Source organism: Peromyscus californicus, unplaced genomic scaffold (assembly GCF_007827085.1).
Source record: "Peromyscus californicus insignis strain IS unplaced genomic scaffold, ASM782708v3 Scaffold_19__1_contigs__length_69161282, whole genome shotgun sequence".
Lineage (NCBI taxonomy): Eukaryota > Metazoa > Chordata > Mammalia > Rodentia > Cricetidae > Peromyscus > Peromyscus californicus.
This window is the reverse complement of record NW_026294491.1, coordinates 45,759,843-45,831,931: the sequence shown is the minus strand read 5'-3', so window position 1 is coordinate 45,831,931 and position 72,089 is coordinate 45,759,843.

Here is a 72,089-nt window from a genome sequence, read left to right as displayed (position 1 = left end):
CTGAGTACAATGAAGTTAAAATTAATGTAGTATTTAGTGACTCATATTGAAAGGACAAGTATAAGCTCAGGACCCCCAAGAACATGTTCTTAGCACAAAGGAGATTTGTCCTAGGGGTATAGAGGGCAAGGAATAAGAGACAAAGACAGAAGATGGAGGACCAGGGAGAAGGGAAAGGGAACCTGGGAAAAAGGTCAGGGGTATCTGTCTATAGTGGCAAAGAACTGCCTCTAGAAAGAGGAGACAGACAGACCAGGCACATAGGAAAATGGAAGTTCATAAAGGTAAAAGGGAAAATCCCATTTTTAGGATGGGGTGTTTAATTTTACTTGGGCATGTTAACTAGGAGAGCCTAAGGGGACTTTTGATTGCTGGACCTTATATTTTGATAGCTGGATCTTGGTAATCATCCTCAGAATGAGGAAGTTGTTAAATCAGAGAATAGATCTCATTGGCTAGCTTTAAGAATATAATCTAATAGTTTTTAGCAAGACAGAGAGAATCCAGAGAAGGGCAAGGCCTGCCAGATCCATGCCTGCCACACTCAAGCTGGCCTTATTCCCTTTACACAGAAGGAATTAAGAAAATAAAAGATTAAAAAGAAATTTCATTTTGTGCATAGTTAACATTGTTGGAGCTCTGGAAAGTATCAAAAGGATGGGATTTAATATGAACAGTTAGAGAAACACAAGAGGTCATAGAAATGAATACAGATTTTGATGAACACTGAATAAGGCCTTAATGATTTGAGCATTTAAGTAAATGTGCTTCTGATTGCCACAGGTCTTTAGAAAAACAGTAGGAATGCTCTTGGCGTGAATGCTATTTGAATGTCACAGTGGTAATACCTGGTGTTTTGTAGGAGAATAAGATACATGAAGCTATGTGTTAGAAGATTTAGAAAATGTTGAACTATTGCCCAGCTTCTTAAACTGTGGGTCAGGATCTCATGAGGTATTATAGAAATGAAAATAGGTGTTATCAAATTTTGACAACATAAAAGGTTCTGAAGGCACAATGACAAAAAACAAGCAAATATCCATGGACAAACATTAGGAAGAGCTCTGGAAACCCTGCTGAAGAGGAGGAGGAAGGATTGTAGGAGCCAGAGGGGTCAAGGATACCAGGAGAGCAAGGCCCAAAGAATCAACTAAGCAGGGCTTAAAGAGGCTCACAAATACTGAAGTGGCAATCTCAGAGCCTGCATAGGTCTGTGCTAGATCCTCTGCATACATGCTATGGTAGTTTAGCTTGGAGTAAGAGTGTCTCTTCCTCTTTCGCCTGCTCTTGGGACCCTTTTCCTCCAACTGGCTTTCCATGCCCAGCGTTGATATGAGAATTTGTGTCTAGCTTTATTTCATCTTCTTATGCTGTGTTAGGTTAATATCCCTGGGGTGCCTGCTCTTTTCTGAGTGGAAATGGAGGGGTAGTGGATCTGGTGGAGAGTGGAGATGAAGGGGTGACACCGGGAGATGTCAGAGGAGCAGATATAAAGGGAGGGGAGGCTGCAGTCACAACTTACTGTGTGAGAGAAGAATAAAAACAAACAAACAGCTGGGCAGTGGTGGTGCACACCTTTAATCCCAGCACTCGGGAGGCAGAGCCAGGCGGATCTCTGTGAGTTCAAGGCCAGCCTGGGCTACAGAGTGAGTTCCAGGAAAGGCGCAAAGCTACACAGAGAAACCCTGTCTCGAAAAACCAAAAAAACAAACAAACAGATATCAAAACCTCATTATCACTACTACCACCTCCTTGGAGAGAAAACAACCTGCATAATGAACCTGAATGCATATTTACGGAACCCGAATGTATAATAAACATGAAGTGATCCTAGTAAGGTTTGCCAGTGTTGGGTTATGTGACTTCACTGCAGCCATGTGCAGTTTGCACCTGCATATGTTCACAGCCTGCAACCAATGAATGGTTTCAGAAGATCACAGCGCTTGTACTACATGTAGGATGCTCTGACAAAAACACAATGGTTTGAAAAAAAAAAAGAAGAAAGAAAGCAAAGACTTGAATATTTCCAGCCATCATACCTCTGTAGCATATAATTGTCAAATTTAGTGTAACTTAATTTTGATATGTGAGGATTTTGTTTGTTTTGTTTGTCTCTTTTTTACTTTACTGTTTGAATTGCTCTTTTGGATTTCATTAAAAAGTCAGTAAGTGGATTTTCCTTGTGATAAGGATAGAAAACTAAATTGACCATAAATATACTCTAGTATTCTTGTAGTATATATTTACACAAGACAGCATTCTCACCGAGATATATATATATATATACATATATATATATATACATATATATATATATATATATGTATATGTATTGAAGGTGCTCTGTGTATTTAGTGCCAAATATTTATCCATTTAAAAGTAAGCATCGACATTACCTCAATATGCAAATTTGTTACTGCCTTTGATGCTAATTTTAAAATGCATTTAGTTAGTATATGTGTGTGTGCCTGCATGTCTTTATATACATGTGTGTGCAGGTGTGCTTATAGTACATAGATGTCACCTACCCTGTAGCTGTAATTGCAGACAGTTGTAAGCCAACTGATATTGATTCTGCAAGAACAGTAGTACTCTAAAGTGTTAGGCCATCTTCTCAGGTCATTTTAAATTCTTTATTATGAGTAAATGTTTTATTTCTGTACTTATTTATATACTCTTATACCAGGGTTGTATAAATTTTTTTTGAAATAAAAAAAGGCTCGAGTGTAGCTAGAGTTTTCCTGCCTGGCCCACAGTCAGGACAAATCTCTCTCACCTGCCAGTCCTCGCAGCAGCTCAGACCCGACCAAGTAATCACAGAGACTTATATTGGTTACAAACTGTATGGCCGTGGCAGGCTTCTTGCTAACTGTTCTTACAGTTTAAATTAATCCATTTCTATTAATCTATACCTTGCCACATGACTCATGGCTTACCGGCACCTTCACATGCTGTTTCTCATCTTGGCAGCTGGCAGTGTCTCTCTGATTCAGCCTTCCACTTCCCAGCTTTATTCTCCTCCTTGTCCCGCCTATACTTCCTGCCTAGCCAATGACCAATCAGTGTTTTATTTATTGACCAATCAGCAACACATTTGCCATACAGATCATCCCACAGCACTCGAGAATGGATAAGGTTTCACAGACTTTATATTACAAGAATGCAGAATTATTGGCGGTGGTGGCACGCGCCTTTAATCTCAGCACTCGGGAGGCAGAGGCAGGCGGATCTCTGTGAGTTCGAGGCCAGCCTGGTCTACAGAGCGAGATCCAGGAAAGGCGCAAAGCTACACGGAGAAACCCTGTCTCGAAAAACCAAAAAAAAAAAAAAAAAAAAAGGAAACTATTGTGATCATTATTTAATTTAATTATGATTTATGAGATATACAAAGATTATTTTCAGTGATCTTCATAGAGATTTATATATTATATCTGGTTGTAAAATTTTTCTTAAAGAACAAATACAAGAGCAAATGCTTAAAAAAATAATTTCCTTTAATGTGGGGTAGTTTAAGATATTGTTAATATGGTCAAAGAGATGGCTAAACAGGAAATGGTGCTTGTTACACAAGCCAGGTGACCTGAGCCCATGTAAACATGGAAGGGAAGAATTGACTGATTCATATACATAACACACAAACACACACACACACACACACACACACACACACACACACACACATACACACACATGCACATGCACACGCACATGCACACACACACACTACTAAAAACAATAATATATATGATATTTATAGTCAATAATGCAAAGGTCATTTTAAATTCTTTATTATCAGTAAATGTTTTATTTCTGTACTTATTTATATACTCTTATACCAGTGTTATAAGAGTATACTTTTTACTTTTAAATGGATAAATAATGACCAAAATATAGTCAATATTAATTTAAGAAAACAAATGAGTAATTTGAATTTTATCATTGGTGTGAAGTGAGTCATAGTATTTTATTTAAAAAAAGCAGAGCTGGAGATAGGTTTAGTAGTATAGCACTTGCCTATCAAGCATATGGCCCTAGGTCAATCCGCAGTTTATCACAAAATAAATAAAAATATTTTAAGCAAAATAAATAAAGCAATGGAAACAGAATCTCACTGAAATTTTAATGTTATGTCTTCATGGAGCCAATCCAGACTATGCTAGCTATAGAAGTCATTAAGAGAAAGTACTGCTGGTTTATAAACAATGCTTTTTAAAATGCCTGCATAAACTTCACAGATAATTTGAGAATGTTTTACAACAGATTTTTTTCTCTGACAACCTTAATAGCAAGTGCATACAAATGGTTTCTTATAAAACAAAAACCATAAAGTGTATATACGACCTCCTGCGGCACAGACAAACTACGTCATGCGGTAAGCAGAGTAAGGCATTAGCACTTCCCGTAATGTACTATTGAAGGCTCTTTATATTTTGCATAATGACAGTGTTGACCATAAAGAGAGGTATATTCTTTTTACTATCATTTTATGTTCTAAGTAGTATGTTTTATTGGGCTCCTGGGTAGCAAATTAATTTGAAAAATTCTCTTAGAGTGTGTATGAGCTTTGAAATATTTGAGTGGTTTATTTTGCTCTCCTTAATGTTACCTATTTACATTTTTGCCATTTTGTGGAATTCAATTGCTTTTCAGTAATAAGGATACACGGCATTTTTTTTTTTTAATATAATGGAAATCCAAGTTAAAACTACAGGCAGTTCTGACTTAGAGCTGAGGAAGTTAGCAGCCCTCCTATTGAGATGACTATTAGAGTTAATTTTTGCATTTGAAGATGTAATCATGCAACCTACCCTAAATTCATTCTTCCTGAATAATGGAATAATAAAATGTTACTCTGGAGACTCATTAATAATTTACCTATTTATCTTTCTTTATCAAGGAGATATCGATTTTCAAAAGAATAAAAATACCCATTTTAAATTACAACTCTTAAATATTTTTTCTATCTTCACTCTGAATCCAAGCAGTAGAGTGTAACCAGACTAAGGGCAGTGAACAGAGCAGCCTGGAAACAGAAAATTGTTTACAAATTTCAGCAAGTGGAGCAATTTTGTTTGTTGGAGTGTTGGACTTCCTTGTGCCTCACTGCTTCACTGCTTTCATTTAACAAACATCCAGAGTAATTGTCATAAATAGAAATGAGAGAGAGAGAGAGAGAGAGAGAGAGAGAGAGAGAGAGAGAGAGAGAGAGAGATAAGAGATATGCAGTCTTTTTGAATAGTTCATCAAACTCTGATATTTGCTTTTATCTGGGACATAAGACTTCTGGTGGCCTATCTTTCTTCTTGCACAAAGTTCCATACCTTTCAAGATTATTCTCACATTAGTGGTATAGTTCTTATTTCTCTCTGAAAGACCTGTCTTGGTGCTATGGGAGGAGGTGGGATCTTTAAAACAGAGCCATTACTGAGATGTCCTATAGGATTGAGATGTACCCTTAAAGGGGACAAGTGGAATACAGCTTTTTGTATTTGGGGCATTAAAGTGAGATTTGATATACCACATTTCTTATCATGGCATGCTTCCCTGAAGCAAACTAAGAACTATGGACCAGCCAATCACGGAGTCAAACTTTCACAAACATAAACATAAAAAGAAAAGAAAAAAATAGCCATTTACTTTTCACTTATTTATTCCAGGTATTTGCTACAGTTATGTGAAGATGACTAATGCATACAGTTTTCGATTAGATTTTATAATAATAGTGTTTTGGAGATACTTACAAACAGAAAATCCAGACTTACTGCTGTTTCTAAAGACAAACAAAGCAACATTGAAGGAACATGATATATCCTGAAGCTACAGAGTTTGTTCTGTGTAAATACTCTTTCAATCACTCACACAGAGACAAAGACTTACAAAGTAATTGAAGCGGTACAAATGGAATAGTGAGATTTTCACTGCAGAAAAATAAATGGGTCTAATGTGCATCCCAACATCAACTATAGATCTTCCCAACATATTTGGCTTACAATAAAGTCTCTCTGAACCCAAGGAGGATATGGTGCCAGTGTGAGTTTTTCTTATTAATAACTTTCACTTTTGAAGTATGCAGTTGCAAAACTAGGAAGCATAAGCTTTCCTTTCCTTTCCTTTCCTCCTTACTTCATTAATTTTTTTTCTCTTTTTAATCTGTGTACATGATTTGTGTGTAGGTTTTAGGTTTGGTATATTTTATCTGGTTCTTTGAATGATTTCTGTGAATCACGACATTGGTTCTCACACTGGAACTGAAAGTACTTTAGACACCGAGCCATTATTCACCAATCAGGTACCTTTTTTAATTGGCTCGAGGAAGCCTGAATTCTTTCCTTTCCTGGATCGGTTAATTCTCTTCTTGCAAACTTAGCCATATGGAGACTTTTCAGGTAAATATGCAAAAATTAAAAAGAATTCAGTAAGTCTTTGTCTTTCTACATTCCTAAAAATTATACAACAATTATTTCCAACTGTGCACATACATTCATGGGAGTAATGAAAGGTATATTAGATTCCCAGGGCCTTATGAGAATGAACTGTGATTAAGAGCATGTATAGATCTTGTAGAGGACCTGGGTTTGGTTAACAACATCCACATTGGGTGACTTTCAACCATTTGCAACTCCAGTTCTAAGGTGTTTGAAACTCTCTTCTAGCCTTTGTTGCTATCTGCACTTATATACCATATACTCCATATACCTCATATACCACAGATAGATAGACAGGCAGAAACACACACATACACACACACACACACACACACACACAAACACACACACACACAAACACATAAACACATTGACACACAAATGTATTCATACACATAATTAAAACATTTTAATATATTTAGTAAGATTACTCACAATTCAAGTAATCCAAGAATACATGAAAGAAATCATCCACCATAATCAAGTAGACTGTAAACAGAGGCAAAACTTTCTGTCCTATAACACGATTATACCTAGCAGCCACTTCCCAAATTACCACATTGAGGCTTATATTAATTATAAATGCTCAGTCATTAGCTCAGGCTTATTATTGACTAGCTCTTACAACTTAACCCATTTCTATTAATCCATGCACTGCCCCAAGGCTCATAGCCTTTACCTCTGTCCCATTTTGTATGTCTGACTTATTCTCCGGTTGGCTCATGACTGTCTCAACTCCTCCCTTCTTCTCCCTTTATCTCGATTTGGCTTTCCTGCCCAGCCTTATTCTCTTTGGCTACTGGCCAGTCAGCATTTTATTAAACCAATTTGCGTGGCAAGTCTTTATAGTGTACAAGAGGCTTATTCCACAGCATTTCCCCTTTCTGTCTAATCAAAAAAGGAAGGTTTTAACTTTAATGTAGTAATATTACATACAACAAAACAATCATGAAGCAAGAATTATAGCTACAATATCTAGTCTCTTTGCATTTGACAAAATCAGAGAAAAGATTTAATTATCTATCATATCTTGATGAATCCAAAGTTTCATACCTAATTTACCTTTTATTATAACTTAGGAAAACTGTAACTATCTAGTCTCCAATCCCAGGTCAAAGACCTGGGAAGGAAAATAATATTATCTGAATAAGCAGGAAGTGCAAGCAAGGAACTTCCACAAAATGTAAGGCATACCAGAAAAAGCTGACCACCTGGACAGACACCCAAGTTTCCTCTGCAATGTTGGGGCATCCATCTTCTGACTACAGGCCTATAATATCTGACAGACTTATCTGTGAAGTGGGATTTTTGAAGGACTGTCCCACCTTGTCTTGGCAAAATTCTGTAATCACTTCCTTTTGTGTCCTATTTGTCCTGTTTGGACAGCATACTGTGAGCAATCAAGGCAAGGGCTGTTTCTCACACAGTGTCTACCTTTTGCCTCCAAGAAAGTAAACTCCATATTTAGTATCTTTGATGAGCATCATCTTCTCTGAAGTACATTGGTGTCATGAAAAGCTTTAGTTTATTAAAATATTTTAAGTGCCATATTCTGTAGGTCTTTGAAGGGTTTGAAGACTATCATCTTATTGAAATATATCTTTGCATAACTAGAATTCCTAACTAACATGACTATAAGTTTGACTATTATAGATGTCTATTAATTTGTATTTTTAAATTATACATTATGTTACATATTTAAATGAGCAGTATAAACATACTACATTAAACAAGAGTAGAAATACACATATAGTATGATAACTTTAAGTTTACATTTGTATCAGTAAACTAAAATTGATACCAATGTAAAATATGTAAGATTAGCAGCTGTTTTTTGGATTTCGATAATCTACCATTTTATCCTATCATTTCTATATACCTCCTTTTCTTTTTACAATGGGATCCCGGAATATAATTTCCTTTGTTCAGCTTTTTTTCTGACTGTTACCATTAACAACTTGTAACCAACCCCCTAAACAATGACAAATATCCATAATTTATTTTGGGGAGTGTGGGTATAGTTCTCTAGACTACTTCCTATTGTGAGGGTGATGGTAATGTTTGGGGGACCACAAGAAAATTTAGGAAAATTGTTGTCTTAACTGTAGTATTTTGTGAGGCTGGATCATCTTAGTCAGCAGTCTTAAAGATGTTTTGGAAGCAGAACTCAAGCTCTTGCCATGGCTATAGGTTGTTCTCCACAAACTGAAGGCAAGGTCTATTGCTGAAGATAACACACAACTCTTTTCACATGGAAAAGTTGAGCTGTGCCTACATAGAGTCCTTCACTCTTATGTTTTAGCATCTTCAATACAGGAAAATACTCTGAATGCTACCAAAAGAGAAATGTAGACATTAACACAGCCTCAAACTCTTGGATTGACCATAGTGTACTGCCTACAAGATATGCTAGTAAAATTGTAGCACCAAGCCTGTGGGAGTAAACAAATAATATCTGATTTGACATAAGACCCACTGCACAAGATGAACCCATACCTGATACTGCTTGGATGACCAGAAATTCTATGAATTTAACATGTTCAAATTATGTTAAAATACCCATACATTGTAAAATGGCTAAATCAAGATAACAAGCATTGTGGATTGATGGATATTGAGCTAATCAATAAATAAACTTATCATCATGATTTGAGTTAACTTCCTGATCACATCCAGTCTGTGCCACGGAGATACCTGTTTTCTCACGGTTGTGATGAATAATCTGTACCACAGCCATTTCTCTAGAGTTTCTTATGGATCATCCCGGTAGGAAAGAGCAAAGAGATGAATGCAGAGTCACAAGCATTTAAAAACTATGGCCTGGAAATAATACAAATCTCTTATCACAGAGCTTAGTAGCTAGATTCAATCCAGTGACACTGCTCTCCAGCTAAAAGTTCACTTCAATGGATGATGCTAAGAGACTTGGACTGAGATTAGCATTGATTTTTTTTTTGACACAGGACCTTGTGAGGTTCTAATGCAAGAACAAATTTAAACTATATTAATATATTTTAAATAATACTTTAGGTGTGATGATATGTTCATTGCCTTTGAACCAGTACTTCTCTTTTCTTTAATCTGACTTAAAACACTTGTACAAAAAAATAAAATAGGTTAGTTTTTATTATATGCTTGGGATTTTGATTTCTAATTTTTCAAGTGTGATCTCATTTAGCCTCAACAAAGACTATATGAAATAATATCATCTACACAAAATTCTGTATAAAATTATAATCTAAAGAGACATAGACAATCTTTAGTATTATCTCCAGTAACCTTCATCTAATAAACGTACAAATGGTTCCTGTAGTCTAGATAATATTAACTAAAACTGTTAATCTCAAGCCCTCCATGATGCCAATGGTAGCCCCAAAGTCACCTGAGGGTATTTGTCAAATTGTGATTGTTTCTGAAGACTATGTGGAGGAACCATAATAACTGTTCAATACTAAGACACCATGGTGCCGTGCGGTGGTGGCACACGCCTTTAATCCCAGCACTCGGGAGGCAGAGGCAGGCGGATCTCTGTGAGTTCAAGGCCAGCCTGGTCTCCAAAGCGAGTTCCAGGAAAGGTGCAAAGCTACACAGAGAAACCCTGTCTTGAAATACCAAAAAAAAAAAAAAAGACACCATGGTATAACAACAGGATGAGACATAAATACAGACAAAGTGAAAATACGCACTTGAAGGAACAATTGGAAAATAGTGTAGCAACCCAACATATTTTTCTCATTTTGATTATTTATTCACTCAATATATTCACGGAGTAAATATTTACTGGCAGACACTTCACTGGCTATTGAGGACATGACTGTGAAGAAAAGGATGGAGTCAAAGATGTAAGGAAAAAAAGAAGGCAGGAGAAGAAGAATTCCACTGGATTAGGAACAATCACTTCAAACAAACAAACAAAATACATCAATTGTTCTTGTCCTCTAAAGACCTAGTATACCCTCGCATATAAAGTTCAGTAAACACTGTTCTGAGATTGGGACCCATTCCTCCTACCAGATTGCCACGGAGATACCTTATCCAGCCTTAATAGAAGAGGACATGCCTAGTCTCACTACAACTTGATATACCAAGGCTGACTGATATCCATGAGAGACCTGCCAGTACCTGAAGAGAAACAGAGGAGGATGAGTGATGGGTGGAGAGATGAGAGGTGGAAGAAGGGTGTTAGGGGGAGGACTGGGAGGAAAGGACGGAGGGGAACCTTCGGTTGAGATGTAAAAACAAAACAAACAAAACAAATAAACAAAACAACAACAACAACAAAGCCAACAATCCCAAAAAGCAACCAATACAGTGATTTAGGCAGACAGCTACTGGGCTTTTCCAGAGACAGTTAATTAATATAAGATGATTGAAGAGAGTAGAGTATGATAAGATCATCTATGGTCATGCAGACTGATGTAAAAATTTAGAATTTATTCTCTGATTCTGCCAACAGAATGAGAGAAAGACAATGAAGAGAGGAAATGATTTCCTCTGGAGCTCAGCTAACAAAGCAGCAGAGCAGCCCTTACACATCAAATCCAAATGAAAGTGACACTCAAGCCTTTTTATCCCTCACTGGTACTGTAAACAAGAGGCTAAAATAGAGCAAGCACCCTCCTTGTCTGCCCTTCCAGTTCCTCCACAGAAAATGCACACCCCAAGGGTAATATGCATCAGTACAGACGCTGAGAATCTGGAACAACAGGCTGCCACACTCCTTAATGTTCCAGAATCCGAGAGAAAGGGTGGCTGCAGGGACATAATGAAAATGGAAACCTGTCCTATCTCTTCTCCCCCAAGGGTCCCAGTTAATGAACTAAATTATATTAGAATATGATTAAATTATATTTTAAAAGTGGTGTCAGCAGCAAATCCTGGAGAAAGATTCTATACATGGTTTCTAGTAAATCATCTTCTAAAGAGCAGTCCCTAGAAGTAGCTCCTGTTACAAACTGCAAATAGGAGCTGCATGCCCTACGCAGCAACAGAGGAGTGCTTCCTTTGGAGATCCACTCAGAAAAGTGTTTGTTGCTTTGATCAGGCAAATAAACTCAGAGGACCTTTAAGCCACATGATAGAATTCTGAAATATATGATGTTTTCAAAACTTGTGTTAAGAGATATTCTGTTTGATTAATTTTCAGAGAAAATAACAGAACATGTGCAGATTGTTGATAATGATCATCTTTCCTATTTAAGATTTACTTAATGCTAAAATGGGTGTGTGAAGGTTTTGCAATGAGGAAAAAAAAAATGTTCCCAAAACTTTGTTACAACAAATACAGCCTGGAGGTGAGAAGTCATACCACTAAGAGAAAAGTACAATGTGCCTTTGGTCTCAGATCATAAAAAGGCATCATATGTGAAAACGGGGGCGGTGGGGGGGAATCATGAAATAGTAGAAAAACTAAAGAAATGGTACTGAAAATTTTGAAGAAAATCTAGTAGTCTTATTGTGTTTTATTCCAATCACAACATATACCTTAAGAAAAAGTAAGAGTAGAGTAAAAAATATATATATATATATATATAGTTTGTGGTTGAATTTTATTAATGTTGTACATGATCACTCATAAGCAATGCTACAATCATGAAGAATTATTGAAATTATTAGAAAGGAAAAAATAAACCTATTTAAATAGTAAACAGCTTTCATGTAATTATGGAAATAGCTCTGAGAATTGATAGCATCATATCAATTCAGGCTTTTGGGGTGATGGCAGTTCAGGAGTGAACAATAACAGACTCCATGAATGTCCGTTTCCTCATATTCTCTTTAAAAATGCTTCCTGTGGATATTTTCTAGTTCCATTCATTTGCCTGCAAATTTCATGATGTCATTGTTTTTTACTGTTGAGTAGTACTCCATTGTGTATATGTACTGCATTCTTCAGTTGAAGGGCATCTAGGCTGTTTCCAGGTTCTGGCTATTATGAATAATTCTGCTATGAACATAATTGAGCAAGTGTCCTCATGGTATGATTGAGCATTCCTTGGATATACGCCCAAGAGTGGAATAGTTGGATCTTGAAGTAGATTGATTTCCAATTTTCTGAGAAATTGCCAATACTGATTTCCAGAGTGGCTGTGCAAGTTTGCACTCCCACCAACATTGGAGGAGTGTTCCCCTTGCTCCATATCCTCTGCAACATAAACTGTCCTCAGTGTTTTTGATCTTAGCCATTCTGACAGGTGTAAGATTGTTGCTAGAGTTTTCCTGCCTGGCCCACAGTCAGGACAAATCTCTCTCACCCGCCAGTCCCAAGCCGCTCAAACCCGATCAAGTAAACACAGAGACTTATATTGGTTACAAAGTGTATGACCGTGGCAGGCTTCTTGCTAACTGTTCTTACAGCTTAAATTAATCCATTTCTATTAATCTATACCTTGCCACATGGCTCGTGGCTTACCGGCATCTTCCCATGCAGCTTGTCATGGTGGCGGCTGGCAGTGTCTCTCTCACCCAGCTTCCTGTTCTCTCCATTCTCCTCTCTGTTAGTCCCGCCTATACTTCCTGCCTGGCTACGGGCCAATCAGTGATTTATTCATTGACCAATCAGCAACACATTTGACATACAGACCATCCCACAGCATAAGATGGTATCTCAGAGTTGTTTTGATTTGCATTTCCCTGATGACTGAGGATGTTGAGCAATTCCTTATATATCTTTTGGCCATTTGAGATTCTTCTGTTGAGAATTCTCTGTTTAGCTCTGTAGCTCATTTTTTAATTGGATTGTTTGGTATTTTGAGTCTAGTTTCTTGAATTTTTTATATATTTTGGAGATCAGCCCTCTGTCAGATGTGGCAGTGGTGAAGATCTTTTCTCATTCTGTAGGTTGCCATTTTATCTTATTTACCATGGCCTTTGCCTTACAGAAACTTCTTAGTTTCAAGAGACTCAGAAGAACAAACTGTTAGTTATTATTATGCAGCGCTGTGTTATTCATTAAGCAGAGCTGTTTACCATGCAAGAAAAGCCATGAGGTACAATAAAGCCTACTCTAAGAGTTTAAGAAAAGATGTGCTTAGGCCTATGGAAATGGTCCTGCAAGGAGAGAGAGGAAGAAGAAGAGGGGCAAGGAGTCTGTGACCTGCTTTTTATGGATTCCCCTGCACATTTGCATATGGGCTTACCTAGCGATGCCACACATGTGCATAGATTATGTGATTACACTGCATGCAAATTATGTGACCACACAACACATGGATTACATAGGATGTAAGGCCCCAGGTTGACTAAGCCTCTTGCTTGGCTACTAGACAGCACATGTGTGGTCATGTAGCAACATTGCACCACACTCTTTGCTTATTATAAAAAATGGCGGGTGAATGGGAATGTAGTTGCCGTGTCTTTTGAAACTGCTTCCTGCTATATTGGTTGGCATCGGTTAACTCTCCGGAGTAGGGAAGGAGGCTTTAGGGGTAGCCAGATGTCCTGAGGTAGTGGGATGTCCTCAGCTGCTTTGGGAATCATCCAACACTTTCCACTGCTTAGGGCTTTATGGCTGTTTGGGTCTGACAAGGTGCTGCTGAAGTGGATCAGAGCTGTCCATGTGGATTCAAGCTGGCTCTGGAGCTTGGAAGAATTTTTAAACATGTTAAGAAGCAGCCACAAGGAATTTAAAATCTTGAGTTGGTAGCCATGATATTATAATGTTTAGTACTATGCTATCAAAATTTCATTGGTTAATGTTAGCGAGAGTGAGAGAATGAGATTTGGAACATGCTTTAATTTTTATCTGAGATAAGCCTTATCTCAGACAAACCTCAAGGTACTTGTTTTCCTTTGTAGTTTAGCATCCGGGAGACACAGGTGCCTGTGACTGTTCTTGAATGGTAAATAGCTGCATAAAACTAACACAAACATCATGTGTCCTCACTCATAAGTGGATACAAGATGTAGAGCAAAGGATAACCAGACTACAACTCACAGCTCCAGAAATCTAGCTAACAAGGAAGACACTAAGAGGGATACATGGATCATCCTGGGAAGGGGAAATAGATGAGATCTCCATGAGTAAACTATGGGTGAGGGGAGCAGTAGGGGTTAGGGGATGTGGGATGAGAACTTAAGAGAACAGGATGGTTGAGCTGGAACAGGGAAGGAGTGGAAGAGCAATGAAAAAGGTACCATGATGGAGGGAGACTTCAAGGGGATACGGAGAAACCTGTTGCTAGGGAAGTTTGGGAATCCACAAGGATGACCCCAGTGTAGACCACTAGCAATAGTAGAGAGGGTACCTGAACCAGCTTTCCCTAGTAATCAGATTGGTGAATATTATCTGTCATCATAGAGCCTTCATCCAGGAACTAATGGAAGCAGAGGCAGAGATCCACAGCCAAGCAACAGTATGAGATGCAGGAGTCCAGTCGAAGAGAGAGAAGAAGGATTTTATGAGCAAGGGGCATCAAGATCATGATGGGGAAGCATACAGAGACAACCAAATCAAACTAGTGGAAATTCATAAACTTTAGACCAACAACTATGGAATCTCCATGGAATCAGACAAGGTCCTCTGCATAAGCAAGATAGTTGTGCAGTTTGATCTGCTTAAGGAGCCCCCAGCAGTAGGACCAGGATCCATCCCTGGTGCATGATCTGGCTTTTTGGAGCCCACTACCTATGATGGGACATCTCACACAGCTTTGATGCAGGGGGAGGGGCTTGGACCTGCCTCAGCTGAATCGGCTGGGCATTGCTGACTTCCCATGGGTGGCCTTGCCCTTTTGGAGGAGGAGATGGGTAATGGGTTGATGGAGTGGGGAATGCTGGGGGAAAGCAGTAGGAGGTATGAGAGGGGGATTTGTGGTTGGTATAGAAAATGAATAAAAAATTTCTTAATAAAAAATAAACATAAAAAATAAACAATCAAAAAATACTTCCCATGTTAGAATCTTTGCTGTTTGTCTGACTCATCTGTAATACCTGTGTATTTGATTTCTTCATGCTGTAAATGGGGGAATGGTTTAGATTCACCTAAATGAGTTCAAATTCAAGGAAAAATTAGGGTGAATTTGTCAATATCTGGTTTTTCAATTTCCTGGGAAACAGGCCTCACACTCTGTTATGTAGTGTGGAATTTCACTCTAATGGAAGACAGTGAGGGATTGCCATCATAGAAAGGCAGCTTTCTTTTCTTCTTTATAATGACTATTGCTCAGAAGCTTAACAGAGATATACGTACTTGATTTTCTAAAGTAGGAAAATTAAAGCTAACCACAAAGACCAGCAAGCCCAGCTGTCCATGGTTATTTAAAAATACATGTGATCTCAACTTCTTGGGAGTGATCCACACACACATACACAGTGGTGGCAACAGTGATGACAACCTGTCTAATAGTTAAGGATTGAAGATAGAAAGAAAATGGAGAAGAGGCAGTAAGCTAGGATGGGAAAGCATTAAGAGTGACCAGCAATAAAAAGGGGTAGACCTGGAACTCAATGAAAGGAGACAGTTAGAAAAGGGTTAACATAATGAAAAATCTGGATTTATGAACTAATTAATTGTGGAGAAGAGAAAGTAGTATACATTTATTTGAAGCTTTCTCATCCAATTGTGCTAGCATCTCTTCAAATAAGTGCTTATATGGGTTTGCTGAGACTCATCTTACCATGTGTTTTTATCATGCATTCCAAGGTTCAGCCAAGTGAGTTTACAGTCAGTCCAATCAATAAACATGGAACAATATTCAAATGACACAGAAACAATACATAATGGGGTGTCGGGTTATAATGTCAACACTCTATATACAAGTAACTCTGGGGTGTGTTTGTGTCTGTGCTGGAGAAAAACGATAGTTGACATTTTTCTAGTTATTAACCCTTGGGGAGCACCATTTTGATTCTATTGTGTATGCATAAGTAAAGCCATGTCAGTTTTTAGAGATGGGGGTAGTGAGCTTCAGAGAGATTAATCAAATTTCTAAGGGCACTAAGCAAGAATTTGATACACAGAGAGATTGTTTAGACAACATATATAGCTGAATAGAAGTTGACCTCACCCAAACTAAAGTGTTATTATGATTAATAAACCAATCATTGCAATTCCAAATTTCTTCTTTGCAGAATGGAAGTTAGAGGGAAATTTGTAGAAATCAGTTGTCTTTTTACACTATGTAGATCAGAGGGATCAATTTCAGGTCAGTAGAATTGGTATCAAATATTTTTATTTGCTGAGTCATTGAACTTTTCCAGGCAATCATTTCGATCAGCGTATATTAACTATGTCAAAAGAAATTTCATTTTTATAGTCACATATACATTTCATGTGCTTTGATATTTCCTCATCAACCTACTCTTTGTTGCTCCCCATTATATGGCTTCTTCCTTTTCTCAATAGTATTCATATATATTATATTATTCTATATTATATATACCTATATATAATATATGTATGTACACTCATATATATGAATATACATATCATCATGAAGTGTCATGGAATGGGTGTGTGGGTCACATGGACTGGTGGAAAGAAGACTCAAAGGCACCTTAAGAATGAATATAGCCGCCGGGCGGTGGTGGCGCACGCCTTTAATCCCAGCACTCGGGAGGCAGAGCCAGGTGGATCTCTGTGAGTTCGAGGCCAGCCTGGGCTACCAAGTGAGTTCCAGGAAAGGCGCAAAGCTACACAGAGAAACCCTGTCTCGAAAAACCAAAAAAAAAAAAAAAAAAAAAAAAAAAGAATGAATATAGCCTTCCTTGGCTGCAGGGGGTCTGGCCTCTAAGAACTGAAGCACTTTCCCTTTACCCAGGGCACTTTTATTTTTCTCTCTATTTGCAGTTTATCCAGTTGATTCCATATGCTCAAAAACAACCTGGATGGAGCTCTCAAAGATACAATGCCAAGTGCAAATTCCTAGAATTCTCTGGTACCATGGTTTCCCTGGTTTCCTGAACCAAGTTTTGCATAGGCCTTTGATCCTTGGGAGACTCTCAGACAAGATTCACATACGGTGATAAGGTGATAAGAGAAATAAAAGGTACAGGTTAAACAAAGGATGGATTAGGGATAGGTGCTACTCTCTGGAGCCAGGCCAGGAGTAGCTCAGCAGGAATGCAGCCACAAAATATATTGTATATACATTTTACTTATTCATTTGTTAAGGGCTTATTGATTGATGAATTTCTTTTCTGTAAGTTTTTATAATTTCATAAATTTATTTTCTGTTATTTTTCATCAGTTATAGATTTTATGTATTCAGGGTATTAATCTCTCCTGGAAAAAAACTAATTTATTAAATTTTTTACCATTCTGGAGACTGTCTCTCCACTTGGGCAATTGTTTCCTTTGCTGAGCAGAGGTTGTTCAGTCTCATGTATTCCTAGTAATTCTTGCTGACATTTCCAGGACTGTAGCAGACATGTTTACTAGTTGTTTCTACTGCCAATATTTTGAAGCTCACTATGGTTTCATCTATTAATTTCAAATCTTCAAGATTTAATATTGAGAATTTGATTTATGGGGGATTATGTATAGTGTGATGGATGTGCATCTCCTTTTATGCTGATACATATCAATATTTAATTTTTGACATCACCTTTTGACCACATTTTTTTTCAGGTTAATGTTTTTGAAAATTTGTCAAAAGGTAAGTAACTGTAGCTGCAAGGGTTTATTTCTTAGTTCTGTATTCTCTTCCATTGGTCTATATATGTATATGTTTGCTTTTGTGCCACATTTTTTAATGGATTTGTAGTGTAATTTGAAATCAAATGTTGTGAAATAAGGTGCTGTGATAACTCCAGCATTATTTTTTTTTTATCAGAATTGCTCTGCTATTCATTATGTTCTCCATGTAAGTTTTAGAATTGATCTTTTCTATTTCTGTGGAAAAAACGTCATTGAGATTTTGATGCGTGGTGCATAGAACTTATAGATCATTGTTGATAATTTATTATTTTTTACAATATTAATTAAACTAATCAACAAACATGAAGATTATTTCTACCTTGGTATATTGTCTTAAATTTCTTCCTCTAATGTTTAGTGTTCTATACTTTGTAGTGGTATTCTACTTACATATTTAGGTTTATTCTTAATGATACATTTCAAAGTCTTCTGAATGAGGGTTGTTTATAGATTTATTCACAGTATGTACATTAGTGCTGTACAGATTTCCTTAAATACTAGAAGCTGCTGTTGACTCCAAATGTCTTATAGCCCGTGGATTTGGCAGAATGATCTGGTCTATAGTAATAGAACCACACATGACCACATGACAAAGGAGTGTCTCTTTCAAGCATCAGAGTAGGTAAAGACTTGAGTTACACACTGGAGGTGGGTGAAGAGAAAAATCAGTAACTCTACCTGACTATATAGACATATTCATTTAATAAAGAACTATATATTATCCCTCTGGAGAAAAGAATATTTTACAGAAATGGAGAAGTCTTCTGAAACTATGCCCAGAACTTTCAGTCTTGCTAATCAGCAAACTGCATATGGCAAAGAGAAAAAACTTCAGAGGATATATTCTGACATCCATGTGTATGGGATTTTCCAACCTCCACAGTGACACAGAAGCAACATGTCTAGCTCCTAGTCATGATGGGAGAGACCGGTTACCACAATGTCTTTCACAGTTGGAGCTCACTTCTGCTTAAATATCTCAGCAGGCCCACATCTAACCCAACACCTCTACATGACTGTATTTTGTGGCAATTTTCTCAATCAAACATCAGGGCAGGGTATAGTTAGGTTTCCTGACCTGGGATTTCTTTTCATTTTCTGGGTTCATGAGCATCTCTATCTTAAATTTTATGACTGTTCACAATATGGCACAGGATGATATTACTCTCAAATATGGCATCGGTGCAATGGATTTTTATTTTCCTCAGCAATAGCTCAAAATGCAAGAGTCAGTATCAGATCTCCCTCACCCTGCTAAGCTACATCCAAGGCTTGAGGAATTATGGGATTTGCCTGCTGGTATGCCACATGGTTGGCTTTCCCTTGTGCTGTCTACTATCTCCGAGGTTACGGTTACTTTGTGGCTGCAGCTTTAGGCTTCCCTTCTCCCTGCAGTCCTGGTTTACTTGTGAATCAGTTTTTATTTTCTGCATCACCTCTCAGATTCTCTAATGTTTATCTGCTCAATTCTTTTGTGATTCTCAAAGCTTTTCTGCTTTTTTTTCTTTTCAGAATATACTCTTTCTTTTATCACCTTGATATTTGAATTCATATCCACTAGAAAAAGCTTCTGATCTTTTACCTCAGCCCAGAATTTCCCTACCAAATCTGCTAATCTTCATGCTTGACCTTATATTTTATACTTGTTTACAAAAATAAAATATGTTTTTCTCAGAATTTAGGCACATTTTCTGTTATTTGGAGCAAATAACTCTTATTGATGTTCTGAAATTCTGCTTAAACTGAGCAGTAAAGGCACACTAGTATGATTAGTCACAGTGTTGATGATGGAAGGAAGATTCACCCCAACACTGCCACCAGTAACAGGAGGGCTTCCTTCTACACTGAACAAGCCTGATCCTTGACTATAACACAGAATACAATTGCAAAATTAATCAAATTGAAGTAAAATTAGCAAGTCTATTAAGTATAGAGGAGATAGCAGATACTTTAGACAAGCTCTCATCTTAAGATATTCTGCAAACTGACAAAGGAGAAAAGCTCTCTAAACCATCTGTAAGCCTAAAAACCAGAGCAATGACCAACCTTACAAGATACCCTCAAGGATACAGTACTGGCATTTATGTCTTAGTGTTAAATAATAGCCCTCTAATTGAACTTCAGTCTTGCTTAATAGGATAATATTCATATCCAATACTTTAAACCTAGCCAATGATCCATGACATAGAGGTCATGGACCCTAGAAGAGAATCCATTACTGACACTTTCCTAAAGCAGTATAATTTCTACCTGCATTCCAAATACTTATCCTTAGACCCATAGATAGGTTTAGCTTTCATTCTTCAAGGGAGAAGTTTCTTTTTGAAGTATATGATGACAATTGCAGATGTCCACAACTGGTAAAAGTACAGAGAAGAATTGATGATGTAGTAGTCACCCTAATTTCCTATAACTACAATGGAAGTCTTATACTTAAGGCTCAAGGAACATCACAGATGAGGGGTTGGAGAGAGATTATAAGAGGCACAGGATTAGGAATCTACTGCTAAATAGTGTCTTCTAAACATGATATGGGAGATGCATTCATGACATCTCAAAAATATGGTCACCTAGACAAGATCTGCCCTACAGTAGCACCAGTTAACATGGTAATGTAAATGGGGGAAATTTCATAAGTTTTCATCCCTAGCAGAAGAGCTACTGGCAAATAATGACTTGAAAAAAGGAGAATCAGTCATCTCGAGGAATGAACCCATTGACAAGTTATCTAATACCAAGTAGTAAGCCCAAAACACATAAACATAGGAACAACACAACAGGCTTTTGTTTAATACATATAATACACACACCAGGCTATATTTATAAATACTTATAGATGGACATGCGTTACATATTGTTATATAATAGTTATATATACACATATTGTAACAATAATTTGAGGGGAAGTTGAAGGATGGGAGGAGTTGACAGGGAGAAAAGGGATGGAAATTATTTAAACACAGTACTCAGTTATGAAATTCTTTAAATATCATATTAAAAAATAAAAATCTGTTTCCCTAGCCCTAATAAATATGTCAGCAACACAATTCCTGTACTTAAGCCACAGGTAACATCACAGAATAGGGAACAGACAGATTCCAAAATTGTGTCTCCTAAAAATGTCATGGAAATTTCCTCTATAATATCTCAACAATATGTCTATCTAATAAGACCTGAATAAGTAAAATAAAAATAGAAATGCTAACATGGAAGGGGTAAATATCATGGCACCTTTTCTAGACTAAAAATTAATGACAATTAAGGATTGCTCAGAGCAAGAGAAATAATCTTTCCCAGGTATTATCCCCATAATGGGTTATTCAGTTCCAAATTGTGCTGCCTAGTTTTTAATGTCAAGTTAACAAAAGCTAGAGTCATCAGAGGGGGAACCTCAATTAAGAAAATATTTTGTCTCTGTGTACTCACTCATAGGTGGATACTAGATGTAAAACAAGGGATGACTAGACTGCTGCTCACAACTCCAGGGAGGCTACCTAGAAAAGAGAACCCCAAGAAAGACACAGGGATCGCCCAACAACAGAGAAATGGATGAGATCTGCATGAGCAACTGGTCGTGATGCGGGTTAATGAAAGGCAAGGGTCGAGGGAAAGAGCTTAGAGGAATGGGAGATCCCAGCTGAATCAAGAACAGAGAGGGAGAACAAGGAAAAAGAGACCATGATAAATGAAGACCCCATGGGAATAGGAAGAAGCAAAGTGCTAGAGAGGTCCCCAGAAATCCACAAAGATACCTCCACAATAGACTACTGGCAATGGTTGAGAGAAAGCCCAAACTGACCTACTCCAGTGATAGAATGGCCAAACACCCTAACTGTTGTGCTAGAACTCTGATCCAATGACTGATGGAAGCGGATGCAGAGATCCACAGCCAGTCCCCAGGAGGAGCTCCAGCAGTCCAATCAGTGAGAAAGAGGGGGGATTGTATGAGCAAGAAGCATTGAGACCAAGATTGGAAAAAGCACAAGAACAAATAGCCAATCTAGTGGAAACACATGAACTATGAACCAACAGCTGAGGAGCCCCCAACTGGATCAGGCCCTTTGGATAAGTGAGACAGTTGATTAGCTTGAACTGTTTGGGAGGTCCCCAGGCAGTGGGACCAGGACCTGTCCTTAGTGCATGAGCTGGCTGTTTGGAGCCTGGGACCTATGCTGGGACACTTTGCTCAGCCTGGGTGAAGGGAGGAGAGGACTGGACCTGCCTAGACTGAATCTTTCAGGCTGAGCTGAATCCCCAGGGGAGTCCTTGCCCTGGAGGAGATGGGAATGGGGTGTGGGCTGCGGGGAGGGCGGGGGGGGGGGGGGGCGGGAGGAGGGAGTACAGGGAAATCTGTGGCTGATATGTAAAATTAAATTAAATTATAAAATAAAAAAAAGAAAATGTCTCCATAATATCTAGTTATGGGCAAGCCTGTTAAGCATTTTCTTAATTAGTGATTGATGTCGGTGAGGCACTAGCCCATTGTGGGTAGGGAACCATTTTTGCCTGGTGGTCCTGGGTTCTATAAAATAGGTGGCTGACCAAGCCATGAGGAGTGAGCCAGTAAGCAGCACTCCTCCATGGCCTCTGCAACAGCTCTTTCCTCCAGATTCATTCCCTATTTGAATTCCTGTACTGACTTCTCTAGATGATCAGCATTGTATAAAAGTGTAAGCAGAGTAAACCTTTTATTCCCACGTTGCTTTTTGTCATAGTGTTTCATCAAAGCAATAGTAGTACCCTAAGACAGAAATTGATGCCAGGATTGTGGGATATTCTTATGAAAACCATGATCATATTATTTTTGGGAAAATTGTGAAAGGACTTTGATCCAGGAAAGTCATGGAATGTCATTGGTCTATTCTGTAGGAGCATAGAAGATAACAAGGTTGAGAACAATTCAGACAATGGAGGCCTGGTTTGTGAAGTTTTATTGAGAAGTTTGAGAGCATTTTAAAGACTCTGGGCCTTTTTCTATTTTGAACTAAGAATATGTGGCATACCCCTCTCCTCAGGGCTCAGGTAATTGTGTAAAAGAGGAGGCAGAAAGATTATAAGAGCCAGAGATTGTGGATGACAAGAAGAAAATGGTGGGTTTTTTGTTTGTTTGTTTGTTTTTGTTTTTTAAGACACAACAAGACTGACACACATAAGAACTCACAGAGGCTCTGGTACCATGCACAGAAGTTGCACAGTTCCAAGGCACATGGGTTCCCAGTGTTGAGAGGTGAAAATGGGCACAATCTTCTGTCACTAACCCTGAAGCTATCACCAAATGAAAGCCACTTGCAAAGGAAAAAAGTAGTTTTGTTAAACAGAATTTCCCTAGGTATACAAACCCCAGTTAAGGGCAGGTCCCATACCCATCAGTAGATAGCGAACACCAAACAAACTCAAAGGTGATTTTTTAGATTTTTTTCTATCATCTTATTTTGTTTATGCATTTTTTAAATCTTACTGGTTTTTTTGTTGTATATTATGATTTCCAGTTTTGTGATTTTATAAGTTTTGTTTTTCTGTGAGTGTTGTGTTTTTGCCTCTTTTTTTCTTTTTTCAATTTGTTTATTTGCCTGTGTGTTTTCTAAAGTGAGAGACAAAATAAGGCACAGACATTGGAGTTTTATGGGTAGAGAAATGAGGAAGAAATGATCAGAATATATTATATAAAAAAATTTTCAATTGAAAAATGGAGATGTATTGAAAAAGTGAGTTAAATTAAATATAAAACAAAATTCCCAGAAGTTGGTAATTAATGAATACGGGTAGTTGGTTCATTAAGATGTATCATTGTTGTCCCATTCATATTTTTATATATGTGAAATTTCTCAAAATAAAGAAGTTAAAATAAGAATGAAGGCCTCTGGGGCCAGCATTATAAGAGCACTGAATCTATTTTCCTTATTGTACCACATCATTAATTCATTGTTTTAAGTAATACTGTCTATAGTTGTTAGAAGTCACATAACTAAAATAAAGATGGATATTTAGACCTGTGTGCTATAAAATTATAATGAAGAATTCACAGAGGAAAAGTATTTTTGTTGTTTTGCTTGAATTTTAATACTTTCCAGTGTTACTGTTATCTTCCAAGTTTAGTAAAACTTCTAAGTAATGTGTCTAGGCCGATTTCTCTTCCAAATATGTATCATTTATTAACTCTATCAGCATTTTCTCTTTAGATGTGGTCTTACTGCAAGACAAGAGTGTAATCAACCTCAAAATCCTTTTACTTCAATGTCCTGAAGTGATGGGATTATAGGTATGCACTAGCATGCCCAACAGCAGTTTGTGTGTGTGTGTGTGTGTGTGTGTGTGTGTGTGTGTGTGTGTGTGTGTGATTGTGTTAGAGTGACTACTATGAAGGCTGATTCTGAGAGGGTGAAGCTTCCAGTAGGGTGGCTGCTGCCCTGAACCATAAAACTGACCACATTTATTCTTGAATGCTTACAATACCCTAGCTATGTTTGGGTTGACAAAGTTGTGTGATACACCAACAGTCACGTGATGGAAGGTTGGATGTTTACTGCACAATGCTGGGTTTCTTGTGGTTCCTTTTCCAGTTGTGACACAGCAAAATAAATCTATTTAAGTAGTAAAAATAGGAAAATCCCTCAGGAGTGGGTAAGGGTTGTAGGAGTCAGAGAGGATGGAGGACACCTGGAGAACATGACCCACAGAATCAACTACTCATGGCTCACATGGGATCAGGGAGACCGAAATTGCAAGCATTGCGACTACAAGGTTCTGCACCAGGTCATCTGCATATATTTTATGTGTATTGCCTTGGTGTTCTCCTGGAACTCCTAATAGTGAAAGAACTTGTATCTCTAATTCTTTTGCCTGCTCTTGGAACTCTTTTCCTTCTACTGAGTTACATTGTCTAGCCTAGATATGAGGGCTTTTGCTTTGACTTGTTGTATTTTTTTTTGTATGTGTGTGTATGTGTGGTTGTTGTTTCTCGAAGGCCTGTTCTTTTCTGAAGGGAAACAGGAAGGAAGTAGATCTAGGGAGGAGGAGGATGGGCCTGGGAGGACTGGAAGGAGAAAAAAACTGTAATTGGGATATATTGCATGAGAGACGAAACTATTTTCAATAAAAACAAATAAATAATAAAATAAACCGTATTTTTAGTTAGCTGTGGCTAGGGAAGCAGCCCTGATTAAGAAAAGAGTAGCATGACTGAGCTGAAATAATTGATGCTGGTTAGCTGGATCTGAGAAATAGCAGATGAAACCACCAAGGAAACAAGGCCTCCCAAACACAGCAGAACCAGTGGACATATGTACTCACAGAGATTGTGGCAGCATGCACAGGGTCTTCACAGGTCTGGGCTTGATGGGGTCCCAGTGCTGAGAGTAGAAGTGGACACAAATCTCTATCTCTAACGAAGAAGCTGTCTCTAACAGTCTCACTAGATATACAAACCACTCTTAAGGCAGTGTCCTATGTTCTGTATATCCAGTAAAGCCATGTTAGAGAAAACTAATTTTCATTTACAAGTGTTTATGTGTTGCAGTGTAGTTGGAAGATTTCCTGTGTCCAGGCCTGCCGGTAGTCGGACAAATCTCTCCCACTTACTTCCCCCAAATAAACACACAGAGGCTTATATTAATTATAACTTCATGGCCATGGCTCAAGCCTTTTGCTAGCTAGCTCTTATATCTTAAATAAGCCCATAACTATTAATCTGTGTATCGCTGCATGTTCCATGGCTTTTCCTGCATTTTATTACATGTTGCTCCTTGGGCAGATTACTAGTGTCTCTCCCAGCCTTCTTCCTGTCTCTCTCTTTTAATTTCCCACCTGCCTCTAAGCTTCCTTGTCACAGGCCAAACGGTTGTATTTATCAACCAATCAGAGCAACACATATTCGCAGCATACAGAAAGACATTCCCCCACCATTGCAGTACAGGTTTGAAGGCATGCAGGGGTCATTGAGAGAAATGGATGCTTGGTACCAGAAAGAGAGACCAGGAGATTCTATTGGTAAAAAGTACAGCCCAGTTAAAGCAAGAGAACTCAACACTTAGGAGATCCCAGTGCCATAGGATAACCTCGAAGAAGAGCAGCTATGGAGTAGAGCCACCTGAACCTATGAAACAAGCTTTGTGTATGGTAGTTAACTTTTTTGAGGAGCCCAGAAGACCATGAATGAGTCCTAGATTTTAGACACTACGAGTTTTACAGTTTGAATTTGGATTTGCTTTGAGTCACTATGCCCTGATCTTTTCCTTTTGGAATGAGAAAGTATATAACTTATTTTTTTATTTTGCTGGAGCCCAGAATTCAGAGACTAGAACTTTTAAAAAAGATTTTGGAGTTTTATAGAGACTTTGGATTATTAAAGAGAATGAACTTTGAAAATGTTTGAATTTTTAACGACAGTGGGACTTTGAAGTTTCTAATGTTTTCTGTTGTAACATAAATATTGATATGAGATCTTATGGATGGCAAGAAAGGAAAGGTTATGTTTAATAAGGGATGTGTTTATGTGTAACTTTAAAAATGGGTCAATTGGGCTGGCTAGTTTTTATGTCAAACTTGACACAAGCTAGAGTCATCTGGGAAAACATAAAACCACAATTGAGAAAATGCATCCGTAAAATCTTGCTATAGGCAAGCCTGTTGTGCATTTTCTTAATTAGTAATTCATGTGGAAGGCCCAGCCTTTGTGGGTGGGGACATCCTTTGCTTGGTAGGCCTGGATTCTGAGAGAAGTAAAGCCAAGCAAGACAGTAAGCAGCACTCCTTCATGAACTCTGCACAAGCTTGTCTCCTCATTCAGGCCCTGTTTGAGTTCCTGTCTTGATTTTTTCCAAGAATAAACAGTAATGGGGACTATTAAGTAAAATTAGCCCTTTCCTCCTTATGTTGCTTTTTTTTTTTGGTTTTTCGAGACAGGGTTTCTCTGTGTAGCTTTGTGCCTTTCCTGGAACTCGCTTTGTAGACCAGGCTGGCCTCGAACTCACAGAGATCCGCCTGCCTCTGCCTCCGGAGTGCTGGGATTAAAGGTTAAAGGCGTGCGTCACCTCCGCCCGGCCACGTTGCTTTTTATTATGGTGTTTCATCACAGCAATAGTGATGCTAACTAAAACCCAAGTGGTGATCCTGAAATAGTATGCATACCACTAAAACCCAAAAGATTGAGGAAGCCATGTTTATATATTTATGCATATATGTGACAAAAATTAAGAAAAAGAGCCCATAAATTTTAGATTGTGTAAGAAGAGACATGGGAGACATTAGAAGGGAGAAATGGAAGGGAGGTGTCTAAATTAGGGTTACTATTACCATGACCAAAAGCAACTTAGCAAAGACAGGATATATACATATATATATGTAATAATAATTAAAAAAAAACAGAGTTCATGGGTTTCAAAATCCATAAGTAAGGGTATATGGAAGGGTCCAAGAGGAAGAATAGGAAGGGGAAATAATATAATTTTATTATAATCTTAAAATATAAATTAAATAATAAAAACATAGAGATAAAAATAAAATAAAAACAAAAAGGTTTAAGAAGCTGTTATGTTTTAGATTTAAATTTTCCTGATTCAGAACACTAAGCTGGTATATATCTCAACAAGGTTTTGCATGGCCCTCTTGATTTTAACAAATGCAGGGAAGTGGCTTATGATAGATAAGAAATACATGCTTGTGGTGATGTCTTCTAGGCATGTCATGCATTTCCCCAAATGACCCAGGAATGAGATATGGATATCTTTATAGTGTTCACTGGAAGTGATTTATGAGTTCATTTGACACTTGATGGATCTCAGGCTAGAAAATTACAGAGTAGGGAAGGGAAAGAAGCACAAGCAAGAAGAGCAGGCTGAAGGGAAAGTGGTCATTAAGATAATCAGACCAACAATGTTTCACAGTTGTATTCCCTTCAAGGGTCATTCATTGTCTGAGGAGATCCCAGGATTTTCATTCAGGTAAAGCCAAACTCTGAACTATTATGCAAAGGAATTTTGGGATGAATCAGAGTAAAGCAAAATCAGAGATGCTTCTTAAGCAAAACTGAGATAATCAATATTTAGATTTAAAGGAGAGAATTGAAAGAGAGAACAAGAACAGCAATGGACAGGGGAAAGACTGCTAGGCTTAAATACTACATAAAGAACTACTGGCAACCAAGAAATGCTGGGAGAAGGAGAAACAGCTTTCTCAAAGAAGAGCGCAGCAATTGGTTATTCAGTACCAATAGTCAACCCTGGAATATACATGTACTAGTAACATTATACAGACTGAGCAGGCTTTACTTAGGAATTACATATGTCTATACACACATAGATATTCATCTAACAACACATAGTCAAAAAAGAGGTTATTAATTTGAAAGAGAATAAGTTAGGGTATACGGGAGGGTTTGAAGGAAGGAAAGGGAAGGTTGAATGGTGTAATTATATAATAATTTCAATAAGAAAATAAACAGTAATAAAAGAAAAGAAAAATATATGTGGTTTATCTGTTTCTTTAAGAATTCACTTTTATAAATGGAACTGGAAGGTGGCTCTGTGAGTTAGATTGTTTGGGCTGCGGGATGAGAGATTGTAACAAGCTCAAGCTGACATAGGGACCCAGAGTAAGTATAATTTATTTATTCTTCATAGATACTGAATTGTGATGTCTTCAGGAAAAATGAACATTATATCTGCAGGCAATTTTGGCTTTATCAGTTGTGTGGCATTTCCTTGACCCTAAGGCAGTAGGAAGTATTAAGTGGACCCCAAAATGAGGCCCTTCCTGTCTTTTTATCCTGCCTCAGTAATTATTAGTGTTCTTTCAGAAATCATGTAAAATTTTGTTCATTTCAGAAATCTTAAACTCTTTAAGCATTAACTATGTGTCTAGACTCCCAAATTCAGATAGCCCACTTATCTTGGTGATACTAATACCAGCAGACAGACAAGGCAGACTTTGAACGTCCTATGACTATCTGTGCAGCCCATCTGTTATTAAAACCCTCAAGCTATGTGGCCAGTCAGTTAGCTTAGTACAGTGACTCTCAACCTGTGGGTTGCAACCCTTTTGGAGGTTTAACAACTCTGTCACGGGGTCACATATCAAATGACTTGCATGTGAGATATTTACTTTAAGATCCATAACAGTATCAAAATGACAGTTATGAAGTAGAAACAAAAATAATTTTTGTGGCTGGGAGAACTGTTTTAAAGGGGTGCAGCATTAGGAATGGTGAGAACTGGCTTAGTAGGGAGAGGTAATTGCACAAAGGCTCTCATGACCTGAGTTTGATCTCAAAATCTCACAAGTGGGCAGGAGAGAACCTAATTCACTAGAGTTATCCGTTGACCTCCAAACAAACTGGGGAGAACATGCTGGCTTGCTGGCACAGTGAGGTCTTTCCTCTCTCTGGTCTCTCTCTGTCTCTGTCTCTCTCCATCTTTCTCTCTCTTTTCTCTGTCATCCTTGCAGATTCCTGGGAGACTTCCTTGTGCCAAATTTTATGTGAAATATCCATCCACTTCCCAGTAGAATGTTTTTGGTACTCTTCCCCTATGGCACCCAACCTGATCTCTCATGTTCCCATCCCCACCTAACCTCAATTCACTCATGAAATCTCTTTTATTTCCATTTCCCAGGGAGATCTATGCATCCCCCCTTAAGCCCTCCTCATTATCTAGTCTCTCTAGGTCTGTGGACTGTATTATAGTTATCCTTTATTTTACAGCTAAAGTGGATATTTCATATCTACTTATGAGTGAGTACATACCATGTTTGTCTTCCTTGGTCTGGGTTACCTCACTCAGGATGATTTTTTTTCTATTTCCATTCATTTAACTTCAAATTTCATGATATCATTATTTTTAATAGCTGAGTAATACTCCATTGTGTAAATGTACCCACATTTTCATTATACATTCCTCAGTTGAGGGACATCTAGGTTGTTTTCAAGCACTGCTGTGAGCAAGTGTCCTTGTGGTATGATTGAACAACCTTTGGATATATGCCCAAGAGTAGTAAAGTGGGATCTTCTAGTAGATAGATTCCCAGTTTTTTTGAGAAATGGCCATATTGATTTCTTAAGTGACTGCACAAGCTCTCACTCCCACTTACAGGGGAGGAGATTTCCCCTTGCTCCACATCCTTGTCAGCATGAGCTGTCACTTGTGTTTTTGCTCCTAGCCATTCTTACAGGTGTAAAACAAAATTCCAGAGTTGTTTTGATTTGCATTTCCCTGATGACTAAGGGTGTTGAACATTTTTTAGTGTTCCTCCGGCATTGGAGATTCCTCTGTTGAGAATTCTGCATTTAGATCTGTACTCTACTTTTTAACTGGATTATTTGGTTTCTTGATGTCCCATTTCCTAAGTTCTTTATATATATTGGAAATCAGTCCTCTGTCATATATAGGGTTGGTGAAGATATTTTCCCATTCTGTAGGCTGCAGCTTTGTCCTATTGATGATTTTCTTTGACTTACAGAAAAGTTTCAATATCATGAGGTCCCATTTATTAAGTGTTGATCTTAGTGTCTATGCTATTGCCATCAAGTTCAGAAAGTTGTCCCCTGTGCCAATACATTTAAGGATATTTCCAACTTACTCTTCTATCAGGTTCAGTGTATCTACATTTATGTTCAGGGTTTTGATCCACTTGGACTTGAGTTTTGTGCAGGATGATAGGGATCTGTTTTCATTCTTCTACATGCCAACATTCAATTAGGCCAGCACCATTTGTTAAAGATGCTTTCTTTTTTACATTCCATACTTCTGGCTTCTTTGTCAAAAATCAGATGACCATAAGTGTGTGAATTTAAGTCTGGATTTTCAATTTATTTCCATTGATTAACATGTCTTTTTATCATTTGCCTTCATTTTATCATTTACATTCATCAACATGTCTTATATACCATGTAGTTTTCATTACTGTAGCTCTGTAGTGGAGCTTGAGATCAGGGATGATGATACCTCTGGAAGTTCCTTTACTGTACAGGACTATTTTAGATATCCTGTTTTTCTTTTTCTTTTTTATTTCCCATCGGGAAAATTTTAATGTCAGCTCTTCTTTCCTTATGGGTTATAGGTCTATTCAAATTGTTTATCTGATCTTGATTTAGTTTTGTTAAGTAGAATGCATCAAAAAATTTGCTCATTTCTTTTAGATTTTCCACATTTTTTGTGGTATAGACTATTGAATTACTAACTAATGATTCTTTGGATTTCATTGGTGTCTGTTGTTATGCCCAACTTTTTGTTTCGATTTTGTTGATTTGGATATTCTTTCTCTGCGTTTTAGTTAGTTTGGATAAGGGTTTGTCTATCTCATTGATTTTGTCAAAGAACCAATTCTTCGTTTCATTGATTCTTTGCATTGTTCTGTTTGTTTCTATTTTATTGATTTCGGCTTTGAGTTTTATTATTTCCTGCCACTCACTCCCCTTGGAAGTGTTTGCTTCTTTTTTTTCTCAGAGATTTCGGGTGTGCTCAAATAGTAGAAGATATTGAGATCTCTCTAATTTCTTTATGAAGGCACTTAGTACTATGAATTTTCCTCTCAGCACCACTTTCATTGTGTCCCTGAAGTTTGGGTATATTGTGTATTCCTCTTCATTGAATTCTAGAATGTCTTTAATTTCTTTCTTTATTTCTGTCTTAACCCAGTGGTCATTCAGTAGAGAGTTCTTCCGTTTCCGTGATTTTGTAGGCTGTCTGTTGTTTCTGTTGTTGAAATCCAGCTTTCATCCATGGTGGTCAGATAGGATACAAGAGGTTATTTCAATTTTCTTATATCTGTTGAGATTTCCTTTGTGAGTGAGTATGTGGACAATTTTGGAGAATGACCTATGAGGTGCTGAGAAGAAGATATGTTCCTTAGTTTTGGGGTGAAATGTTCCATAGATATCAATCAGGTCCATTTGAGTCATAACAGCTGTTAGTTCCATTATTTCTTTGTTTAATTTCTGTCTGGATGACTGATCCATTGTTGAGAGTGGGGTCTTGAAGTCTCCCACTATTAATATGTGGCATTGGATATGTGATTTAAGCTTTAGTAATGTTTCCTTTACACATGTGAAGCCGGGCGGTGGTGGCACACGCCTTTAATCCCAGCACTCGGGAGGCAGAGCCAGGAGGATCTCTGTGAGTTCGAGGCCAGCCTTGGCTACCAAGTGAGTTCCAGGAAAGGCGCAAAGCTACACAGAGAAACCCTGTCTCAAAAACCAAAAAAAAAAAAAAAAAAAAATACACATGTGAGTGCCCTTGTGCTGGTGGCATAGATGTTCAGAACTGAAGTGTCATCTTGATGGCCTTTTCCATTGATGACTATGAAGTGTTCTCCCTATTCCTTTTGGTTAATTGTGTTTATAATTCCTTTTTGTTAGATATTAGAATGGCCACACCACCTTGCTTTTTGGGTCCATGTGCTTGGCAAATCTTTCTTCAACCCTTTATTCTGGGTAGTATCTGTCTTTGATATTGAGATTTGTTTCTTCTATGCAGTAGAAGGATGGATCCTGTTTTCACTTCCATTCTATTAGCCTGTGTCTTTTTATTTGGTGGATTAATTGCATTGATATTAAGAGATATTAATGACCAATGATTGTTAATTCCTATTATTGGTGCTGGTGGTAGATGTGTGTGTGTGTGTGTGTGTGTGTGTGTGCGTGTGCGTGTGCGTGTGCGTGTGCGTGTGTGTGTGTGTGTGTGTGTGTGTGTGTGTGTGTGTGTGTGTGTGTTTCCCTTACTTGGGTTTTGTTAATGTGAGATTATCTATTGCCTGTGTTTTCATGGGTGTGGTTTGGAGTTTTCTCTCTAATGCTTTCTATAGGACTGGATTTGTGGTAGATTTTTTTTTTTTAATTTTTACTTTATCATGAAATATCTTGTTTTTCCACCTATGGTGATTGAAGGTTTCGCTGTGATTAGTAGTCTAGAATGGCATCTGTGGTTTCTTAGAGTCTGCAAGACATCTTTCCAGGCCCTTCATGTTTTAAGAGTCTCCATTTAGAAGTTAGGTATAATTCTCATAGATGTACTTTTACATGATATTTGTCTTTTTCCCCTTGCATATTTCAATATTCTTTCTTTGTTTAGTATGTTTAGGGTTTTGATTTTTATGTTGCAAGCAGACTTTCTTTACTGGTCAAATTTATTTGGTGTTGTGTAAGTTTCTTGTACCTTTATAGGCATTTCCTTCTTTAGGTTAGGAAAATCTTTTTTAGTGATTTTGTTGAAAATATTTTCTAGGCGTTGGCACTTGGAATCTTCTCCTTCTTATATTCCTATTATTTTTAGGTTTATCTTTTCACAGTGTCCAGAATTTCTGGGATGTTTTGTGTCAGGAATTTTTTAGATTTATCATTTTCTTTGACCAATGTATCCATCTCTTCTATTGTATCTATCTTCTATACCAGAGATTCTCTCTTTCATCTCTTGTATTCTGTTGGTAATGCTCATTCCATGTAGTTCCTGTTTTCTTACCTAAGTTTTCCAACTCCAGGGTTTGTTCAGTTTTATTTTTTTCTTTATTGGTCCTGTTTCCATTTTCAGGTCTTAGTGTTGTTTATTTCCTTTATCTATTTATTTCCATTTTCCTGGATTTCTTTCAGGGATTTGCTCATTTCCTTTTTAAGGGACTCTAGCATCTTCATAAGATTGGCTTTTAGGTCATTTTTGTGCTTCAAATGTGTTTAAATATATAGGGCTTGCTGTAGTAGGATAGCCAGGCTGTAATGTTGCCATATTGCCCTGGATGTTGTTTATTGTGCTTGTATGCAGGCCATTAGTCATCTAGGTTTAGGGTGATTATTGGTTTAGTTACTAATTTCTGAGCTTATCTTTGTTGGATGAAAGTTTTTTAGATTTTTTTCCTTTCCCTTGGTTTCTGTTTCTTTACTGGTCTTCTGGCCAGAGTGGCCTGTGGTTATATTGACCGGGGAGTCTTCAGGTCCAGTAAGGTGTCTTTGCTAGGGGTTTGGTGGGCTGCATGATCTCTGGGGTCTTGGGTGTCTGCATTGCCTCTGGGATTCTAAGGTTCTGGGAACTGGCCTGGCCTCTGGGGTTCTGGATACCAGTGTAGCCTCTGGGATTCCAGGTACCTGTGTGGCCTCTGGGGTTCCTAGAACTGTTTTTGTCTCTGGGATAACAGGGGTATTTTTTTGGGGGGGGGTGGTTCAGGATAATTTGCTGAAGAGAAGTGATGCTATTTAGGCAGCTGGGTGGGCTTTAAGGAGTGTTAGTGAGTTGTGGGCATTGTCTTACTTGGGGTTCCTGGTACCAGCATGACCTGCAGTACAACAGAGATATTCTGTTGGAGTTGTTGGCCAGGATATGGATCTGAGGGCAGAGGGTGCTATTGGGGACAGCTGGGTGGGCTCTAAGTGTTGGGAGTGTCTTATCTGGGATACAACTGTTGTTTCACATAGAGCAAGTGTCTTCTGCCAGAGCTGTAGGCTGAGATGTCCAGATTGCTTTTCTAATAGTTGATTACTTGAGAGTATTTCACTACATACAGTTGTATTGTTAGGCTTAGCTTGAAATTACTCACCCAAGTCTCTTATAACTATATAAAGGAATGATTTCTTCATCAGATATCAGAATAGATTAAAACCCCTTTGGGTTGGGGAATTTGTTTCATGTGTAATCTGCTAAATGCATAAGGATGAAGACCTAAGTTCACAAGCAGAATCCAAATAACAAGTTTTCATGGTAGCACAGGTCTGCAACTCTAGCAATGTGTGTGTGTGTGTGTGTGTGTGTGTGTGTGTGTGTGTGTGTGTGTGTTTAGTGGTGGGTGTATTTGGGGGAAATCATCAGCCAGTCACTTTATGTGAAAGGCCAAGCTCCAAGTTCAGTGAGAGACATTCTGTCCAACACTAAGGTGTGTCTATAGAGATAGCACCATGGTAACTACAATGATTGTTCTCACAGAATACATAAGTTTGATTGCCAGCACCCATATGGCAGTTTACAGCAGCTGGTAACTCCTGTCACAGAACATCTTTTGCCCTCTTCTGGCCTCTGCAAACGCTGTATGCATGTGGTACACAGAAATGCATTCAGAGAAAATACACACATCAAGTAAATAATAAGAAAAAAAAAAAAGAAAGGTAAGGACTGTTGAAGAAAGCAACAGAAAAAGATACCAGAAATCTCCCCCCTGGACTCTCTGTATACACAATTAGGTGTTTTCACACACATACATGTGTACAGAAGTGCATACCATACAACACACATACTGACATACACACAAATATATACCAACACACATGCCTTTATACTTTCTACATATGGAAATGTTCATTTCTCTCATTTCCAGGGATGGTAATTGTTTTGATTTTCTAGTTGACTAAAATACCACAAATGGTTCTTTGTGAGATATTGCTATTCATTTTTTACCCTTTATTTAAACTAACTCAAAAAACTTCACTTAATTTTCTTAGACACTCAATATCCCTTAAATTAACAAAAATATAGCAACATTTAATTCTATTTCACACTTGTTTGAGGAAGAAAACACTATGAAACTAATATGATATTATGTGCAATGATGGATGATATTGGAATAATAATAATAATAATAATAATAATAATATCTTGCTCATCCCGCAGGCAATGAATCAGCCTCTCCTAGTGTTGTAGTAAATTCCTGTGATTCTGAAAAAGTCATTGCAAAGGGAATTATATCCTAGAAGAAGGAAAGAGACTTGATACCGCTAAGGCTAAACGTGAAATCCCTTAAGTATCTACATGGGAGAATTGCATTGTCAGCAACATCAGGAACCCCAGAGGAAGAGCCCTGCAGTTTTTCCTGCTTAAGGAAAAGGCCACAGCACAGAGCAGGGGCTGACATGGATAGTGGGTGTTCTTGAGTTTCAGAGCTGAAAGCTACTATAATTTGTGGTGTATTTTTTTTTTAAATATTTACGAGTACATGAGTTTGTCAGTGTGTGGATGTGTGCACACAAGTGCAGGTCCATGTGGTGACCAAGAGAGGGCCTTGGCTACCCTGAAATTGGTGTTACAAACAGTTGTGAGCCATGTGATATTGACTCTGGTAACCAAACACTTCTCCTCCTTCAAGAACAGCAACCACCGAGATATTTCTCTAGTCTCCAAGGTCCAATCTTAAAAATTACAGATTTTAAATACAAAAGTAGGTATTAGAACAATATCTGTTTAAAATGAATTAAAAACTACAATAAATTACACAGTACTACAGGTTGGTTCTAAACGCAGCCATCCATCAAAGGTGTTGTTTTTTATAAAAGATTTATTTTATTTTTATTTATATGTGTGTCTCTTGTGTCTTTGTGTCTGTGTGAAACTACATGCACATGCCTGCAGATCCCTGCAGAGGTCAGAAGAGCTCGTTAGATACCCTGGACCTGGAGTCACATGCAGTTGCTGGGAACTGAGCCCTGGTCCTCTACAGCAGCAGCAACTACTCTTAATTGCTGAGCCATCTAGCCAGCTCCCCACAGATTTTTTTAAAAGTAATTTCTTTTTTGATTCTTTGGGAATTTCACATCATGCACCCTAACACTACTCACTTCCCAGTTCCCTGATATCCTCCCTTCAACCATGCAGCATTTCTCCTCTCCCCCAAATTAAATAAAAACAAGCTAGTAAGCAAGCAAGCAAACAAACAAACAAAAAAGCCCAAACAGCCAAAAAAAAATCTTTGATCCTCCTTCTTTCCTGCCTCTCTCACACCTCTTCATTCCTTCTGGTGATGTTGTGAGCACAGGTGTATCACACCATTGCAATGCATCATTGGCCTGGTTTAAGGCCTCTGGTTTCTGATACACCATCATCGCTGGATTTTCACTGAAACTCCTCTCCAGTATCCAAGGCAGCCCCGAGTCATGGATAGCCTGCAGGTATCTTTCCACAGGACCAGTCCCTTCATGAGCTCCAACTGGTCCAAATGGAGTAGATACTAGGGTAGGCCAAATAAAGACCCAGCTCTGGACCTAAGTAGTGACTAAGCTGACCAGTCTGGGCCACTGGGGCAGCCTCCCTTAGGTGAGGGGCATAGTCAGCTCCCCTATGCCCATACCATCAAGATCAGTTCTCTCTGTCCCATGATGAGGGGTGGGGCTATCTTTCCTGAGTGTGGAAGGACCAGGTATCTTGCTGCAGTGTCCAGTGAGGGGCAGGTCCAGTATCTCCAGGACTAGAAAAGAGTGTTGACAAAAAATGACATCAAAACTTATGAAGTTCAATGATAATATTCTTTTTTTTCTTGATGAAGTCACATGATAACCATTAGCGTATGGACACCACAATTTTGATGTTCCCCAGTGACTTAGAATTAAATATTTTATTAGGAGCATTGAAATTCCAAGTCCCGACTCACCTTTTAAAAGTGAGACCTTATTTAATCTTCTAATTTCATTAGTGAAACAATACATTATAAATTGAGTAATTTAAATGTGCTGCTTGAGAATGCAAAGGGAAGACTCATTTAATAAATAGTTGAAATTGCTTTGTCTACATTGAAATATTCCCGTGAAAATAAACATGAAGTGAATTTAAATTAAAATGTCTGACTAGTGAGGGATGTACCTCAGAGGAAGAACATTTGTTTAGTCTACATAAGGTCTTAGGTCTAATTCATAGTCCAGTATAACTTTTAAATAAAATAAAATATAACATGAATAAATAAGTACAGTTAGTTTTGAAATGACTCTTTTTTGGAAATTATAACCATACATAATTCATGTGAAAAGAATATTAATGCACAAAAATATCTTTCATTATGTTTCTAGAAAATATTTCATCTAAGTTATTTATGTGCTACTAATTTTCTGTAGATTTTATTTTAATGAAAACATGATTATCTTCTTAGAGAGAAAACGATATATATAAACATTATATAATATTTCTCACTTATGAAGTTGTGATCTCACTAGGTAATTTTAAGGTAGCATATTAAATTTTTATAAAGTATCTCTAGTGGCTGGCTTTAAATTCAAAACTATTCTTCATGTTATTTATTACTTGTTCTTTTCTTTCATAGAGCTTTCCTTTTCAAAATTAAACTTATTATATCGATATAATTGCAGATTATATTCAGTTCTAAAAGTTCTACAGAGATTCTAAGTGTACTGTTGGCAATTCTTTATCAATGATAGTGGTTTCTAAAACTGTATTACCATATAGTGGCATCAGTACAATCAGAATAGCACAAATTCCTTTAGCTTCATCCCTGCTGCTGTCCTCTGTTAATCATATTCCCCTTTTAACTCCTGCAAATAAACACCTACTTTATTCTTCATTTGTATAACTCTTTTAGTTTCAAGCATGAGTGACAAATTAAAAACCTTTCCATTTAAATCTCTTCATCTTTACTTGCAAGTGTTCATTGCCAAGTGTCATTGGTCTGGTTGAGGCCTCTGGTTTCTGCTACACCACCGATAACAGACTCTCACTGGGGTTCCTCTTGGATATCCTGTTGTTGTCCTGTGTTGTGGAGATACTACTGTTTTGGATCTATAGGTGTGTTCCCTTCACATGCTCCAACAGTTCATAGGTTTGGTGAATGTTCGGCTGGGTCAGCTCAGAGCCCTATTTCTGGGCCTGGGTGGTAACTGGGTTGGTCAGTCCTCCAGCTTTCCCCTATCATCACCACCAGGGCAAGCTTCCCAATAGTTATTGAGAGCCGCTGTTAGTGAAAGTCCATGAGAGTATACAGCAGTGACAACTAGAGTTCAGAAGGTCAACCTATCAGAACTGACGGTTCCGTTAGAGGAAACTATCATGCAAGGCATTATGGAATTACTGCCTTGTGAATGAACTGGTTGTCTTTTGTTGTAAACTTCTTGTGCAATAACAGCTAGGATTTTCCCCATTTACCATGCATCTCTATGTTATGTGTACATGTAATCTCACGATTGCATCTCAATCTTGGGCACAACTTTCCCTATACATTTGGGGTAATTGGACAACTGTCCACAGCTGTGTTTATTTTTCATTAACATATGGCCAGGGTCATTCTCCAGACAAAAGTATTTCAGCAAAGATACCTTTTTCCAAGGACAAAATTGCACATAGATAAACATTAGCTCATCTCACCCGCAGATAGAGAAAAGAACCACTAACAATTAAATCTTCAACACCCTTACCTTCACTCCGGGTTATTTACACAAGACCCTAACTTAAGAGATTTACTGCTCACATTCCTGGGATGAAGTTTTAGCCATTTGCTAGATACTGAGTTAAGGCAGTTACTTCCCACTGACCCAAGGAGATTGCCTACAAGGCCAGGCAGGCAATAGATGCCAAGCTTCTTTCTTGTGCAAATTAAATTTTTATTCCTCCTCAGCCAGGTGCTATTCCTAGATTTTCTCCTCAGCAATTACTCTGAGTGAAAGTGCTTTTACTAACCAAATACTACATGCTCTAACATAGGCTCCTTAGCCACCTAGCATATATCCCCCTCCCTATCAGAAAGCAGCTGCAGCTGGGATGAACAGAAAAAGAGGAGCCAAAGACAGTTTACTTTCTTGTAACTTATTGACCCCTAACATTCTACCTAGCCATTTCTAGATTATAGTTTGAGCACATAAATTCCCTAATTGATTTTAGCCTTTAGTTGACACTGCCAGAGAACTGCCCTTTAGTCACTCCCCTTTTGGGTTATAATTGGAAGCTGACAATTAATTGCTTTATGTGTGGGTCCTTATCACCTCTGTCTGAGACGCTGAAAACTTCAAGCCTCACATTGCTTTACCAAAGAATGACTGCATGTGTATATATACTGGTTCTCTGAGAGCACTGGGAAGATAGATAGAGAAGAACAAAGATGAGGACGGAGATGGAAAGAACTAGGTAGAATGATGAGAGAACAGCAGAAGGGACTGAGAGCAAGAGGAACCAAGAGGAGCTAAATAAGAGAGCAGAAAAGAAATTGTGTACATAGAATTGACTTAGAGAAATAAAGCAAATGGACTAAAGAACTCAGTGTGCTTACATTCATTCAATATCTCTCAGATTAGAATCCTAGGCTGGTTGGTAGACTCTTCCGTGGACCCTGGGAGCAAACAATACAGGCTGGACCTATTATTGTTTGCGTTAAATAGTGCCTCTGCTAGCTCATCCAATAGAGCCTGCAGCAAGGAGTGGGGCCAGTTATGCTCGCAGGTCCTCAAATCTGGTTCACCCCCACTCACACCATCAGGGCCAGCTCTACTGTTCTGCCCAGGCTAGGTGTAGGGCCCTCTCTCCTGACTGCTGTAGGGGTATACAAGGGAGAGGGTGGATGCCCTCAGGGCTGGCTCACCTGTGCCCCCAACAATCTACAACATGGTCACCTCTAGTGTCCTGCCCAGGCAGGGTGCAGGGCCCTCTCTCCTGTGTGCTGCAGTTGATGAGGGACAGGGCCAACTCTCTCATCTGCTGCACGTGGTAGTGGGTGAGGGGGGAAGGGAGGGCATCTTTCTCTCACCCATGCCACCACTTGACAGACAATTGGGGGCGGGGTTAGACCTCCTGCTCTCATGCCCTTAGTATCAGCTCACCTGCATCCAGACCATAAGGTCAGCTCTAGTGTGCTGCCTAGGTGAGGTACACACCTGTGCTGACGGGCGGGACCATCTTTCCCTAGTGCAAGGCTGGGGAGCAAGGGGAACAGCTCTTCCCTGAGAGTCAAGACTCACTTTCTTGTGGGCATATCTAACAACCGGCAGGCCAGCTATTCCAGGGCCAGTGAAGGGCAGAGCTGGTTCAGCACAACATGATTCCAATGAACTCCTGTGCTAACACGGGTCCAAGGACATCGCCACAGACCCCAGCCTCAGCAGGACCAAGGACTCAGATGGTGCAGCATCTTGGACATCATCATGGCCCCAGTGGTAGCACAAGGGACCCAGATTAGAAGGTCCCAACAGCCGTAAGGTTCTCAGGAATCAACATGGTCTAAGGTGGCTGACCAGCCCCTGAGCATCTGCAGAATCCTAGGTGTTTACAGGAGCCATGAACATCACCCCAGACCGGGGCAGCTGCAGGGCTATGGAAACAGTATGACTCAATGGACCACACTAGAGCTTCCACCAAAAGATTCTTTTTTTTTCTTTGTTTTTGTTTCTGATTTTTGTTTCTTTGGTTGGTTTGTTTTTTTCTTTTTTTTTTTTTTTATCTTGGAGGGAAGGTTGCAAGGGCAGAGGGTGGATGCTAGTGGACTGGGGAAACAAGAGGGATTGGAATGCATGATGTGAAATCCACAAAGAATCAACACAATCAAGGACACCAAAAGAAAACTCACAGAATCAGCTAAGCTGGACCCATAGGGGCTCACAGAGACCAAACTGACAACCTGGGAGTCTGCTTGTGTCTGACCTAGGCACTCTACACATATGTTACAGTGGTGTAGCTTAGTCCTTTTATGGGACTCCTAAAGGTGGGAACAGGGACTTTCTATGACTCTTTTACTGGCTTTTGGGAACCTATTCCTCATAGGTTGCCATGCCCAGCTTTAATACAAGGGGAGGGTCTTAGTCTTACTGCAACTTGGTATGCGATGTTTTGTTGATATCTATGGTAGGCCTGCCCTTTTCTAAATAGAAACGGAAGAGGAGTAGTAGATGACTATGGGAGACAGAGGGGAAGTTGGGGAGGGAAAGAGACTGAGAGAAGAGGATGGAGGGAAAATGTGGCATCGATGTAAAATAAATAAATAAATATATTAAAAATAAAAAAACCCAAATCTTTCCCAATTGGATTTTTATAATTGACACAGATTTAATGTGATTAGTATAGAATTTATTCTAAAAATGAACCATTCTTATTGTTGAAAGAGTTCCACCAAAGGCTGTTCTATTAGTTTGTGAACAATTCAGTAACTGTAGGACATCAAGAGTGTTTAAAATTTTGGCTACTGTATATAAATCAGCTAAGGTGGAAGCATCTGTGTCAGAAAGTGATGTGTACATGTACATATGCATGCCTTTTTATATCTCTTGGATAAGTTCACACCTGTTTGACATACTGCTTAAGATCTTAAGAAACTCCATGAAAATCATTTTCCAAAGTGGCTAATCCATTTTACTTTGCATAACTGCATTTTGAGAATATTATTTTGTTTTCACTGTTTCTGTTTATTTTAGTTATTCTACTAAGTACATAGTGACATCTCATCGTGATTTTAATTTGTGCTTTCTACTAGCTAATGATATTGAGGAGATGCTGCTGCACTATTTACAGATGGTATTCTATTTCCTAATTGTACATTTGGTTGTTTACTATCTTAAAATAGACTATATTAAGATGCAATTTTTTAATTTTTTTCCAATCATCAGCATTTTTTTATCCTATTAATTAGAATTTTCACAGATCAAATGTTATATTTTTGTTCTTGTGATGTTTACATTTTCATTAAGTTCTATTAGTAAAGATTGTGCTCACTGATAATAACTTTATGATCCATCCTAGTAAGGATAAAGATTATTTGCATAGATTTGCATTCTAAAATGTTTTCCTTTATTATTAAAGTTTAACTCTTTTCCATTTAAGATGAGGTGGATTTTGAGTAAATTTTGGTAAATACTATAGTTTCTTTCATGTACTCTCTGGCTTTGTTGACACTGTAACTTTTCTTCTTGAGTATATTTAAATTTTGTTTTTCTTTTACTGATTTCCTAATAATAGACTGTCTTGACTCCTCTTGATTTGCTTATAGAACAGAACATAATAATTATCGTAGGTATTGTTCAAATGCATTGCTAAGTTTCCAGTAGTGGGTTTTATTTCTGTGTTTGTGAGCTATTTCAGTTTACATTATTTTGTATTTTCCTGTTTTATTTTGGTAGCAGTGTTTTTCCAAAATAAATTTTAATTCTTGTCTATTTCCTGGATGAAATTCATATAAATGTTCATTAAATAATTTGAGGGATGTTCCACTGAAACTATTTTGCCATGGGAATTTCTTTTGGCAGGAGCTTTAAAATGAGTTTATGCAATAGATTATTCTACATATACCACAGGGGTGTATCTATGCCAATGTGTCCCAAACATATTTATTATGTTAGTTTTCTTTTTTATTTAAGAAAAAATTATTCATTTTACATACTAACCACAGATCCCTCTCTCATTCCTCCTCCTGCTTCCCATGCCAGCCTTCAACCCATCCCTCTTCTCCTCCAAAAGGGTAACTTCTCCCATGGGGTGACAGGAAAGCCTGGCACATTCAGTCGAGGCAGGAACTAGCCCTGCCTCATGCCTCAAGGGTGAGCAAGGTGTCCAACCATAGGTAATGGGATGCAGAAAGCCAGCTCTTGCACCAGGGATAGATCCTAATCCCACTGCCAGGGGCACCTCAAACAGACCCAGCTACACAACTACCTCCCATATTCACAGGGCCTAGTCCATTCCTACGCAGGTTACAGAGCTGTTGGTCTAAAGTTCATGAGTTCTTATGAGGTTGGTTCTGTTGTCTCTGTAGTTTTCCCCATCGTGATCTTGACCCCCACCCCCTTACTCATGTAATCCCTCTTCTCTCTCTTCAGCTGGACTCCCAGAACTCAGCCTGGTGCTTGGTTGTGGTTCTCCACATCTGCTTCCATCAGTTACTGGATGAAGGCTCTATGACGACAGTTAGAGTATTCACCAATCTGATTACCAGGGTAGGCCAGTTCAGGGAACCTCATCACTGTTGCTAGTAGTCTAATCTGGGATCATCCTTGTGGATTCCTGGGAATTTCCCTAGCACCAGGTTTCTCCCTTACCCCATAATGTCTTTCTTTATCAAGATATCTCTTTCGCCGGGCGGTGGTGGCGCATGCCTTTAATCCCAGCACTCGGGAGGCAGAGCCAAGCGGATCTCTGTGAGTTCGAGGCCAGCCTGGTCTACAGAGTGAGATCCAGGAAAGGCGCAAAGCTACACAGAGAAACCCTGTCTCGAAAAACTAAAACTAAAAAAAAAAAAAAAAAAAAAAGATATCTCTTTCATTGCTTTCCCACTCCGTCCCTTCCCCCAGCTCAACCATCCTATTCCCTCATGTTCTCTTCCCTCCTCCCCTCTATTGTCCACTCTCATCCCCAATTTACTCTTGGAGATCTCCTCTGTTTCCCCTTCTCAAGGTGATCTGTACATTCCTCTTAGGGTCCTCCTTGTTACCTAGATTCTCTGGAGTTGTGGGTTGTAGTCTGATTATCCTTTGCTTTATATATAGTATCCACTTATGAGTGAGTACATACCGTGTTTGTCTTTCTGAGTCTAGGTTATCTCACTCAGGATGATATTTTCTCGTTTCCTCCATTTGCCTACTAATTTCATAATGTCATTGTATTTTACAGCTGAATGATACATCAATGTGTATATATACCACATTTTCTTTATCCATTCTTTGGTTGATGGGCTTCAAGGTTGCTTCCAGGTTCTGGCTACTACAAATAATGCTGCTATGAACATAGTTGAGCAAGTGTCCTTGTGGTATGATTGAGAATCCCTTGGGTATATGCACAAGAGTAGTATCATTGGGTCTTGAGGTAGAATGATTCCCAATTTTCTGAGAACTCACCATACTGATTTCCAAGTTTGCGCTCCCACCAATGGTGGAGGAGTGTTCCCCTTGCTCCACATCCTCTCCTACATAAGGTGTCATCAGTGATTTTGATCTTAGCTATTCTGACAGGTGTAAGATGATATCTCAGAGTCATTTTGAGTTGCATTTCCCTGATGACTAAGGCTGTTGAGCAATTCCTTAAATGTCTTTCAGCCATTTGGGATTCTTCTGTTGAGAATTCTCTGTTTAGATCTGTAGCCCATGTTTTAGTTTAATTGTTTGGTATTTTGCTGTCTAGATTCTTGAGTTCTTTACATATTTTGGAGATCAGCCTTCTTTATGGGGGCTTAGTGAAGATCTTTTCCCATTCTGTAGGCTGTTGTTTTGTCTTATTTACCATGTCCTTTGCCTTATAGACCTTCTCAGTTTCAAGAGGTCCCATTCATTAATTGTTGATCGCAGTATCTGTGCTACTGTTGTTATATTTAGGAAGTGGTCTCCTGGGCCAATGCATTCTAGGCTATGTCCTACTTTCTCCTCTGTCAGGTTCAGGGCAGATGAATTTATGTTGAGGTCTTTGATCCACTTAGTTTGAGTTTTGTGCATGGTCATAGATATGGATCTATTTGCAATCTTCTACATGTTGACATCCATTTATGCCAGCACCATTTGTTGAAGATGCTTTTTTTTCCATTGTACAGTTTTTGCTTCTTTGTGAAAAATCAGGTGTTCATAGGTATGTGGATTAATGTCAAGGTCTTCAGCTGGATTCCATTGGTCCACATGTCAGTTTTTATGCCAATATTAAGCTCTTTTTATTATTTTAGCTCTGTAGTAGAGCTTAAAGTCAAGGATGTTGATGCCCCTAGGAGCTGCTTTATTGAAAAGAATTGTTTTAGATATCCTAGGTTTTCTTATTTTTCCATATGAAGTTGAGTATTATTCTTTGGAAGTCTGTGAAGAGTTGTGTTGGGATTTTGATTGGTATTGTATTGAATCTGTAGATTGCTTTTGGTAAGATTGCCATTTTTATTAGATCTACCTAACCATGAGAATTGGAGTTCTTTCCATTTTCTAATATCTTCTTCAATTTCTTTCTTCTAGGACTTAAATTTCTTGTCATACAAGTCTATTACTTGTTTGGTTAGAGTTATCCCAAAGTATTTTCTTTTATTTGTGGCTATTGTAAAGGGTGATGTTTCTCTGATTTCTTTCTTGGCCCTATTATGTTAGTTTTCTATTAATGGCTTTAAATGTAGAAAAGTTTTCTTTGGTTTTATTATTTTTATCTATTAATAAGTCTATATAGTTTCTAGCTCATTTATATATGCTGAAATATATTTTTTCTTCATTTGAAAATATTTATACTTCTTATGCTTTCATATTTAGATTAAATAGTATTAAAATAAATAAAAAGTAGGTAAATGATAAAGTAAAATATGTTTAAATTTACTATTTACTTTATATATGCTATTTTCCTTATTTTTTATTTATTTATCTACATGGGGAGGCACATATGTAGATGTAGGTGTGTTGTATTTATTTGTCAGGGCATGTATATTCTACTAGCTGTGGACAGAGGACAATTTGCAAGAGCCAGTTCTATCCTTCCATCATGTGATATCAGGGAATCCACCTCAGTAAAACAGATATAAGAGCAAATCTTTAATTGATAGAGTCATCTTTATGGTCCTCAATCTGTATATTTTGATAGGACATTTAAAACTTGTCTCTATGTTAAAAGAAAACCTGTAGCCTCATGTGTTGGTTCACTCCTGTAATCTCAGCATTTCAAATTAGAGGCATGAGGATCAGAAAGTCAATATAATCCTTGCTTACCCCATGTGTTCAGTGCCTGCTTGGGTTTCATGGAATCCTATCTCTAAAATGTAGAGGAAAAGAAGAAAAAAAAAAGAAAAGTTTTAACAGATGAATAACTCAATTGGGATATAGATACAAGAACACAATAAAAATGGAAATAAAAATATGTAGCAAGTTAAAAAGAATACATATATGTGTTCACATTTGTGACATTTTAGGTAAAATAATTAAATGTCTATAGTGAGAGTAGACAGGGTGAATGTTCTGTGCATTGGTTACCATGTTTTTTTTTCCAAACTGCGCTACTCATAAGGAATTTGCTATGTGTAAATCATGTATGAATAAAGATGACTTTTAAAAGAAGAACAAAAATGTATTTGAGCATTCAGAAGTCTAGTAAGTACACACATTTTATTCTATATTCCATTGATTACATTTTATTTAAGTTTTGAGACTAACATAATTTCTGGAATTATTAAAATAATACAACTTATGGTCAATGTGGTTATTCATCGACAAATCATCTATGCATTTCTTTTTAATTTTTATTTTTTTACCCCATGTGTACATTTTGCCTGACTGTAGATTTGTGTACCATGTGCTACACCTACATAGGTATTTGTACCATGTAGGTATGTGTACCATGTGCCCATGCAGATGTCAGAAGGAGGTCTTTGGATTTCCTGGAACTTAAGTTAATATGGCTGTGATCCACCATGTGAGTGCTAGGAATCAAATTCAGGTCCTCTTCAAGAGTAGTCAGTGCTCTTAACTATTGAGTCATCTCTCCAGCAATGACTATTACTTTTTCATATTATGAGTATTAAAAGTTATTTATTTTTCTCTGAAAATATATTAAGTTATATGTGGATTCTTTGATTTTGAATGAAATATTCAGTGGCAGTGGGAAGTGTTTTCTTCATGGGAAGTAGTAAGAAATGAATAAGTGTTCAAAATCTTAAGAAACCCCATGAAATAAAAGCTCTTAATAACTACTGATGCGTGTAGGTGATGATAACTGCTTAAGTTTGGAATTAGAGTATAAAATTACAATTACCTTTTCTCCTTGTGTAATTTATATCATAGTAGCTACTATGCATATGTATTTGCTTTATAAAAATTGATGAAAAATTTGATATTTGAAATTAAGAGTTTCTTCAAAATATAAAATCAGATCAATCAAAATTGAACAAAATCTGACATATAATTAATATATTGTAAATAATTGCTTGGTCTTCAAAAACAGATTAATTTTTAAAATATGTATCATTAGGGATATTTCTAAATCAAAACACTTTCAGAAAATTCAGCACAAATCTGAGAGCATTTCATATATGTTTTTAAAAGAGAATGACATGTTAGTCAATGGTCCTTAAGTTGTAGTGAAAAAGTAAACAGTTTATTATTCATAATTTTTCATAATAGTAGTATGGAAGGGTGGTTGTCTTGGTTCTCTTTCTACTTATTGTCCTAATTAACAAAATGATATAAATACAATGAAGAATAAATGGTATATATGTCTTGTAGCAAGACTGTCAGAGAATCTGATATTGGTCTGAAGTTCTGAGCTTCATTTGAGCTGTCCATAATGAATCAGAGTCACTTACAAACATATTATGTAAACTGAGTTTTTCAAGTTCTAGATTCGTAAGCAAATTTCTTGATGTTGCCAAACTAACAAAATATACATAAAACCTAAAATTGATAGTTTTATATATGAATACAAAATTCATGGCTTTCCTTCATATTATTTTTATGTGAAGTCAATACTTTTTGCTGTGCTTCAATTGCATATTTCAGTATTATGTGCCCTATTATTGAATACAATAAGTTATAATGAAAGTATTTTGGATTTGAAGTTGGAAGATCGGCCTTTAATTTATTTTCTCTAGTTATCAGTGTGGTTTGTGAAAATTCGTATAGAAGGCTCTCACTAAGCAAGAATTAAATGACAATGAGCCATTGAAATGAGCCATGAGAACCACATATGATTTAAAATAAAATAAAATAGTAAAATAAATTAAACCATGGTAAAGGAATTAAGATGCATCACTTGACTGTCATCTTGCTATGAACTCAGGTCTAGCACTCTTTCCAAGGTTTTATTTCAGAAGCAATATCCAAAGAAATGATATTAAATTTTTTATACTTTGGAAGAATAACTAAGGCAGAAAGGCTCTATTCTTCTGATATTAATACTTGTATAGACTGAAGGGGATTGCCTTTCCCTGTTTTTCTTCATGGCAAGAATGGATGTGGCAAGAAAACATAATATTTGAAACAGAAGAGACCCCTCACCAGGCCATGATTCCTGCCTCTGCAGCTTCCACCATTATGGAAAGTATACTATTTTGCTTATAAATTACTGGTATGTGATATCTTGTTGGTGCTACTCACATAAACAAAGGCATTGATCATAGAAGTGAAGTACTGCTGCAATATATGCCACAAATTTAGATAAAGCTTTCAAACTGGGAAATGGGAAAAATCCTGGAAGAATACAGATGTGAATATTAAATTAAGTCTATGTTATTATCCATGAACTATAAAAGGTGATTTTAATAGGTGCTCATAAAAAGAAAGAGGTGATAGAGAAGGCCTCAATTAGATAATTTAAATGGTTTTGGTCTGAATGTTTAGAGATGCATGCACTATAACTTCATTGTGACGAAACCTCAACAGGTCAGAAAGAACATGTTATTGGAAACTCGATTAAAAGCTCATTTTTCTTACATAGTAGCAAAGAATTTGATTAGATTTGGTTTGTGTCCTAGTCTTTCCTGAAACAACATACAAGCAAGAGAATGGACCTTGTGGTGGTTTGAATGAGAATGGCCCATGTAATTACATTGGCTCATGTAATTGAATGCTAGGTCTTTAGATGATGGAACTATTTCGAGAAAGATTTGGAGATATGACCTTATTGGAGGGGAAAATGTGTCTTCTGTGGTGGGCTCTGAGGTTTAAAAAACCCATGCCAGGTTGAGTCCCTCTCTATGTGCCTCTAGCTTGTGTATATAAGCTCTTACTTAGCTCCTGCTCTAGCGCCAGGCCTGGCTGTCTGATGCCTTGCTCCCCACTGTGATGGTCATGACTCAACCTCTGAAACTGTTAACAAGCCCTAAGTAAATATTTTCTTTTCTTAGTTGCCTGGGTCATGCTGTCTCTTCACAGCAGGAGAAAAATGACCAAGAGAGGCTCATTACCAGAACATAGCTGTGATTAAATTGTGTAATATGTTTTCCTGTTATGAGTAAAATAAAGGACAAAAGAGGCAATTCGTAGAATTAATAATCATAAAGATTTGGAATATTCTCTGCATAGCTCTGTCATAAAGAGTGAAGAGACTTGTTCAGGAACAATCACCACAGGCAAGAAACCCTCAGAGATCTCTTCCAAACGTTTGATAAATACATTGGACAAGGTTACTTTACTACTGCTGGGATAAGACACCAAGTCCAACACAACTTATGAAAGAAAGCTTGTAATTTGGGCTTAGAATTCAGAATATTTGTCTAGGAGGCAGAACAAACAAATAGTGATAGGAACAGATGAGAGCTTACATCTTGATCCCCAAGTAGGAGGCAAAGAGAAAAACTGGAAATGGCTTGAGTCTTTTGAAACCTTAAAACTCACGTCCAGTGCTACACATCCTAATCCTCCTCAAATAATTCCACCAACTGGGCCCCCTGTACTCACATATGTGAGCCTATGGGAACCGTTCTCACTACAACCACCACAGACAGATATATGGGGCTCTTCTGTATCAGAATAGAAGAATGGCCGCTAAAGCATTTTGGAGGTTTTTAGGACTGTCTCTGGTAGACCTTGCAAGGGCCACAAGCTGTAAAGTTGCATTCTGCCTGTTGGAGCTATATCAACCAGGATGCAAAATACACAAACTGAGAGTAAAGCTACCTCAATCTAGATTTCAAATGCTGCTGGTGAGAGCTTTGAGGTAACACAGACAGGGAATTGCTGCTGAAACAGGACCATTGTAGAATGCCTCCTTCAAGATAACATCCAGAGATGTGTGAAACAGGAGCCTTATAGTGAGCCCTCTACAGTGTAATATATAAGGATTTGTGTGACAGGTTCAGTGCAGAAAGGCCCTACTATAACAAATTCTCTGGAACTGTGAAGTTGGAAACATTCCTGCCTTGATGTGCAGCCTGGAATGAGCTTCCACTCCAGGGAAACAGGTTTAAAAACTCCACCTCAATATTTTATACATTATAAAACAATTAATACATATTTGTTTTAAATGTGATCTAGTTTAAAATACTCATTTAAAGGTAGAAAAATTTACAAAGCAGATAACTGAACTATGTCTATCATCATCTAGAATGCAAAATAGGTTTGGCATTCAATAATACGGAGAAATTCAATAAAGATTAACCAGTTTTCAAAGTCAAACATATACTTTATGCAGCAAGCATTTACAAAGCACTTCGTTATTAGAGAGACTTTAATAAAATACTGTTTTAATCTTAATATTTCTCTGTTGTCTTAATGATTCTGTTTTCAAATAATATGCACTCCAGAAGATATTCAATTATCTAATTTATAAATCAACAAGTGTACAGAAAAAAACCTAGTTTAGGAAATTCAATAAAATATATAAAAACCTATACATATCAGGGCTTTATCAGAAATGATCACAACACATTCAATTTTATTTGTACAGTTTTGATCACACTGCCTGGGGACTCTTATTTTGACAGCGAGTATCATCTTTCATTTGTATAACAATGTTGAATGCCACAATATCTCAAATGTTTGATAAGTACTTATTGAAAGAACAAATAAGCAAATGATGAGATGAATGAACAAGTCTCCTTCAGAGCTGACAGATAAAGGATAGTTGCATTATCGTTCAGCATAAAGTAAACCTCTGGATAAAATCGAACATAGTATTTCTTGTTCTTAGCCACAGTCGAATATCTGTGTGTTGAGAGATGGTCCCCTCTGTGCCTGTCCACACTCCTAAGAAAGATAAATGGAAAGAGTGCTTTCTCTTTTGCCACTGTCCTATTTCTGACCACAAAAGCTGTCACCGTGATCTATTAACATTGTGGATTTCTTTCTTCAGTCCAAGTGACAGGATGGCTATTTTTGAAATAAGTTCTATCTTTTTTTGTTACAGGCACAATGAATGATTAAAGGTTTCAGCACTGAAAATTACCAAACCTTTGTCTAAGAATATAGGCGATCTTAAAGTTGACTTATTGTGATAAGAAGAGAGAGGAGACATTTCACCCCATCTGTCTGTTCAAAATGGACAAGATATGATATGATGGGTTGTAATGAAAGGCAAGAGTTATTCTTTTTCTACTTTCAGTGGAAATTTCTTTTATGGAACAGAGAAGTGCATTATCCCAAGTCTAACTCCAAAGAAGAAAGAAGATAAATCTACAGTAGGAGTAAAATCTCGTCAATCTTGTCTCACATAAAATTGTTAAATCTATCTGGATTTCCTTTTCTATGTTTAATGTAGTTGACACACATCAAAGTTCTGACTAAAATAAAATTAGTATCTCATGTATATAAATTACATTAAAATTAGCATCTTACCTATGAATTATACTTAGTAAGGTATTTCTTTAGTTTTTAATTCTTTACCAAAGTGGTAAATGATTTTTAAAGCATATTCTCTAATAATGTGATTTGGTCATTATAATTATTTTATGTTAGAGAGATGGAAGGATGGAATATCATTATTTGACTTATCACTCTCAAACTTCCTCAGCTGATTGAAAGTATCACTTGTAGTCAATATTGAGAAAATTCACAACCGGTGATGCTGGCAGGAGTTATGGAAGAGACTAGATATAATATGAACTACTAGATATAACAATTTTTATATATAAATAGAAAGATTTGTACTTTTGTTCCAAACATTGTCATGAAAACATGAGACCCATAGGATTCGGAGGGATCTGAATGAGGTTTTTCTATTTCTCTTTGCTTTCTGTGCTGAGGATCAGTCTTAGAACCTCACACATGCTAGATAAGCACTTTTCAACCAGGCGTTAGTAGCCCTGTTACTGTTTTTTTCAGATAGATTCATACTGTGGCTCAGGGTAACATGGAAGTTACTACGTAGCCTAATGTGGCCTGGAACTCCTGCCAATCAACCTGCCTCTCTCTTCCAAGGGCCTTGTTCCCAAGATTGAGTCCCCATATCCAGGTTATAGATTTGTTTGGTTTTTGTTTAGCTTTCTAAAATTTTCTTAAAACATCTCAGTCCACAGCTCAGCAGCTTTATCAGAGGCCAGGCTGGTCCTCGGACCACAGATAAGACACTGCCCACCACCCTTAAGCTCCATAAGCTGGCCTACACATCAGAAGAAGTCTTCAACTTTAGCAGAGGCCAGGTAGGACTCTAAGAACCTCAGGTAAGACATTACCCACTGTCCACTGACACTCCTTAAAACATACCCAACAACCCCAGATTGCAATTCCACCCTTGGGCTCCACACTAGGGTCCAGAGCCCTGGCAGCTTTACCTGAGGCCAAGCTGGTCCTAGCAAACCCAGATAAGACACCACATATTACTGACCTACTAAGTCCCTTTAAATTTGCCCAACATCCACATACTGCACCCCCTCCCCTGGGCTCCATATCCTTGTCTATAACTTCAGATGAACAATTCTGCTTTACTGGAAGACAGGTCCAATCTAGAGACCCCAGCCCCCCACACCCCCAAAAAAAAAATCACAGAGGAGACACCACACTGGCGCTAAAGACTACTAATCACCAGAACCACTGGTCATTTAGACCAGAAGACCAGAAATGAAAGACTAACCAAGGGAAAAAAACCCGCCCATCCAACAAAGACAAACTCAGAAATCAACACCTAGACCTATAATCATCCCAGACCCAGATACCTAAACTCCAGAACATAATGAACAACAGAAAGGGTAATATGCCACCTTAGGAACCAAGCTATCCAATGACAGAAAGACCTGAAGAATACAGCAAAGCTGAAGCACAAGAAAACAACCTTAAAAAGGACTTTATAATGATGATAGAGGTCCTTAAAGAAGAAATGAAAAAAATCCTTAAAGAAATTGAGGAAAAACATATAAAAATTTGATGAAATCAATAAATCCCTAAGAGTATGCCAAGAGGGCCAAGTTGAGGGAAGGGCAGGTGAAGGAAACAGTTCAAGATCTGAAAATAGAAAGAGAAGGAATAAAGCAAACACAGCAGGAGGGAATCCTGGAAATAGAAAATCTGGGTAAGTGAACAGAAGCTACATATGCAAGCATCATCAACAGAATATAAGAGATGGAAAAGAGAATCTCAGATATTGAAGACATGATAGAAGAAATAGATTCATCAGTCAAAGAAACATTAAGTCTAAAAAATTTCTAACAAAAAACATGGGAGTCTAGGACATTATACAGAGACCAAACATAAAAATAATAGGAATAGAAGGAGAAGAAACTCAGCTAAAAAACCCTGAGAATATATTTAACAAAATCATAGGAGAAAAAATTTCCCAACCTAAAGAAGGACATGACTATAGAGGTACAAGAAGCTTATAAAATACCAAATACCTTGGATCAGAAAAGGCATTTCATAGTCATCAAAGGAAAATCCACCGAGATGATATTTCAATTATGGACATCTATACCCCAAATATAAGGGCACCCACATTTGCAATAAATAAATAAATTGCTAAAACTTAAATCATACATCAAACCCCACACAATAATAGTGGGTAACTTCAACACCCCACTTTCACCAATGGACAAGTCATCCATAATGAAACTTAACAGAGAAATAATGGAACTAACAGACATTATGACTCTAATTGACCTGAGAGATAGCTACAGAACATTTCACCCAAACACAAAAGAATATACCTACTTCTCCACACCTCATGGATCGTTCTCTAAAATTGAACACATACTTGGTCACAAAGCAAATCTTAACAGATATAAGAAAACTGAAATAACCCCTGTATCTTATCAAACCACCATGAATTAAAGATTGCTTTCAACAACAGAAACAACAAAAAGCCTACAAACTCATAGAAACTGAACCACTGTCTACTGAATTATGAAGAGGTCAAGGAGGAACAAAAGAGAGAAATTAAAGAATTCCTAGAATTAAATGAAAATGAATACACAACATATGCAAACTTATGAGACACAATGGAAGTGATGCTAAGAGGAAAATCCATAGCATTAGGTGCCTACATGAAGAACTTGAGAGATCTCGTACCTGCAACTTAACAGCACATCTGAAAGCTGTAGAACAAAAAGAAGCAAGCACAGCCACGAGGAGTAGACATTAGGAAACAATCAAACTGAGGGCTGAAATCAATAAAGGAGAAACAAAGAGAACATTACAAAGAATCAATGAAACTAAGAGTTGAATCTTTGAGAAAAACAATAAAATAGGCAAACCTTTATCCAACCTAACTGAAAGGCAGGAAGAGACTATCCAAATCAACAAAGCCTGAAACAAAAAGGGGGATACAACAACAAACTTTGAGGGAATCCAGAGAATCATTAAATCATACTTAAAAAACCTGCACTCAACAAAATTGGAAAATCTAAAAGAAATGAGCAAAATTTTTAATGTAAAATAACGAAGTTAAATCAAGATTAGATATGCAATTTATATAGATCTCTAGCCCTTAAGGAAATAGAAGCAGTCATTAAAAGTTTCCCAGGCAAAAAAATCCCAGGGCCAGATGGTTTTAATGCAGAATTGTACTTTCAAAGAAGAGCTGACACCTATACTCCTTAAATTATTCCACAAAACAGAAACAGTAGAAACATTGCCAAAATGATTCTATGAGGCCACAGTTACCCTGATACTTAAACTATATAAAAACTCCACAAAAAAACTGAGAATTACAGACCAATTTCACTCATGAACATTGATACAGAAATACTCAATAAAGTACTTGGAAACCTGTTCCAAGAACACATCAAAAAGATCACCTGCCATGACCAAATAGGCTTCATTGCAGAAATGTAGACAGTTCAACACAGGAAAATCTGTCAATGTAATCCATCATATAAACAAATAGAAAAAAAGAACACATGACCACCAAATATGATGCTGAAAGAGGCTTTGACAAAATCCAATACCACTTTATGATAAAAGTCCTCGAGAGATCAGGTATACAAGGAACATACCTAAAAATAATAAAAAGCAATATACAGCAAGCTGAATGTTGACATCAAAATAAATGGAGAGAAACTCAAAGCAATTTCACTAAAATCCAGATCAAGACAATGTTGTCCACTCTCTATATACCTATTCAAATATAGTACTTGATGTTATAGGTAGAGCAATAAGACAATTACAGGAATTCAGTGATATGCAAATTAGAAAGGAAGAAGTCAAAGTAGCACTGTTTGCAGATGGTATGATAGTGTACATAAGTGACACTCAAAATTCTACCATGAAACTCCTACAATTAATAAACACCTTCAGCTAATTAGCTGGATACAAGATTAACTAAAAAAAATAGTCAGTATCCCTCCTATATACAAATAATAAACAGGCGGAGAAAGAAAAAGAAATGAGGGAATCAACACTCCTTACAATAGTCTCAAATAACATAAAGTGTCTTGGCATAACTCTAACCAAGCAAGTGAAAGGTGTGCATGAAAAGAACTTCAAGTTGTTGAAGAAAGAAACTGGAGAATATGTCAGAAGATAGAAAGCTCTCCCATGCTCAGTTCACCAGGATTAACATAGTGGAAAATGACCATCTTACCAAAAACAATCCACAGATTCATTGAAATCCTCATTAAAACCCCAACACAATTCTTTATAGACTTTGAAAGAACAATATACAACCTCATATCGAACTAAAAAAACCCCCAGGAGAGCTAAAAACAATCCTGCACAGTAAGGGAACTTCTAAAGGTATAATCATCCTTGATCTAAAACTCTACTACAGAGCTATAATAATAGAAACCACATAGTATTATCATAAAAAGACATGTTGATCAATCAATGCAAATGAATTGAAGACCCAAATGTAAATTTACACACCTGAGTTTTGACAAAGAAGCCAGAAGTAAATGTGAAAAAGAAAACATCTTCAACAAATGGTGCTGATCTAATAGTACATTGGCATGTAGAAGAATGCAAATAGATACGTATCTATCACCCTGCACAAAACTCATGTCCAAGTGTATCAAAACCTGAACATAAATCCAGACACATTAAACCTGATAGAACACAAAGTAGGAAATATCCCTGAACAGACTGGCACAGTAGACACCTTCCTTAGAAGAATATCAATAACACAGGCACTAAGAATGATGATCTATAAATGGGATCTCATGAAACTGAAAAGCTTCTGCCAAAGAACACTGTCAATAGGATAAATTGGCAGCCTACAAAATGGAAACGATTTTCACCAATCCCCCACATCTAACAGAGGGATAATTACTAAAATATAAAAAGAACTCAAGAAGACAGACATTACAAAACCAAATAATTCAATCAAAAAATGGGATACAGATCTAAACAGAGAATTCTAACAGAGGAAACCAAATGGCTGAAAAACAAAGAAATGGTCAACATCTTTAGCCATCAGGGGACTATAAATCAAAACAACATTGAGATTCCATCTTACACCTGTCAGAATGGCTAAGATCAACTACAAGTGACAGCTCATGCGGCAAGAATGTAGACCAATGGGAGCATTCCTCTATTGCTGGTGGGAATGCAAACTTGTGCAACCACGTTGGAAATCAATAGGGTGGTTTCTCTGAAATTATGAATCAATTTACCTCAAGACCCAGCTATACCACTTAGGAGTATATACCCAAAAGATGCTCTGTCATACCACAAGGGCACTTGCTTGTCTATGTTCATAGCAGCTTCTTTCATAATAGCCAGAATCTAGAAACAACCTAGAAGTTTCTCAACTGAAGGATGGATAAAAGAAAAAAAATGTAGCACATTTGTACAGTGGCGTATTACTCATCTGTAAAAAACAAAAACAAAAACATTAAAACAACCAACCAAACAAGACAAACTTTGAATGTATTCACTACATTTTCTTTGATGCCTGTCCTGGACCTTGCTCTGTAGACCAGACTGGCCTCTAACTCAGAGATCCGCTTGCCTCTGCCTCCCTAGTGCTGGGATTAAATGTGTGTGCCACCACCGCCCGGCTTGTACTCACTACTTATAAGTGGTTATTAGCTGCAAAATAAAGGATAATCAAACAACAGTCCACAGAGGCAGAGACACTAAGTGACAAGGAGGGCTCGAGACTGAAGCATGAATCTCCCTGGGACTGGGAAATTCTATAGACATCAAGGGTGTGGGGGCAGTGAGCATCAGAACAGGAGGGATCAGGTTGATGGGAGGATCAAGGGAGGAAGAAAGACCTGGGAGAGACAACTGAAACTGGAGGGCATCTTGGGGATGAGCTAGAAGCCTCGTGCAACAGAAACTCCAAGGAATCTACTGGCATGACCTTAGCTAAGACTGCTAGCTGTGGGGGATATGGACCCTGTACTAACCATGCCCACAACCAGAAACGATTTCAAGTGGAGGGACTGGCACACCAAACTAGCCATAAAACCTTCGACCTACAACTTGTCCTACTTACAAAATATGCTGGGATAAAGGTGGCACAGAAACTGTGGGAATGGCCAGCCAATGACTTGTCCCAGCTTGAGACCCATTCCTCCATTGGGTGCCCACCCCTGACACTGCCTGAAGGGTTAGGACCCTGAGACTTGACAGCCCAGAGACCTAGGATACAACTGAAAAGGACTATCAAAAAAAGAAGTCAGTAAACTGATTCCTAATGATATTGTGCTATACTTGCTATACTCAAAGATTGTTGCCTAGCCCAATTGTCATCAGAGAAGCTTCATCCAACAGCTGATGGAAACAGATGCAGAGACCCACAGCCAAGCATTAGATGATGCTAAGGAAATCCTATGGAAGAGGGAGAGGAAGGATTGTAGGAGCCAGAGGGGTCAAGGACACCATAAGAAACACCACAGAATCAAGTAACCTGGGCTCACAGGTGCTCACAGAGACTGAACTGAAAACCAGAGAGCCTGCATGGGATTGACCTAGGCCCTTTGCATATATGTTACAGTTGCGTAGCTTGATCTTCTTGTGGGGCTCCTAACAGTGGTAAAAGGGGTCATTTCTGTTTCTTTTGCCTGCTTTTGGGAACTTTTCCTCATAATGGATTGCCTTGTCCAACCTTAATATACGGGGAGGTGGGGAGTCTTACTACAACTTGATATGCCATGTTTGGTTGGTATCTATGGGAGCCTTGCCCTTTTCTGAAGCAAAAAGGAGGAGGAATGGATGGGAGGAGGGAAGAGAAGTGGCAGGGAGAGATTGATAGGAGAGTGGGGGAAATTTTAGTCAGGAGGAAATTTATGAGAGAAGAATAAATAAAAAAAGTTAAAAATGAAATGTAATCTCTATGTAATGGTTAATTATGATGATTAAACACACAGCCCTGAATATTAAGCCTAGAACAAAATGCAGTTCTTCACTATTCAATGCCAAGTTTCATTGCTAAAGATTCCTAGTGATATCATTTAAATAAATAATATTGGCTTTGCAAAATTATAAATTTGCACCTATCTCTAATTCAAATCTTCATGAAGAGGCTCACTTTGAGATTTGTCACCTGTTTCTAGCAGCTCTTAGCTCTAGGACTCAGGATTCTCTTCATTGGTGAAAACGGCCAGATGACAGGTGTCTTACATAAACTGTTTTCGATGGAGTGATACTGCAAGGAATGGTAAAGGAATACACCATTTCATTCCCACAGCAACATTATTCCTTCATATGTATGATTGATGGGCCTGCAAAACTTCTTAGTCATCTTTCCAGTGAATGGCAAAAAACAATCTTAACTTAAAATAACTCAGTTGTTGTGTATATTTTCTGTGCTTTGGGGAAATAGATTCAAAAGCTTTGCTCCCACAAGTTTGATGTGTATATTTCCTGGTGTCATTCATTCATGCCTTTTAAAGAACTATTTCCAATGATGCTGTCTACACTGATATTACCAATGAATTATTTAAACTCCTTTTGAAGGTGCCTTCTCTCAATTTTCTTTAAGCACCATTATTCTCTATGGCATTTCAAATAGCCTTACTGTTTTTTTATATTATACTCACATATGCCTATGCAGGCTAGTGTTAACCGCCAGGGTGAACATCTTGTCGTTGTAATAAAATCCAGATTTCAGTCATGAAAGATATTTATACATACTTATGTTTTTACTTACTTTCATCTGAAAACATTCTTGCTTAAATTGTTTCTTAAAACACAAATCATTTGAAAATTATAATTTCGATAACATTAATACTGTTATGAATGTCATTTTAGTTTATCATTACTGAAACCAGGAAATGGCCACAGTATCCCTACAGGAAATGACCTGGCAAAAAAAAATAAAAGTGAAGGCTTTCTCAGAAGTCAAAATAAAATAAGAGCAAAATTACGGGTTATAATAATATATCAAAACCTATCAATGCAACACACTGGAATTTGTAAGATCTATTTCAAAGTTCATAACATACATCCTAACATTACGTTTTGTTTAGAATTTGGAATTTTTTGAGATGATTTTAATCCCTCAGAAATTCATTTCAAAATTAAGCATGAAAAGAAGAAAAATAGTAGAAGGTGTCATCTCTAATAGGGAGAGAGGCAAAAAAATTATAAATAATTTTTAAACACAATTCAATATCTAGGTGGTTCCAAAATCCCATACCAGAAAGAGTATTTTTTCCAATGCCATTTGATTCCATACTAAAATAAGTGATTGAACCATTCAGGGGTTATATTTTTATTCATAAACTAATATTCTGGGAACAAAGGGATCTCTGTTTCTCAATATAAAATAAAACCCTTAAACTTCTGATAAGGATTTGAGAATAACAATATGAATAACCTTAACTACTTAGTCTTGGAAGGTCTCATCAGGTAAATAATGTTAATAATCCAATTATATTATTTAAATAATACCCTTATTGAATTGTTTTGGTAAAACTCTCCTGTTGAATTAACAACACTCTTATCAAAACAAATCAGCTACTCAGCAAAGCTCGGCATGATATCACCACTAGTTTCAACCTCCTATGTGATAACTCTTCTAGATATCGACACTGGTTCACTTGAAATCACTTATTCTTAGATTTGAGCATTATACAAATCTTATCTTTACCTCTTTATTCTCAGAGATTTATTTCAAGGTTTTGTTGTTCTTTGTTATAGAAAATTTATAATCTCAGATTTAAGTGGTGTAAAAAAGAAAGAAGACAAAAACTTGGAGGAAGTGGGTACAGAGAAGGGATTGGATCTGCAAAGAGTTGAAAGTAGAGTTTGGGAGCAAATATGAACAAAATATGCTCTATGAAATCCTCAAAGAATTAATAATAATATTAACAGACACTTTGATGGAAATGAATTGATATTAATGTCTCTAAATAGTTTTTGTAAAGGTTTCCTACTCTTGACATTGGATATTTTTGTTCAATTAAATATTTTCTCTATGGATGTATGTCTTTTTATAAACTACCAGCATTATTAGTGAAACTAAGCTTCATTGACTGACTCATTCAGCTTGTCAAGTCTTCCACTGGAGAAAACATTTTCTCAGGGAAGATTTCTGTGGTCTGTACAAATTACTATTTACATGAAATTAATATTGCAACATTGTCTACTTGTAAAAGCATGATAGTCTCACATAAAGAACTTTAAAAACCAAATATCTCACTAGATGTACTTAAAACTTCAATGTTTTTCCAAGATAGACAACAATATACCAGTCATCTTAGGGAAAATGTTTTGCTTATCTTCCTGATAGAATTTCCCTCAAACTCAATAGTCATATTTGTTATATATTGGTTCATTACCCTCTTGGCTTTCATATAACATTTATATTAGACAAATGTCTACATGCTTAGTCAAAGATTGAAGTTATTGTAAATATACCACATACATGAGGAGCATAAACACAACAATATCCACAGTTATTCTTTGTCTCAGTCAACTCTTAAGACTGCTTATTATCCTAACATGAATTATAGCTGTTTAATCTTGATTAAGCAAAATGTTCATTAAAAAAGATGCTTCATGAACAATCAACTCAAACAGAACTCCTAACAAAATGTTAAGTTCTAAAATATTACATTTGACAATGAGGTATAAACCATATAGGTCTTATAACTAAAGTAATTGCCCATATCAATTAAATTATATCAAAGCTTCAATTTTAATAATTTACTAGTATTTAAGGATTTCATAAAGTATATTTTGATCATATTCACACCTTTAATTCCTACTTCTTTCACCTCTATCTACATACTTGCTTCCCATTTCATGTTCTCTTTTTAATTATTTTAAATTAACATACTGACTCCAACATGTGTTATCCATATTCTTCCACATGTAGGCCATTAATAAAGCATGGCCAACAAACCTGGAGTCAAACTCTAAGAGAAAACTAATTTTCCTCTGTCATAAGCTTTCACCTGCTCAATAACTCATTGGTAAGAGATGGAGAGTCATGGATTTCTCCGGCCCTGTTATGGAGTGTTAACTAGTTGATTTCTTACAATAACAACAGTCATTGTGAATTCATGAATGAAGTGACCCTTTCATGTCCAGAGGAAACTGCTTTAGTGTCAGCCCTTTTCTACTTCTGGTTCTTATAATCTTTCCATCACCTATTTCAAAATGGTTCTTCAATCTTGGAAGTGGGTTGTGATATAGATGTCAGGTTTGTAGGTGATCACATTGAAGTTCCTTTTCATCTGCATTTTGACATTTGCAAGTTTCTGCACTAACCACCATCCATCCATTGCAGTAAGAAACTTGATCATGGATGGACAGTGGTGGCACACATCTTTAATTCCAGCACTTGGGAGGCAGAGGCAGGTTGATAACTGAGTTTGAGGCCAGTGTGGTTTACAGAGAGAATTGCAGGGCAGCCAAAGTTACGCAGAGAAATCCTGTCTGAAAAGGAAGAAGAAGAAGAAGAAGAAGAAGAAGAAGAAGAAGAAGAAGAAGAAGAAGAAGAAGAAGAAGAAGAAGAAGAAGAAGAAGAAGGAGGAGGAGAAGGAAGGAGGAGAAGGAGGAGAAGGAGGAGAAGGAGGAGAAGGAGGAGAAGGAGGAGAAGGAGGAGAAGGAGGAGAAGGAGGAGAAGGAGGAGAAGGAGGAGAAGGAGGAGAAGGAGGAGAAGGAGGAGAAGGAGGAGAAGGAGGAGAAGGAGGAGAAGGAGGAGAAGGAGGAGAAGAAGAAGAAGAAGAAGAAGAAGAAGAAGAAGAAGAAGAAGAAGAAGAAGAAGAAGAAGAAGAAGAAGAAGAAGAAGAAGAAGAAGAAGAAGGAAGAAGAAGAAGAAGAAGAAGAAGAAGAAGAAGAAGAAGAAGAAGAAGAAGAAGAAGAAGAAGAAGAAGAAGAAGAAGAAGAAGAAGAAGAAGAAGAAGAAGAAGAAGAAGAAGAAGAAGAAGAAGAAGAAGAAGAAGAAGAAGAAGAAGAAGAGGCCTGGTGGCGGTACATGCCTTTAATCCCAGCACTCGAGAGGCAGAGGCAGGTGGATCTCTGTGAGTTCGAGGCCAGCCTGGTCTACAAATTGAGTTCCAGGACAGGCCCCAAAAGCTACACAGAGAAACCCTGTCTCGAAAAAAACCAAAAGTTTATTAGTTCTTTAGGAATATTGCACATTGTGTTTTTATCATATTCACCTTTTCCCAGCTCTTCCCACATCCACTATCCTTTTCTCATCCACTCAACTTCATGTAATCTGTTTCTGTATCAAGACCTATTTGAGTTACCCAAACATTTTTGCATGTGTTCATCCAAAGGATCATGGTCAACTTATTAGGGGATGCAGCCTTAGAAAAAACTAACTTTGCCTTTCCTAGCAGGTAACAATTGTCAACCAGCCCAAATTTAGAGATAGGGTTTCATGCCAAACTCCCCCTTTCCATACATGATAGCATCGTTCAACACTTGAATGCTTACCAAAAATGATCAGGTTTCTAGATTCACACCAATTTGATTTACCCATGTTCTGTAACTCTCATATTTGGTATCTTCAGCAACAGGACCATACTGTCAAGTTTTAGAGCGACAGTTCTCAACCTGTGGGTCACAACCCCTCTGGGTTCTCATATCAGATAACCTGAATATGAGATATTTACATTATGATTCATAACAGTAGTAAATTACAGTTATGAAGTAGCAACAAAATAATTTTATGGTTGGCAGTCTCTGCAACGTGAGAAACTGCATTAAAGTGTCTTGGCATTAGGAAGGTTGAAAATCACTGTTCCAGAGGGTAAATAAATGTATAACAAATGGTTTATACTATTTTGGAATCTATGGGACCTCACTGGTCAATGACTCCAAAGAAGGAAAACTTTCCTGGTATAAAGCCTTTTATCTGTTAGTCTCTCCTATCTAGCAGAAACATTAATTTTAACTTTCTGTGTATGAATACACACACACACACACACACACACACACACACACACACACACACACGTATAATCTTTTACTGTAATATACATATATGTAACTTTTTCAAAATGACTTTAGTGTAATCATTTGATCCCTATATCCTTTCCCTTATCCTGACCCCTTCTTGACCTAATTTAACCCTTCCTGTTCCGTTTTATCCTTCGTATCCTGTTCCTTTTTTTATCCTTTGTACCAGTATGTTCTATTTCCACCCTTGAAAGTCCTTCTTCATGGTCTCTTAGAAATTTTATGGCCTCTTCAAATATAACAAATGAGGCCCATATATCCAAAAGTTCAAAATTTGTACCCACAAATATAGAAAATATGGAATATTTGTCACTCTAGATCTGTGTTCCCTCAACCAAAATGACTGTTTCTAGCTTCATATATGAACCTGAAATTTTCAGAATTTAATTCTTCTTAATAGCTTACTAATATCCCAGTAGTTTAAACATCACAGTTTCAATACTCATTGATGGAGAGAGAATTAGGCTGTTTTCACTTCCTGGCTATTGTCAATAGAAAAACAATAAACATGGATGAGGAATATCTCTGTACTAAGATATGGAACACTTTGTGTGCCTGACAAAGAGTGTTATAGCAGGATCACGAGGCAGCTCTACTTCCAGCATTTCCAGGACCTACTGTTATTCACAGCAGTTGTAACGGTGTGCACTCCCATCAGCAGGGAGTGTTTCTCTTCCCTCATGCCTACGTTTGTCATCATTTGTCTTTTTCATTGTCACCATTCTGACTGTAGTATCTTAATTTAGTTTGAATCTGAATTTCTTTAATAGTTGAGGATGCTGACCATTCCACACTTTTTAAAAGACATTTGCCTTTTATATTTTCAGAAGTATGTTTAGCTACATGCTATATTTAAAATTTTCTTTTATTTTGAGATTGTAATATAATTATATCATTTGGACCCTCCCTTTTCCTTCTATATACTCCTACTTGCTTTTGATAAAATTAAAGATCTTTTTTTTCATTGTTTTTTGTTACACGTATATGTTATATATACATTTGCATATATTTGTATACATATATATCCCTAAAAATATAAACATAACCTGCTCATTATACATAATGTTACTTGTATGCATGTTTCAGGGATAACTATTTGGTATTAATAACCAATTGTTATGATCTTCCATGTTCATGAATATTTCTCCTCTTCTCAGAATTACTTAGTTGCCTGCAATTCTTAGTGTAGGGTTAGGTCCTCATGGGTTTGCAAGCAACCACTTCAGGATTTTATTTATTTACCTTTGTTCAGTTCCTGTTTAGATATTCATGTTGGTGGGAATTTACGGGTAAACCTTCTGACTTTGTTTGGATATATATATATATATCCCCGATCCTCTACTCTTTCTACCCTTTCACAATATTCCCCTAGTCTTGGATGTGGAAATTGTATTGTTGAAGAGTTCATTAGGACTGTCATCCCCATTTTCAACTGGATTGTTTCTTTTCTTGATTTTTTTTTAAGTTTTCTGCATATTCTAGATACTAACTCAGTCTGATGTATAGCTGCTATGTTTTTCCCATCTTCTGCACTAAATCATTGCTTGAGTGATGCTGTTCTTTGTTACATAAAACTGTTTTAATCTAATGGGATTGCATTCATTAATTGTTAATCTTTGTGCCTCTGTGATCAAGATCTGTTAAGAAATTTGTTTCCTGTGCTAATAAGTTCAATCATAATTCTTATTTTCTCTTCTATCAGATTCAGGGTATCTGGTCATGATTTTCAATTATTTTATTTCTTTTCATTATGTTTCATAGCTTTGGCCATGTTAAGTTTTAATTTTGTTAGGTTCCAAAATGCTATTTAAAATTCCTTGATTTCTTACTTGGACTATTTTTTATTCAGTATTGTGATGTTATTCTTCATGAGTTCCTGTATTTTTGGTAGTTTTTATTGCTGTTGATATCCAGCTTTAATCTTTTGTGGTCATATAGAATACAGTATGTTATTTCAATTTCTCTGTATTTTCTGAGACTTGCTCTGTATAGTTTCTAAAATAATATTTTTTGAGTTACTTAAAATTTCTGTTTTGTCTTTTTTCTCAAGATATTTATATGAATTTCTCTGGTATAGCATAAAATATGTTTATCATCAACATAACTCAAAATGTTTTTGGTTTACCTTTTTTTCCCTTTTTTGAATTTCAGAACTTAAAAATATATGCTAGATGTAATTACAATATAATTGCTGGCAATCTGAGTAAATGTTTTATTTATAGCAAATAAAAATGAAGAACTGGATTTTTTTGTTTGTTTGAAATTAAAAATAAATGTAATCACTTGTGGCTTCTAATCCTGCATGCAAAGAGCTTAAGAGTCTTCCATCTAAAATGCTAAACTGAATGAAAACTCAACAAGTTTTCTTACATCTATCAGAAATTGCAATTACAGAGAAAAATGGTGCCACAGAAAGTGAAGGACAGGCAATTACAGAAAACCACAGCTTTCCAGAACAGAAATGAGCAAGGAGAACCTCTATAGAATCAGCACAGCACGGGGCAAATCTCAACTTGGACTTAGGGATTGCTGAAGGCGCAGTGAGAAGTCTGGAAGTAGAAAATCAAGACAAATCTTTTCTTAATGAATGTCTCATACCTTAGTGACACAAACCTCCAGGAGCCACATATTCCTTACAGGAAATGTCAGAGACAGGCCCTTAGTACATCTGCAGAAGACGTAGAAAATATTCATTGTTTTGAAACACTACACTATCCTATTATTGTTAGCAAGCTTTCCCTCATGAAATATCACCCTACCAGTGTTCAATATTCATGGTGTTTATCTATGTAAATTACTTAGAGGAAGAGAGATATATTCAACACCAGCTCCCTTTTTTATTCCATGTTATCCCAGTGGTGAGTGGCAACACAATTTCTCTGATTAACAGTAGTGAAATTCTCATAATGAGGACATAAGGTCATTGAAAGAGTGAGACCTTAACACAGAAATGTAGAATATTTTATCTCACACCTAACCAGCAAACACTAAACCCCTGTTTACTGGAATCAGTTCCATCTAGAGAATTACATCTAGGATTCAAGTCTTTAATGAAAGGGAAAGTATACAACTTTTAAACACTAAACTACTGTTGAAATCATTATCTGATATGGCAAAGATATTCAAAGTGTCAGACAAGGCATTTAAAACCATCATGAATGCTATGGAATGATCAAAAGTAATTCTAGACAGTAGAAACATTTTAAGAGTGATGAGGAATAGAATTAGTGGGCTCATCCACAGAATTGACATGGTTGAGAAAATTTGAAATTCAATTATATAAATATGTAACTATATAATTATGTGAAATTAAAGCTCCAGAAATCATATAGAACATGAAAGTAGAAGGGAAAATATTTGGAATGACTTGGTACCAGTGCACAGGAGAAGAAGACAGAAGTTAATGGGTGAGGAAAATGGTTGAAGCACATGATACACGGGTATAAAATGCCATAACCAATTTCACTTGGTATAATGTAGATATGGTCATAATAATGAAAAAATGTCTTGAATCATGTCAAGGAAAAAGAAAAAGAAAACACAAAAGTAAGAATTGTGGAACTGAGGAGATTAGGAAGTTTCAACATGATGCATAATGAGGATAACAGAGTGGAAAGAAGGGGACAGAACCATCATTTAAGATAACTTACTCCTGTAGAGTCAGTCTATCAATAAAGGACAAAGGACCTAAAACAATATTGAAACAAAGAAAAGGAAAGATGCTGCAACCCAAATTCCTGGGTACCAGCAACAGCCCTACTAAAAGGAAAGTTGGAACAATAGATGGAAGCTTACATCCGAACTAGAAGGAGGATCAGGAAACAACCCATGGTTGCATTTTAAGGCAATGGGAAAACAAATATAACCTGAATTTAAAACTAATGGTGTATATATACCATTAGTATATATACTAATTATATATATATATACATATATATATATTGACCTACAAGCCTCTCCGCCAATGCAGCAATCCAAATCCGACCAAATTAGAAAAGTCCTGGTTTAATGGGTAAAGCATTCCTGGGTGATTCTCTGCCCCCCCCCCCCCACCCCCCAGAGAGAAGACAGAGATGAGAGACTGGAAAGCCATTTGTCTGTTTTCTGGGATGCAGCTTATATACCCTATGGGAGTGGTCTTGAGCCTGTCTCGGGGAGGAGCAGGCTTTGAAGGGGCAGGTTTGGGGAAAGAGATGGGGGAGGGGAGTTGAGGTAGATCTTCTACCAGAACATTCTAGACTCTTTGGGTGTACGGATGCCAGGGTGCCAGGGGCTGAGGTGGAGCTCACACCCAAACAATTAGCACAATGGAAGAAATCAGTAAAGTTTACGGTAGAAACAAATACCAGAGACTATAAACACAAAAGAAAGATTAGTGAAATGAAGAACTATTTTTGAAAAGAAAAATAGGCAAATTCTTAGCTGGATTATAAAGGGAGGCAGAACATTTAAATAAAATAAGTGAAAAGGTATATATTACTCCTGAGAGCATAGCAACCTACTGTATTAGTGATTACTATCAACCTCTAAAACTAAAAGGATTGATACCGTAGAAGGCAGGAGAATTCTTAGACCAATCATCTTTAAAACAATGAATAATAAACAAGTAGCCAAGAACAAACTGTTAAAATTGACAAGGTTCACCCAGTAATGAAGCCTCTTTTCTCAAATAAAAATCACATCACCATGAAGCACCACTGTTCTCCACTCTTTTGATTGAGAATTTTATTTAAAAAGAGATGGTTTAGGGGCTGAGAGACCACTTGTATCCTAAACCTGAAGACTGAAGTTCATATCCTCAGAACTCAAATGAAAGCCTATCTGTGATTCTAGTGCTCCTGAGTGGAGACAAGACAAAGGATCTCATAAGTGAGCTGACCAGACACAATAGACAAATTTGTGAGCTTAGCATCCATTGAGAGATCTTGCTTCTGTAATTAAAGTGATGAACAAAGACACCAGTTGCTAAAATCTGGCCTACACATTCATGCTTCATGTACTAGCACCTGCATTTGAGCATTCTCATGCACTTGTGTATAAACCAAATATGTATTAATACCTAAAATTAAAAAAAAAATGTGTGAGGAGCTCAAGGAAGTAAGCTCCCCTGAAAAGTTCTTTCATATTACTATTATTACTATACAACTTAAGCAATTGTAATATTATATTTGTTATTTTAAGGTAATAATATTTGAATAACAGAAAGATTATGGAATGCGGCAGTTCCAATTTCTTCACAAATATTATATATATATATATATATATTCACAAATAATATCTTTATTATCATCCTAATGGGATGTAATTTAGAGTGCTAAGGAAATGTTATAGGCTTATAAAACTGACAACAGTTTTTAAAGTTCATCCAGGTTATTTTCTCCTTGCCTTAGAAAAACTTATACCAAATCTTCCCAGGTGATGCTCACTTCTGCAAACTCTGTCATGTCCTAGGATCTCACTATCAATCACACATACACACACTGTGGGATGACTCATTCCACAGATTATGTGCGTGTGTGTGTGTGTGTGTGTGTGTGTGTGTGTGTGTGTGTGTGAAGATTGCTTCTCTGTGGGAAATATGTTTTCCATTTTACCCTAAGCCACCAAGTGAGTGCATAAAGACCTTGACATCAACCTGAACATCATCACGTGCATACACATGGCAAGTAATGCTTCTCTTCCTGATTCATGTATAGATCACATACAAGCAAAGTGATACCTACTTCTAGTTTCAGTGTTGGAATGGTGATGGACAAAGCAGCAGTTGTGATGAAGATCAGCTAACAAATTCTTATTTTAATGCTAGTTCACAGTTCTCTGTCCCATTGCATATGGATGAAGTTTAACTGACTAGACCTTTGTTAATGAGATGCATTCATTTCAAGTCTTCAGGATCATAATCTTTACTATCTCAGGGGGGAAAATATACTTTCTGTTACAGTTATGTATTGAGCCACACATTAATGAGTTGGGTATCATTTATCCAACAGATTACATTGGCTTTATGTTCTAGATAGTACCTTGCTCTTGCTAACACAAATTCAGACTTTCTATAAAGATGGAAATGAATCACCATTATCAGGATAGTTATAAAAGATTGTGTATTTGATGTAACATTTTTGAGTTTTCTTTAATTATTTTATAGTTTTCCTTTTGAAATGAAAGTATCATTAAGTCTCTAACCGGTTGACTTCATAAAGCATTATTAAGGAACCAGAAAATATTTTGTTTTACCAAAGTGAAAATACTACTTTAGTTACTCATCAAATTCACTGTATGTCTAATAGAATCTTCTTCCATAGAAAACCTTACTGAACCAACTTATTGAAGTCTATCTCACTCCTACAAAGTGGATACTTTAAAGAGTGACCTCTCGGTTGACAAAATTGTTTTCATATAATGAGTTGCCAGAAAATTATGCATATAACAAATCAGAGAACCCAAAAGGTGTATAAAGAAAAAAGTGATTTATTTCTTCTTACCATGACAATGAACATGAAAAATCATTAAGAGTTTTCTGTTTCTAAACTCATGGAGAAAGTTTCATGCACAATAATCCATGCTTTTTTTTAAATTCCTCTATTCCTCTCACTTCTAGTACACTTGACTTCTAGAAATCATACTACTTTCTCTCTATGATATCATATGAAATAATAATGACTGAAACACTTCATCATATACTTGTCCTACATATCCTCTACACAACATAAGGAATAAATACTGTAGCAACCTAATGGTTTTGAGTGATTATAATGCATCCTGTGCTTCAACAAAACATATTCAACATTATGGTACATTGATTTATTTATTTTTTTTTTTTTTTTGGTTTTTCGAGACAGGGTTTCTCTGTGTAGCTTTGCGCCTTTCCTGGAACTCACTTGGTAGCCCAGCCTGGCCTCGAACTCACAGAGATCCGCCGGCCTCTGCCTCCCGAGTGCTGGGATTAAAGGCGTGCGCCACCACCGCCCGGCTCGGTACATTGATTTAAAAGTGAGGACATAAATACATGGGTAAGTGGGACACTGTGTATTAGCCATTAAATTTTGCAGTAAATACTAAACTATTTGAGAATAATTGAGTCTTTAGAGGGAAACTTCTTTGTTTTGGATCACCATACCCACTGGGCATGCCCTACTTTTAGAGTATGCTTATCTTTCAGAATTCACAATTCGCATTTGGCTTTGATCTTTGAGGACTATACTTTCCCTGCTGATAAGTTATATTTTAAAATCATCTAATATTTTATTAACTTTATAGCTAAAGGGGTTTTACAATATAAGAGCCTTCTTGTTTCTAAATAATGGAATTTCCAAGTATTTTATTTATAGACCATCATTTTGGACCTTGGCAAGTTGCTTTGCTTCTCAGCAGAGGAATATCTATCAGTTTTAGTACTGGTATTAATAGAAGGAGATATACCTAGTATGATGATATCTGTTCAGATGTTGGCATGACGACATATTTTTGCCATTTTTTTCAGAGTTGAGTTTTTGTTCCCAAGCAAGTGGAAGTGATGAAATATTGAAGGCCACAATCATAGAAAGTGAGTTCAATTGTTTTAGCTATGTTTCTCCAAAGGCCATGTCTACCTGGGACTCAAATAGGACATTATTTTTCACAGATTCTTTGCAGCTGTAATCAAATTAAGGATGGCAATGAGCTAATCCTAAAGTAGAGGAAGTTTTAAACTCATTCAGAGTATCACTTTTTAAAAGGAAAAAAGTGGCTCAAAATTACTAGGTGGGAATTTTGCCATGATGAAGTAAGATACTGGAATTATTCTGTCACAGCAAAATAATGTCAGAACCCCCAAAACTGGAATACGTAAAGAAGGCTCCCCCTTTGAGCCTTTGTAGGATATAGCTATGCTGGCACCTGGATTTTTCATTTCCAACCTGCAAAATTTCCAAAGGTACCATTTTATCACATTCATTTACTAACTGTTATAATGTGCTGTGACATCCGTTGAAAGTAACAGAGTGTCACAGGAACAGAGTATAATTGCAGGGTCATGCGATTCCATAATATATATTAGATACTTTTCTCATTGATGGCATTCTGGACAAAATCAACATCAAGGAGGACACTTTGTTTTAACTCACAGTGCAGAGGGAGGCATGGCAGTAAGTATGAGGTGATTATCAGGTTGTGTCTACAGTCTAGAAGCATAAGGAAATGGATGTTACACCTTAGGTTGCTTTCTCCT